The sequence below is a fragment of the Schistocerca gregaria genome, unplaced genomic scaffold (genome assembly GCF_023897955.1).
Source record: "Schistocerca gregaria isolate iqSchGreg1 unplaced genomic scaffold, iqSchGreg1.2 ptg001005l, whole genome shotgun sequence".
NCBI lineage: Eukaryota > Metazoa > Arthropoda > Insecta > Orthoptera > Acrididae > Schistocerca > Schistocerca gregaria.
The window spans coordinates 1-62,439 of record NW_026062354.1 but is presented as its reverse complement, the minus strand read 5'-3'; the positions used below and the strand labels follow the sequence as shown (position 1 = coordinate 62,439).

The 62,439-nt window shown below is 39.1% G+C and overlaps 8 protein-coding genes across 8 annotated transcripts; all 8 read left to right on the top strand.

Annotated features, from left to right (window-relative positions):
* Positions 1-29,411: 29,411 nt before the first annotated feature.
* On the top strand, positions 29,412-29,789 carry LOC126326883 (uncharacterized). Its single transcript, XM_049995806.1, has one exon. It carries the CDS (start codon positions 29,412-29,414, stop codon positions 29,787-29,789), a length of 378 nt encoding a protein of 125 aa, XP_049851763.1.
* Positions 29,790-40,462: 10,673 nt separating this feature from the next.
* LOC126326882 (uncharacterized) lies at positions 40,463-41,049 on the top strand. The gene is made up of 2 exons (XM_049995805.1): positions 40,463-40,544; positions 40,787-41,049. Exons 1-2 carry the CDS (start codon positions 40,463-40,465, stop codon positions 41,047-41,049), a joined length of 345 nt encoding a protein of 114 aa, XP_049851762.1.
* A 1,124-nt stretch (positions 41,050-42,173) lies between these two features.
* Positions 42,174-42,760, top strand: LOC126326881 (uncharacterized). Its single transcript, XM_049995804.1, has 2 exons — positions 42,174-42,255; positions 42,498-42,760. The coding sequence occupies exons 1-2, from the start codon at positions 42,174-42,176 to the stop codon at positions 42,758-42,760; spliced, it is 345 nt and encodes a 114-aa protein (XP_049851761.1).
* A 5,115-nt stretch (positions 42,761-47,875) lies between these two features.
* Positions 47,876-51,385, top strand: LOC126326880 (uncharacterized). The gene is made up of 3 exons (XM_049995803.1): positions 47,876-47,957; positions 48,200-48,441; positions 51,326-51,385. The coding sequence occupies exons 1-3, from the start codon at positions 47,876-47,878 to the stop codon at positions 51,383-51,385; spliced, it is 384 nt and encodes a 127-aa protein (XP_049851760.1).
* A 2,706-nt stretch (positions 51,386-54,091) lies between these two features.
* LOC126326879 (uncharacterized) lies at positions 54,092-54,678 on the top strand. Its single transcript, XM_049995802.1, has 2 exons — positions 54,092-54,173; positions 54,416-54,678. Exons 1-2 carry the CDS (start codon positions 54,092-54,094, stop codon positions 54,676-54,678), a joined length of 345 nt encoding a protein of 114 aa, XP_049851759.1.
* Positions 54,679-56,785: 2,107 nt separating this feature from the next.
* On the top strand, positions 56,786-57,372 carry LOC126326878 (uncharacterized). The gene is made up of 2 exons (XM_049995801.1): positions 56,786-56,867; positions 57,110-57,372. Exons 1-2 carry the CDS (start codon positions 56,786-56,788, stop codon positions 57,370-57,372), a joined length of 345 nt encoding a protein of 114 aa, XP_049851758.1.
* Positions 57,373-58,067: 695 nt separating this feature from the next.
* On the top strand, positions 58,068-60,810 carry LOC126326877 (uncharacterized). Its single transcript, XM_049995799.1, has 3 exons — positions 58,068-58,149; positions 58,392-58,633; positions 60,751-60,810. The coding sequence occupies exons 1-3, from the start codon at positions 58,068-58,070 to the stop codon at positions 60,808-60,810; spliced, it is 384 nt and encodes a 127-aa protein (XP_049851756.1).
* A 2-nt stretch (positions 60,811-60,812) lies between these two features.
* On the top strand, positions 60,813-61,399 carry LOC126326876 (uncharacterized). Its single transcript, XM_049995798.1, has 2 exons — positions 60,813-60,894; positions 61,137-61,399. The coding sequence occupies exons 1-2, from the start codon at positions 60,813-60,815 to the stop codon at positions 61,397-61,399; spliced, it is 345 nt and encodes a 114-aa protein (XP_049851755.1).
* Positions 61,400-62,439: the final 1,040 nt, after the last annotated feature.

Genomic DNA, 62,439 nt, shown 5'->3' with positions numbered 1-62,439 from the left:
TGTACTAATGTGTCATTACTGAAAATAATACTTGTGTGAAACTGGAGAGGCAGTTTAAATATAACAAGGAAAAGAAACGGGACTTTTGTAAGGTACCTAGAGTAACCATCAAGGAAATCACATAGCTAATTGACAGCCTAAAAAATAAAAGTTCTGCTGGATGGGATGAATATTCTCCTTTTCTACTAAAAAAATGCAAGGGGGAGTTAGCCATACCATTAGTCCATTTAATAAATTGTGTAGTTGAAGGAGGTGTTCTTCCGATGAAATTCAAACTTGGTATAGTTAAACCTTTATATCAAAAAGAGGAAAGAAAACAACCACAGAACTACAGACCAGTTGCCTTAACCTCAGTCTTTGGTAAATTGATTGAAAAAATAAAGCTAGAAATATTAATCGACCACTATAATACGAATAACTTAATAGGAGATTTCGAACATGGATTGAGAAGTGGTCGGAGCACCAAATCTGCAACAGTACAGATTGTACACTGTCTGATAAACTAACCTAACCTTTCCTGACCTAACCTGACCTCACATGATCTGACTTGACATGACCTGACATGACCTCACCTGATTTGTCCTAACCTGACCTGACCTGACCTGACTGGACCTAAACTAACCTAACCTAGCCTAACCTGACCTAACCTAACCTAACCTAACCTAACCTAACCTAACCTAACCTAACCTAACCTTACCTAACCTAACCTAACCTAACCTAACCTAACCTAACCTAACCTAACCTAACCTAACCTAACCTAACCTAACCTAACCTAACCTAACCTAACCTAACCTAACCTAACCTAACCTAACCTAACCTAACCTAACCTAACCTAACCTAACCTAACCTAACCTAACCTAACCTAACCTAACCTAACCTAACCTAACCTAACCTAACCTAACCTAACCTAACCTAACCTAACCTAACCTAACCTAACCTAACCTAACCTAACCTAACCGAACCGAACCTAACCTAACCTAACCGAACCGAACCTAACCTAACCTAACCTAACCTAACCTAACCTAACCTAACCTAACCTAACCTAACCTAACCTAACCTAACCTAACCTAACCTAACCTAACCTAACCTAACCTAACCTAACCTAACCTAACCTAACCTAACCTAACCTAACCTAACCTAACCTAACTCTAACCTAACCTAACCTAACCTAACCTAACCTAACCTAACCTAACCTAACCTAACCTAACCTAACCTAACCTAACCTAACCTAACCTAACCTAACCTAACCTAACCTAACCTAACCTAACCTAACCTAACCTAACCTAACCTAACCTAACCTAACCTAACCTAACCTAACCTAACCTAACCTAACCTAACCTAACCTAACCTAACCTAACCTAACCTAACCTAACCTAACCTAACCTAACCTAACCTAACCTAACCTAACCTAACCTAACCTAACCTAACCTAACCTAACCTAACCTAACCTAACCTAACCTAACCTAACCTAACCTAACCTAACCTAACCTAACCTAACCTAACCTAACCTAACCTAACCTAACCTAACCTAACCTAACCTAACCTAACCTAACCTAACCTAACCTAACCTAACCTAACCTAACCTAACCTAACCTAACCTAACCTAACCTAACCTAACCTAACCTAACCTAACCTAACCTAACCTAACCTAACCTAACCTAACCTAACCTAACCTAACCTAACCTAACCTAACCTAACCTAACCTAACCTAACCTAACCTAACCTAACCTAACCTAACCTAACCTAACCTAACCTAACCTAACCTAACCTAACCTAACCTAACCTAACCTAACCTAACCTAACCTAACCTAACCTAACCTAACCTAACCTAACCTAACCTAACCTAACCTAACCTAACCTAACCTAACCTAACCTAACCTAACCTAACCTAACCTAACCTAACCTAACCTAACCTAACCTAACCTAACCTAACCTAACCTAACCTAACCTAACCTAACCTAACCTAACCTAACCTAACCTAACCTAACCTAACCTAACCTAACCTAACCTAACCTAACCTAACCTAACCTAACCTAACCTAACCTAACCTAACCTAACCTAACCTAACCTAACCTAACCTAACCTAACCTAACCTAACCTAACCTAACCTAACCTAACCTAACCTAGGCTAGACTAGCCTAGCCTAATGTAGCCTAGCGCAGCCTAGCCTAGCTTATCCTAGCCTAGCCTAGCCTATCCGAACCTAGCATAGCCTAGCCTAGCCTAGTCTAGCCTAACCTAACTTAACCTAACCTAACCAAAGATAACCTAACCTAACCTAACCTAACCTAACCTAACCACACCTGACCAAAATTAACCTGACCTATCCTAACATGAAATAACATAACCTGACCTAACATAACCTCAGATGCCATACACACGAAACACAGAAGTTAAAATTAGATATGCCTGCAGAGCAAGCAAATGGAAATAATTGCTCACTGCAATGTCAAGTTTGTTAATTTTTTAGGATAACAATGTCGCTCAGTGTTCCTAATTTAGAAACTATAAATTTGTGTGATAATATTAACTTTGACAAGGATATATCCTCTCATAATTGTACTAATGTGTCATTACTGAAAATAATACTTGTGTGAAACTGGAGAGGCAGTTTAAATATAACAAGGAAAAGAAACGGGACTCTTGTAAAGTACCTAGAGTAAAAATCAGGGATATAACATAGCTAATTGACAGCCTAAAAAATAAAAGTTCTGCTGGATGGGATGAATATTCTCCTTTTCTACTAAAAAGTGCAAGGGGGAGTTAGCCATACCATTAGTCCATTTAATAAATTGTGTAGTTGAAGGAGGTGTTCTTCCGATGAAATTCAAACTTGGTATAGTTAAACCTTTATATCAAAAAGAGGAAAGAAAACAACCACAGAACTACAGACCAGTTGCCTAAACGTCAGTCTTTGGTAAATTGATTGAAAAAATAAAGCTAGAAAAATTAATCGACCACCATAATACGAATAACTTAATAGGAGATTTCCAACATGGATTGAGAAGTGGTCGGAGCACCAAATCTGCAACAGTACAGATTGTACACTGTCTGATAAACTAACCTAACCTGACCTGACCTAACCTGACCTCACAAGATCTGACTTGACATGACCTGACATGACCTCACCTGATCTGTCCTAACCTGACCTGACCTGACCTGACCGGACCTACACTAACCTAACCTAGCCTAACCTGACCTAACCTAACCTAACCTAACCTAACCTAAACTAACCTAACCTAACCTAACCTAACCTAACCTAACCTAACCTAACCTAACCTAGCCTAACCTAACCTAACCTGACCTGACCTGACCTGACCTGACCTAACCTAACCTAACCTAACCTAACCTAACCTAACCTAACCTAACCTAACCTAACCTAACCTAACCTAACCTAACCTAACCTAACCTAACCTAACCTAACCTAACCTAACCTAACCTAACCTAACCTAACCTAACCTAACCTAACCTAACCCAACCTAACCCAACCTAACCCAACCTAACCCAACCTAACCCAACCTAACCCAACCTAACCCAACCTAACCCAACCTAACCCAACCTAACCCAACCTAACCCAACCTAACCCAACCTAACCCAACCTAACCTAACCTAACCTAACCTAACCTAACCTAACCTAACCTAACCTAACCTAACCTAACCTAACCTAACCTAACCTAACCTAACCTAACCCAACCTAACCTAACCTAACCTAACCTAGGCTAGGTTAGCCTAGCCTAATGTAGCCTGGCCTAACCTAGCCTACCCTAGCCTAGCTTATCCTAGCCTAGCCTAGCCTATCCGAACCTAGCATAGCCTAGCCTAGCCTAGCCTAGCCTAACCTAACTTAACCTAACCTAACCAAAGCTAACCTAACCTAACCTAACCTAACCTAACCACACCTGACGAAAATTAACCTGACATATCCTAACATGAAATAACATAACCTGACCTAACATAACCTCAGATGCCATACACACGAAACACAGAGGTTATAATTATATATGCCTGCAGAGCAAGCAAATGGAAATAATTGCTCACTGCAATGTCAAGTTTGTTAATTTTTTAGGATAACAATGTCGCTCAGTGTTCCTAATTTAGAAACTATAAATTTGTGTGATAATATTAACTTTGACAAGGATATATCCTCTCATAATTGTACTAATGTGTCATTACTGAAAATAATACTTGTGTGAAACTGGAGAGGCAGTTTAAATATAACAAGGAAAAGAAACGGGACTCTTGTAAAGTACCTAGAGTAAAAATCAGGGATATAACATAGCTAATTGACAGCCTAAAAAATAAAAGTTCTGCTGGATGGGATGAATATTCTCCTTTTCTACTAAAAAGTGCAAGGGGGAGTTAGCCATACCATTAGTCCATTTAATAAATTGTGTAGTTGAAGGAGGTGTTCTTCCGATGAAATTCAAACTTGGTATAGTTAAACCTTTATATCAAAAAGAGGAAAGAAAACAACCACAGAACTACAGACCAGTTGCCTAAACGTCAGTCTTTGGTAAATTGATTGAAAAAATAAAGCTAGAAATATTAATGGACCACCATAATACGAATAACTTAATAGGAGATTTCCAACATGGATTGAGAAGTGGTCGGAGCACCAAATCTGCAACAGTACAGATTGTACACTGTCTGATAAACTAACCTAACCTGACCTGACCTAACCTGACCTCACAAGATCTGACTTGACATGACCTGACATGACCTCACCTGATCTGTCCTAACCTGACCTGACCTGACCTGACCGGACCTAAACTAACCTAACCTAGCCTAACCTGACCTAACCTAACCTAACCTAACCTAACCTAAACTAACCTAACCTAACCTAACCTAACCTAACCTAACCTAACCTAACCTAACCTAACCTAACCTAACCTAACCTGACCTGACCTGACCTGACCTGACCTAACCTAACCTAACCTAACCTAACCTAACCTAACCTAACCTAACCTAACCTAACCTAACCTAACCTAACCTAACCTAACCTAACCTAACCTAACCTAACCTAACCTAACCTAACCTAACCTAACCTAACCTAACCTAACCTAACCTAACCTAACCCAACCTAACCCAACCTAACCCAACCTAACCCAACCTAACCCAACCTAACCCAACCTAACCCAACCTAACCCAACCTAACCCAACCTAACCCAACCTAACCCAACCTAACCCAACCTAACCCAACCTAACCCAACCTAACCTAACCTAACCTAACCTAACCTAACCTAACCTAACCTAACCTAACCTAACCTAACCTAACCTAACCTAACCTAACCCAACCTAACCTAACCTAACCTAACCTAGGCTAGGTTAGCCTAGCCTAATGTAGCCTGGCCTAACCTAGCCTACCCTAGCCTAGCTTATCCTAGCCTAGCCTAGCCTATCCGAACCTAGCATAGCCTAGCCTAGCCTAGCCTAGCCTAACCTAACTTAACCTAACCTAACCAAAGCTAACCTAACCTAACCTAACCTAACCTAACCACACCTGACGAAAATTAACCTGACATATCCTAACATGAAATAACATAACCTGACCTAACATAACCTCAGATGCCATACACACGAAACACAGAGGTTATAATTATATATGCCTGCAGAGCAAGCAAATGGAAATAATTGCTCACTGCAATGACAAGTTTGTTAATTTTTTAGGATAGCAATGTCGCTCAGTGTTCCTAATTTAGAAACTATAAATTTGTGTGATAATATTAACTTTGACAAGGATATAACCTCTCATAATTGTACTAATGTGTCATTACTGAAAATAATACTTGTGTGAAACTGGAGAGGCAGTTTAAATATAACAAGGAAAAGAAACGGGACTCTTGTAAGGTACCTAGAGTAAAAATCAGGGATATAACATAGCTAATTGACAGCCTAAAAAATAAAAGTTCTGCTGGATGGGATGAATATTCTCCTTTTCTACTAAAAAAATGCAAGGGGGAGTTAGCCATACCATTAGCCCATTTAATAAATTGTGTAGTTGAAGGAGGTGTTCTTCCGATGAAATTCAAACTTGGTATAGTTAAACCTTTATATCAAAAAGAGGAAAGAAAACAACCACAGAACTACAGACCAGTTGCCTTAACCTCAGTCTTTGGTAAATTGATTGAAAAAATAAAGCTAGAAATATTAATCGACCACCATAATACGAATAACTTAATAGGAGATTTCCAACATGGATTGAGAAGTGGTCGGAGCACCAAATCTGCAACAGTACAGATTGTACACTGTCTGATAAACTAACCTAACCTTTCCTGACCTAACCTGACCTCACATGATCTGACTTGACATGACCTGACATGACCTCACCTGATTTGTCCTAACCTGACCTGACCTGACCTGACTGGACCTAAACTAACCTAACCTAGCCTAACCTGACCTAACCTAACCTAACATAACCTAAACTAACCTAACCTAACCTAACCTAACCTAACCTAACCTAACCTAACCTAACCTAACCTAACCTAACCTAACCTAACCTAACCTAACCTAACCTAACCTAACCTAACCTAACCTAACCTAACCTAACCTAACCTAACCTAACCTAACCTAACCTAACCTAACCTAACCTAACCTAACCTAACCTAACCTAACCTAACCTAACCTAACCTAACCTAACCTAACCTAACCTAACCTAACCTAACCTAACCTAACCTAACCTAACCTAACCTAACCTAACCTAACCTAACCTAACCTAACCTAACCTAACCTAACCTAACCTAACCTAACCTAACCTAACCTAACCTAACCTAACCTAACCTAACCTAACCTAACCTAACCTAACGTAACCTAACCTAACCTAACCTAACCTAACCTAACCTAACTTAACCTAACCTAACCTAACCTAACCTAACCTAACCTAACCTAACCTAACCTAACCTAACCTAACCTAACCTAACCTAACCTAACCTAACCTAACCTAACCTAACCTAACCTAACCTAACCTAGGCTAGAATAGCCTAGCCTTATGTAGCCTAGCCTAGCCTAGCCTAGCTTATCCTAGCCTAGCCTAGCCTATCCGAACCTAGCATAGCCTAGCCTAGCCTAGTCTAGCCTAACCTAACTTAACCTAACCTAACCAAAGATAACCTAACCTAACATAACCTAACCTAACCTAACCACACCTGACCAAAATTAACCTGACCTATCCTAACATGAAATAACATAACCTGACCTAACATAACCTCAGATGCCATACACACGAAACACAGAAGTTAAAATTAGATATGCCTGCAGAGCAAGCAAATGGAAATAATTGCTCACTGCAATGTCAAGTTTGTTAATTTTTTAGGATAACAATGTCGCTCAGTGTTCCAAATTTAGAAACTATAAATTTGTGTGATAATATTAACTTTGACAAGGATATATCCTCTCATAATTGTACTAATGTGTCATTACTGAAAATAATACTTGTGTGAAACTGGAGAGGCAGTTTAAATATAACAAGGAAAAGAAACGGGACTCTTGTAAAGTACCTAGAGTAAAAATCAGGGATATAACATAGCTAATTGACAGCCTAAAAAATAAAAGTTCTGCTGGATGGGATGAATATTCTCCTTTTCTACTAAAAAGTGCAAGGGGGAGTTAGCCATACCATTAGTCCATTTAATAAATTGTGTAGTTGAAGGAGGTGTTCTTCCGATGAAATTCAAACTTGGTATAGTTAAACCTTTATATCAAAAAGAGGAAAGAAAACAACCACAGAACTACAGACCAGTTGCCTAAACGTCAGTCTTTGGTAAATTGATTGAAAAAATAAAGCTAGAAATATTAATCGACCACCATAATACGAATAACTTAATAGGAGATTTCCAACATGGATTGAGAAGTGGTCGGAGCACCAAATCTGCAACAGTACAGATTGTACACTGTCTGATAAACTAACCTAACCTGACCTGACCTAACCTGACCTCACATGATCTGACTTGACATGACCTGACATGACCTCACCTGATCTGTCCTAACCTGACCTGACCTGACCTGACCGGACCTAAACTAACCTAACCTAGCCTAACCTGACCTAACCTAACCTAACCTAACCTAACCTAAACTAACCTAACCTAACCTAACCTAACCTAACCTAACCTAACCTAACCTAACCTAACCTAACCTAACCTAACCTAACCTAACCTAACCTGACCTGACCTGACCTGACCTGACCTAACCTAACCTAACCTAACCTAACCTAACCTAACCTAACCTAACCTAACCTAACCTAACCTAACCTAACCTAACCTAACCTAACCTAACCTAACCTAACATAACCTAACCTAACCTAACCTAACCTAACCTAACCTAACCTAACCTAACCTAACCTAACCTAACCTAACCCAACCTAACCTAACCTAACCCAACCTAACCCAGCCTAACCCAACCTAACCCAACCTAACCCAACCTAACCCAACCTAACCCAACCTATCCCAACCTAACCCAACCTAACCCAACCTAACCCAACCTAACCCAACCTAACCCAACCTAACCTAACCTAACCTAACCTAACCTAACCTAACCTAACCTAACCTAACCTAACCTAACCTAACCTAACCTAACCTAACCTAACCTAACCTAACCTAACCTAACCTAACCCAACCTAACCTAACCTAACCTAACCTAGGCTAGGTTAGCCTAGCCTAATGTAGCCTGGCCTAACCTAGCCTAGCCTAGCCTAGCTTATCCTAGCCTAGCCTAGCCTATCCGAACCTAGCATAGCCTAGCCTAGCCTAGCCTAGCCTAACCTAACTTAACCTAACCTAACCAAAGCTAACCTAACCTAACCTAACCTAACCTAACCACACCTGACGAAAATTAACCTGACATATCCTAACATGAAATAACATAACCTGACCTAACATAACCTCAGATGCCATACACACGAAACACAGAGGTTATAATTATATATGCCTGCAGAGCAAGCAAATGGAAATAATTGCTCACTGCAATGACAAGTTTGTTAATTTTTTAGGATAGCAATGTCGCTCAGTGTTCCTAATTTAGAAACTATAAATTTGTGTGATAATATTAACTTTGACAAGGATATAACCTCTCATAATTGTACTAATGTGTCATTACTGAAAATAATACTTGTGTGAAACTGGAGAGGCAGTTTAAATATAACAAGGAAAAGAAACGGGACTCTTGTAAGGTACCTAGAGTAAAAATCAGGGATATAACATAGCTAATTGACAGCCTAAAAAATAAAAGTTCTGCTGGATGGGATGAATATTCTCCTTTTCTACTAAAAAATGCAAGGGGGAGTTAGCCATACCATTAGTCCATTTAATAAATTGTGTAGTTGAAGGAGGTGTTCTTCCGATGAAATTCAAACTTGGTATAGTTAAACCTTTATATCAAAAAGAGGAAAGAAAACAACCACAGAACTACAGACCAGTTGCCTTAACCTCAGTCTTTGGTAAATTGATTGAAAAAATAAAGCTAGAAATATTAATCGACCACCATAATACGAATAACTTAATAGGAGATTTCCAACATGGATTGAGAAGTGGTCGGAGCACCAAATCTGCAACAGTACAGATTGTACACTGTCTGATAAACTAACCTAACCTGACCTGACCAAACCTGACCTCACATGATCTGACTTGACATGACCTGACATGACCTCACCTGATCTGTCCTAACCAGACCTGACCTGACCTGACCGGACCTAAACTAACCTAACCTAGCCTAAACTGACCTAACCTAACCTAACCTAACCTAACCTAACCTAACCTAAGCTTACCTAACCTAAATTAATCAAACCTAACGTAACCTAAACTAACCTAACCTAACCTAACCTAACCTAACCTAACCTAACCCAACCTAACCTAACCCAACCTAACCTAACCTAACCTAACCTAACCTAACCTAACCTAACCTAACCTAACCTAACCTAACCTAACCCAACCTAACCTAACCTAACGTAACCTAACCTAACCTAACCTAACCTAACCTAACCTAACCTAACCTAACCTAACCTAACCTGACCTGAGCTGACCTGAGCTGACCTGACCTGACCTGACCTGACATGACCTGACCTGACCTGACCTGACCTGACCTGACCTGACCTGACCTGACCTGAGCTGACCTGACCTGACCTGACCTGATCTGACCTGACCAGATCTGACCTGACCTGACCTGACCTGACCTGACCTAACCTGACCTAACCTAACCTAACCTAACCTAACCTAACCTAAGCTAACCTAACCTAACCTAACCTAACCTAACCTAACCTAACCTAACCTAACCTAACCTAACATAACCTAACCTAGGCTAGAATAGCCTAGCCTAATGTAGCCTAGCCTAGCCTAGCCTAGCGTAGCCTAGGTTATCCTACCCTAGCCTAGCCTAACCTAACCTAGCCTAGCCTAGCCTAGCCTAACCTAACTTAACCTAACCTAACCAAAGCTAACCTAACCTAACCTAACTCAACCTAACCTAACCACACCTGACCAAAATTAACCTGACCTATCCTAACATGAAATAACATAACCTGACCTAACATAACCTCAGATGCCATACACACGAAACACAGAAGTTATAATTATATATGCCGGCAGAGCAAGCAAATGGAAATAATTGCTCACTGCAATGTCAAGTTTGTTAATTTTTTAGGATAACAAAGTCGCTCAGTGTTCCTAATTTAGAAACTATAAATTTGTGTGATAATATTAACTTTGACAAGGATATATCCTGTCATAATTGTACTAATGTGTCATTACTGAATATAATACTTGTGTGAAACTGGAGAGGCAGTTTAAAGATAACAAGGAAAAGAAACGGGACTTTTGTAAGGTACCTAGAGTAACCATCAAGGAAATCACATAGCTAATTGACAGCCTAAAAAATAAAAGTTCTGCTGGATGGGATGAATATTCTCCTTTTCTACTAAAAAAATGCAAGGGGGAGTTAGCCATACCATTAGTCCATTTAATAAATTGTGTAGTTGAAGGAGGTGTTCTTCCGATGAAATTCAAACTTGGTATAGTTAAACCTTTATATCAAAAAGAGGAAAGAAAACAACCACAGAACTACAGACCAGTTGCCTTAACCTCAGTCTTTGGTAAATTGATTGAAAAAATAAAGCTAGAAATATTAATCGACCACCATAATACGAATAACTTAATAGGAGATTTCCAACATGGATTGAGAAGTGGTCGGAGCACCAAATCTGCAACAGTACAGATTGTACACTGTCTGATAAACTAACCTAACCTGACCTGACCAAACCTGACCTCACATGATCTGACTTGACATGACCTGACATGACCTCACCTGATCTGTACTAACCAGACCTGACCTGACCTGACCGGACCTAAACTGACCTAACCTAGCCTAACCTGACCTAACCTAACCTGACCTAACCTAACCTAACCTAAGCTTACCTAACCTAAATTAATCAAACCTAACGTAACCTAAACTAACCTAACCTAACCTAACCTAACCAAACCCAACCTAACCCAACCCAACCCAACCCAACCCAACCCAACCCAACCCAACCCAACCCAACCCAACCCAACCCAACCCAACCCAACCCAACACAACCCAACACAACCCAACACAACCCAACCCAACCCAACCCAACCCAACCCAACCCAACCCAACCCAACCCAACCCAACCCAACCCAACCCAACCCAACCCAACCCAACCCAACCTAACCCAACCTAACCCAACCTAACCCAACCTAACCTAACCTAACCTAACCTAACCTTACCGAACCTAACCTAACCTAACCTAACCTAACCTAAGCTAACCTAACCTAACCTAACCTAACCTAACCTAACCTAACCTAACCTAACCTAACCTAACCTAACCTAACCTAACCTAACCTAACCTAACTTAACCTAACCTAACCTAACCCAACCTAACCTAACCTAACCTAACCTAACCTAACCTAACCTAACCTAACCTAACCTAACCTAACCTAACCTAACCTAACCTAACCTAACCTAACCTAACCTAACCTAACCTAACCTAACCTAACCTAACCTAACCTAACCTAACCTAACCTAACCTAACCTAGGCTAGAATAGCCTAGCCTAATGTAGCCTAGCCTAGCCTAGCCTAGCCTAGCCTAGCTTATCCTACCCTAGCCTAGCCTAACCTCACCTAGCCTAGCCTAGCCTAGCCTAACCTAACTTAACCTAACCTAACCAAAGCTAACCTAACCTAACCTAACTCAACCTAACCTAACCACACCTGACCAAAATTAACCTGACCTACCCTAACATGAAATAACATAACCTGACCTAACATAACCTCAGATGCCATACACACGAAACACAGAAGTTATAATTATATATGCCTGCAGAGCAAGCAAATGGAAATAATTGCTCACTGCAATGTCAAGTTTGTTAATTTTTTAGGATAACAATGTCGCTCAGTGTTCCTAATTTAGAAACTATAAATTTGTGTGATAATATTAACTTTGACAAGGATATATCCTCTCATAATTGTACTAATATGTCATTACTGAAAATAATACTTGTGTGAAACTGGAGAGGCAGTTTAAATATAACAAGGAAAAGAAACGGGACTCTTGTAAGGTACCTAGAGTAAAAATCAGGGATATAACATAGCTAATTGACAGCCTAAAAAATAAAAGTTCTGCTGGATGGGATGAATATTCTCCTTTTCTACTAAAAAAATGCAAGGGGGAGTTAGCCATACCATTAGTCCATTTAATAAATTGTGTAGTTGAAGGAGGTGTTCTTCCGATGAAATTCAAACTTGGTATAGTTAAACCTTTATATCAAAAAGAGGAAAGAAAACAACCACAGAACTACAGACCAGTTGCCTTAACCTCAGTCTTTGGTAAATTGATTGAAAAAATAAAGCTAGAAATATTAATCGACCACTATAATACGAATAACTTAATAGGAGATTTCGAACATGGATTGAGAAGTGGTCGGAGCACCAAATCTGCAACAGTACAGATTGTACACTGTCTGATAAACTAACCTAACCTTTCCTGACCTAACCTGACCTCACATGATCTGACTTGACATGACCTGACATGACCTCACCTGATTTGTCCTAACCTGACCTGGCCTGACCTGACTGGACCTAAACTAACCTAACCTAGCCTAACCTGACCTAACCTAACCTAACATAACCTAACCTAACCTAAGCTTACCTAACCTAAATTAATCAAACCTAACATAACCTAACCTAACCTATCCAAACCCAAAATGACCTAACCTAACCTAACCTAACCTAACCTAACCTAACCTAACCTAACCTAACCTAACCTAACCTAACCTAACCTAACCTAACCTAACCTAACCTAACCTAACCTAACCTAACCTAACCTAACCTAACCTAACCTAACCTAACCTAACCTAACCTAACCTAACCTAACCTAACCTAACCTAACCTAACCTAACCTAACCTAACCTAACCTAACCTAACCTAACCTAACCTAACCTAACCTAACCTAACCTAACCTAACCTAACCTAACCTAACCTAACCTAACCTAACCTAACCTAACCTAACCTAACCTAACCTAACCTAACCTAACCTAACCTAACCTAACCTAACCTAACCTAACCTAACCTAACCTAACCTAACCTAACCTAACCTAACCTAACCTAACCTAACCTAACCTAACCTAACCTAACCTAACCTAACCTAACCTAACCTAACCTAACCTAACCTAACCTAACCTAACCTAACCTAACCTAACCTAACCTAACCTAACCTAACCTAACCTAACCTAACCTAACCTAACCTAACCTAACCTAACCTAACCTAACCTAACCTAACCTAACCTAACCTAACCTAACCTAACCTAACCTAACCTAACCTAACCTAACCTAACCTAACCTAACCTAACCTAACCTAACCTAACCTAACCTAACCTAACCTAACCTAACCTAACCTAACCTAACCTAACCTAACCTAACCTAACCTAACCTAACCTAACCTGACCTAACTTAACCTAACCTAGAATAGCCTAGCCTAATGTAGCCCAGCCTAGCCTAGCCTAGCGTAGCCTAGCTATTCCTACCCTAGACTAGCCTAACCTAACCTAGCCTAGCCTAGCCTAGCCTAACCTAACTTAACCTAACCTAACCAAAGCTAACCTATCCCAACCTAACTCAACCTAACCTAACCACACCTGACCAAAATTAACCTGACCTATCCTAACATGAAATAACATAACCTGACCTAACATAACCTCAGATGCCATACACACGAAACACAGAAGTTATAATTATATATGCCTGCATAGCTAGCAAATGGAAATAATTGCTCACTGCAATGTCAAGTTTGTCAATTTTTTGTGATAACAATGTCGCTCAGTGTTCCTAATTTAGAAACTATAAATTTGTGTGATAATATTAACTTTGACAAGGATATATCCTCTCATAATTGTACTAATGTGTCATTACTGAAAATAATACTTGTGTGAATCTGGAGATGCAGTTTAAATATAACAAGGAAAAGAAACGGGACTCTTGTAAGGTACCTAGAGTAAAAATCAGGGATATAACATAGCTAATTGACAGCCTAAAAAATAAAAGTTCTGCTGGATGGGATGAATATTCTCCTTTTCTACTAAAAAAATGCAAGGGGGAGTTAGCCATACCATTAGTCCATTTAATAAATTGTGTAGTTGAAGGAGGTGTTCTTCCGATGAAATTCAAACTTGGTATAGTTAAACCTTTATATCAAAAAGAGGAAAGAAAACAACCACAGAACTACAGACCAGTTGCCTTAACCTCAGTCTTTGGTAAATTGATTGAAAAAATAAAGCTAGAAATATTAATCGACCACCATAATACGAATAACTTAATAGGAGATTTCCAACATGGATTGAGAAGTGTTCGGAGCACCAAATCTGCAACAGTACAGATTGTACACTGTCTGATAAACTAACCTAACCTGACCTGACCAAACCTGACCTCACATGATCTGACTTGACATGACCTGACATGACCTCACCTGATCTGTACTAACCAGACCTGACCTGACCTGACCGGACCTAAACTAACCTAACCTAGCCTAACCTGACCTAACCTAACCTAACATAACCTAACATAACCTAAGCTTACCTAACATAAATTAATCAACCCTAACATAACCTAACCTAACCTAACCAAACCCAAAATAACCTAACCTAACCTAACCTAACCTAACCTAACCTAACCTAACCTAACCTAACCTAACCTATCCTAACCTAACCTAACCTAACCTAAACTAACCTAACCTAACCTAACCTAACATAACCTAACCTAACCTAACCTAACCTAACCTAACCTAACCTAACCTAACCTAACCTAACCTAACCTAACCTAACCTAACCTAACCAAACCTAACCTAACCTAACCTAACCTAACCTAACCTAACCTAACCTAAAATAACCTAACCTAACCTAACCTAACCTAACCTAACCTAACCTAACCTAACCTAACCTAACCTAACCTAACCTAACCTAACCTAACCTAACCTAACGTAACCTAACCTAACCTAACCTAACTTAACCTAGGCTAGAATAGCCTAGCCTAATGTAGCCCAGCCTAGCCTAGCCTAGCGTAGCCTAGCTTATCCTACCCTAGCCTAGCCTAACCTAACCTAGCCTAGCCTAGCCTAGCCTAACCTAACTTAACCTAACCTAACCAAAGCTAACCTATCCCAACCTAACTCAACCTAACCTAACCACACCTGACCAAAATTAACCTGACCTATCCTAACATGAAATAACATAACCTGACCTAACATAACCTCAGATGCCATACACACGAAACACAGAAGTTGTAATTATATATGCCTGCAGAGCAAGCAAATGGAAATAATTGCTCACTGCAATGTCAAGTTTGTTAATTTTTTATGATAACAATGTCGCTCAGTGTTCCTAATTTAGAAACTATAAATTTGTGTGATAATATTAACTTTGACAAGGATATATCCTCTCATAATTGTACTAATGTGTCATTACTGAAAATAATACTTGTGTCAAACTGGAGATGCAGTTTAAATATAACAAGGAAAAGAAACGGGACTCTTGTAAGGTACCTAGAGTAAAAATCAGGGATATAACATAGCTAATTGACAGCCTAAAAAATAAAAGTTCTGCTGGATGGGATGAATATTCTCCTTTTCTACTAAAAAAATGCAAGGGGGAGTTAGCCATACCATTAGTCCATTTAATAAATTGTGTAGTTGAAGGAGGTGTTCTTCCGATGAAATTCAAACTTGGTATAGTTAAACCTTTATATCAAAAAGAGGAAAGAAAACAACCACAGAACTACAGACCAGTTGCCTTAACCTCAGTCTTTGGTAAATTGATTGAAAAAATAAAGCTAGAAATATTAATCGACCACCATAATACGAATAACTTAATAGGAGATTTTGAACATGGATTGAGAAGTGGTCGGAGCACCAAATCTGCAACAGTACAGATTGTACACTGTCTGATAAACTAACCTAACCTGACCTGACCTAACCTGACCTCACATGATCTGACTTGACATGACCTGACATGACCTCACCTGATCTGTCCTAACCTGACCTGACCTGACCTGACCGGACCTAAACTAACCTAACCTAGCCTAACCTGACCTAACCTAACCTAACCTAACCTAACCTAACCTAAGCTTACCTAACCTAAATTAATCAAACCTAACCTAACCTAACCTAACCTAACCTAACCTAACCTAACCTAACCTAACCTAACCTAACCTAACCTAACCTAACCTAACCTAACCTAACCTAACCTAACCTAACCTAACCTAACCTAACCTAACCTAACCTAACCTAACCTAACCTAACCTAACCTAACCTAACCTAACCTAACCTAACCTAACCTAACCTAACCTAACCTAACCTAACCTAACCTAACCTAACCTAACCTAACCTAACCTAACCTAACCTAACCTAACCTAACCTAACCTAACCTAACCTAACCTAACCTAACCTAACCTAACCTAACCTAACCTAACCTAACCTAACCTAACCTAACCTAACCTAACCTAACCTAACCTAACCTAACCTAACCTAACCTAACCTAACCTAACCTAACCTAACCTAACCTAACCTAACCTAACCTAACCTAACCTAACCTAACCTAACCTAACCTAACCTAACCTAACCTAACCTAACCTAACCTAACCTAACCTAACCTAACCTAACCTAACCTAACCTAACCTAACCTAACCTAACCTAACCTAACCTAACCTAACCTAACCTAACCTAACCTAACCTAACCTAACCTAACCTAACCTAACCTAACCTAACCTAACCTAACCTAACCTAACCTAACCTAACCTAACCTAACCTAACCTAACCTAACCTAACCTAACCTAACCTAACCTAACCTAACCTAACCTAACCTAACCTAACCTAGGCTAGAATAGCCTAGCCTAATGTAGCCCAGCCTAGCCTAGCCTAGCGTAGCCTAGCTTATCCTACCCTAGCCTAGCTTATCTTACCCTAGCCTAGCCTAACCTAACTTAACCTAACCTAACCAAAGCTAACCTATCCCAACCTAACTCAACCTAACCTAACCACACCTGACCAAAATTAACCTGACCTATCCTAACATGAAATAACATAACCTGACCTAACATAACCTCAGATGCCATACACACGAAACACAGAAGTTATAATTATATATGCCTGCAGAGCAAGCAAATGGAAATAATTGCTCACTGCAATGTCAAGTTTGTTAATTTTTTAGGATAACAATGTCGCTCAGTGTTCCTAATTTAGAAACTATAAATTTGTGTGATAATATTAACTTTGACAAGGATATATCCTCTCATAATTGTACTAATGTGCCATTACTGAAAATAATACTTGTGTGAAACTGGAGAGGCAGTTTAAATATAACAAGGAAAAGAAACGGGACTCTTGTGAGGTACCTAGAGTAAAAATCAGGGGTATAACATAGCTAATTGACAGCCTAAAAAATAAAAGTTCTGCTGGATCGGATGAATATTACTATAAAATTGCAAGGGGGAGTTAGCCATACCATTAGTCCATTTAATAAATTGTGTTGTTGAAGGAGGTGTTCTTCCGATGTAATTCAAACTTGGTATAGTTAAACCTTTTTATCAAAAAGAGGAAAGAAAACAACCACAGAACTACAGACCAGTTGCCTTAACCTCAGTCTTTGGTAAATTGATAGAAAAAATAAAGCTAGAAATATTAAATGACCACCATAATACGAATAACTTAATAGGAGATTTTGAACATGGATTGAGAAGTGTTCGGAGCACCAAATCTGCAACAGTACAGATTGTACACTGTCTGATAAACTAACTTAACCTGACCTGACCTAACCTGACCTCACATGATCTGACTTGATATGACCTGACATGACCTCACCTGATCTGTCCTAACCTGACCTGACCTGACCTGACCGGACCTAAACTAACCTAACCTAGCCTAACCTGACCTAACCTAACCTAACCTAACCTAACCTAACCTAAGCTTACCTAACCTAAATTAATCAAACCTAACCTAACCTAACCTAACCTAACCTAACCTAACCTAACCTAACCTAACCTAACCTAACCTAACCTAACCTAACCTAACCTAACCTAACCTAACCTAACCTAACCTAACCTAACCTAACCTAACCTAACCTAACCTAACCCAACTTAACCCAACCTAACCCAACCTAACCCAACCTAACCCAACCTAACCTAACCTAACCTAACCTAACCTAACTTAAACTAACCTAACCTAACCTAACCTAACCTAACCTAACCTAACCTAACCTAACCTAACCTAACCTAACCTAACCTAACCTAACCTAACCTAACCTAACCTAACCTAACCTAACCTAACCTAACCTAACCTAACCTAACCTAACCTAACCTAACCTAACCTAACCTAACCTAACCTAACCTAACCTAACCTAACCTAACCTAACCTAACCTAACCTAACCTAACCTAACCTAACCTAACCTAACCTAACCTAACCTAACCTAACCTAACCTAACCTAACCTAACCTAACCTAACCTAACCTAACCTAACCTAACCTAACCTAACCTAACCTAACCTAACCTAACCTAACCTAACCTAACCTAACCTAACCTAACCTAACCTAACCTAACCTAACCTAACCTAACCTAACCTAACCTAACCTAACCTAACCTAACCTAACCTAACCTAACCTAACCTAACCTAACCTAACCTAACCTAACCTAACCTAACCTAACCTAACCTAACCTAACCTAACCTAACCTAACCTAACCTAACCTAACCTAACCTAACCTAACCTAACCTAACCTAACCTAACCTAACCTAACCTAACCTAACCTAACCTAACCTAACCTAACCTAACCTAACCTAACCTAACCTAACCTAACCTAACCTAACCTAACCTAACCTAACCTAACCTAACCTAACCTAACCTAACCTAACCTAACCTAACCTAACCTAACCTAACCTAACCTAACCTAACCTAACCTAACCTAACCTAACCTAACCTAACCTAACCTAACCTAGGCTAGAATAGCCTAGCCTAATGTAGCCCAGCCTAGCCTAGCCTAGCGTAGCCTAGCTTATCCTACCCTAGCCTAGCTTATCCTACCCTAGCCTAGCCTAACCTAACTTAACCTAACCTAACCAAAGCTAACCTATCCCAACCTAACTCAACCTAACCTAACCACACCTGACCAAAATTAACCTGACCTATCCTAACATGAAATAACATAACCTGACCTAACATAACCTCAGATGCCATACACACGAAACACAGAAGTTATAATTATATATGCCTGCAGAGCAAGCAAATGGAAATAATTGCTCACTGCAATGTCAAGTTTGTTAATTTTTAAGGATAACAATGTCGCTCAGTGTTCCTAATTTAGAAACTATAAATTTGTGTGATAATATTAACTTTGACAAGGATATATCCTCTCATAATTGTACTAATGTGTCATTACTGAAAATAATACTTGTGTGAAACTGGAGAGGCAGTTTAAATATAACAAGGAAAAGAAACGGGACTCTTGTAAGGTACCTAGAGTAAAAATCAGGGGTATAACATAGCTAATTGACAGCCTAAAGAATAAAAGTTCTGCTGGATCGGATGAATATTCTCCTTTTCTACTATAAAATTGCAAGGGGGAGTTAGCCATACCATTAGTCCATTTAATAAATTGTGTTGTTGAAGGAGGTGTTCTTCCGATGTAATTCAAACTTGGTATAGTTAAACCTTTTTATCAAAAAGAGGAAAGAAAACAACCACAGAACTACAGACCAGTTGCCTTAACCTCAGTCTTTGGTAAATTGATTGAAAAAATAAAGCTAGAAATATTAAATGACCACCATAATACGAATAACTTAATAGGAGATTTTGAACATGGATTGAGAAGTGTTCGGAGCACCAAATCTGCAACAGTACAGATTGTACACTGTCTGATAAACTAACTTAACCTGACCTGACCTAACCTGACCTCACATGATCTGACTTGACATGACCTGACATGACCTCACCTGATCTGTCCTAACCTGACCTGACCTGACCTGACCGGACCTAAACTAACCTAACCTAGCCTAACCTGACCTAACCTAACCTAACCTAACCTAACCTAACCTAAGCTTACCTAACCTAAATTAATCAAACCTAACGTAACGTAACCTAACCTAACCTAACCTAACCTAACCTAACCTAACCTAACCTAACCTAACCTAACCTAACCTAACCTAACCTAACCTAACCTAACCTAACCTAACCTGACCTCACCTAACCTAACCTAACCTAACCTAACCTAACCTAACCTAACCTAACCTAACCTAACCTAACCTAACCTAACCTAACCTAACCTAACCTAACCTAACCTAACCTAACCTAACCTAACCTAACCTAACCTAACCTAACCTAACCTAACCTAACCTAACCTAACCTAACCTAACCTAACCTAACCTAACCTAACCTAACCTAACCTAACCTAACCTAACCTAACCTAACCTAACCTAACCTAACCTAACCTAACCTAACCTAACCTAACCTAACCTAACCTAACCTAACCTAACCTAACCTAACCTAACCTAACCTAACCTAACCTAACCTAACCTAACCTAACCTAACCTAACCTAACCTAACCTAACCTAACCTAACCTAACCTAACCTAACCTAACCTAACCTAACCTAACCTAACCTAACCTAACCTAACCTAACCTAACCTAACCTAACCTAACCTAACCTAACCTAACCTAACCTAACCTAACCTAACCTAACCTAACCTAACCTAACCTAACCTAACCTAACCTAACCTAACCTAACCTAACCTAACCTAACCTAACCTAACCTAACCTAACCTAACCTAACCTAACCTAACCTAACCTAACCTAACCTAACCTAACCTAACCTAACCTAACCTAACCTAACCTAACCTAACCTAACCTAACCTAACCTAACCTAACCTAACCTAACCTAACCTAACCTAACCTAACCTAACCTAACCTAACCTAACCTAACCTAACCTAACCTAACCTAACCTAACCTAACCTAACCTAACCTAACCTAACCTAACCTAACCTAACCTAACCTAACCTAACCTAACCTAACCTAACCTAGGCTAGAATAGCCTAGCCTAATGTAGCCCAGCCTAGCCTAGCCTAGCGTAGCCTAGCTTATCCCACCCTAGCCTAGCCTAACCTAACCTAGCCTAGCCTAGCCTAGCCTAACCTAACTTAACCTAACCTAACCAAAGCTAACCTATCCCAACCTAACTCAACCTAACCTAACCACACCTGACCAAAATTAACCTGACCTATCCTAACATGAAATAACATAACCTGACCTAACATAACCTCAGATGCCATACACACGAAACACAGAAGTTATAATTATATATGCCTGCAGAGCAAGCAAATGGAAATAATTGCTCACTGCAATGTCAAGTTTGTTAATTTTTTAGGATAACAATGTCGCTCAGTGTTCCTAATTTAGAAACTATAAATTTGTGTGATAATATTAACTTTGACAAGGATATATCTTCTCATAATTGTACTAATGTGTCATTACTGAAAATAATACTTGTGTGAAACTGGAGAGGCAGTTTAAATATAACAAGGAAAAGAAACGGGACTCTTGTAAGGTACCTAGAGTAAAAATCAGGGATATAACATAGCTAATTGACAGCCTAAAAAATAAAAGTTCTCCTGGATGGGATGAATATTCTCCTTTTCTACTAAAAAAATGCAAAAGGGAGTTAGCCATACCATTAGTCCATTTAATAAATTGTGTAGTTGAAGGAGGTGTTCTTCCGATGAAATTCAAACTTGGTATAGTTAAACCATTTTATCAAAAAGAGGAAAGAAAACAACCACAGAACTACAGACCAGTTGCCTTAACCTCAGTCTTTGGTAAATTGATTGAAAAAATAAAGCTAGAAATATTAAATGACCACCATAATACGAATAACTTAATAGGAGATTTTGAACATGGATTGAGAAGTGGTCGGAGCACCAAATCTGCAACAGTACAGATTGTACACTGTCTGATAAACTAACTTAACCTGACCTGACCTAACCTGACCTCACATGATCTGACTTGACATGACCTGACATGACCTCACCTGATCTGTCCTAACCTGACCTGACCTGACCTGACCGGACCTAAACTAACCTAACCTAACCTAACCTGACCTAACCTAACCTAACCTAACCTAACCTAACCTAAGCTTACCTAACCTAAATTAATCAAAACTAACCTAACCTAACCTAACCTAACCTAACCTAACCTAACCTAACCTAACCTAACCTAACCTAACCTAACCTAACCTAACCTAACCTAACCTAACCTAACCTAACCTAACCTAACCTAACCTAACCTAACCTAACCTAACCTAACCTAACCTAACCTAACCTAACCTAACCTAACCTAACCTAACCTAACCTAACCTAACCTAACCTAACCTAACCTAACCTAACCTAACCTAACCTAACCTAACCTAACCTAACCTAACCTAACCTAACCTAACCTAACCTAACCTAACCTAACCTAACCTAACCTAACCTAACCTAACCCAACCTAACCTAACCTAACCTAACCTAACCTAACCTAACCCAACCCAACCCAACCCAACCCAACCCAACCCAACCCAACCCAACCCAACCTAAACCAACCCAACCCAACTCAACCCAACCCAACCCAACCTAACCTAACCTAACCTAACCTAACCTAACCTAACCTAACCTAACCTAACCTAACCTAACCTAACCTAACCTAACCTAACCTAACCGAACCGAACCGAACCGAACCGAACCGAACCGAACCGAACCGAACCGAACCGAACCGAACCGAACCGAACCGAACCGAACCTAACCGAACCTAACCGAACCTAACCGAACCTAACCTAACCTAACCTAACCTAACCTAACCTAACCTAACCTAACCTAACCTAACCTAACCTAACCTAACCTAACCTAACCTAACCTAACCTAGGCTAGAATAGCCTAGCCTAATGTAGCCCAGCCTAGCCTAGCCTAGCGTAGCCTAGCTTATCCTACCCTAGCCTAGTCTAACCTAACCTAGCCTAGCCTAGCCTAGCCTAACCTAACTTAACCTAACCTAACCAAAGCTAACCTATCCCAACCTAACTCAACCTAACCTAACCACACCTGACCAAAATTAACCTGACCTATCCTAACATGAAATAACATAACCTGACCTAACATAACCTCAGATGCCATACACACGAAACACAGAAGTTAAAATTAGATATGCCTGCAGAGCAAGCAAATGGAAATAATTGCTCACTGCAATGTCAAGTTTGTTAATTTTTTAGGATAACAATGTCGCTCAGTGTTCCTCATTTAGAAACTATAAATTTGTGTGATAATATTAACTTTGACAAGGATATATCCTCTCATAATTGTACTAATGTGTCATTACTGAAAATAATACTTGTGTGAAACTGGAGAGGCAGTTTAAATATAACAAGGAAAAGAAACGGGACTCTTGTAAGGTACCTAGAGTAAAAATCCGGGATATAACATAGCTAATTGACAGCCTAAAAAATAAAAGTTCTGCTGGATGGGATGAATATTCTCCTTTTCTACTAAAAAAATGCAAGAGGGAGTTAGCCATACCATTAGTCCATTTAATAAATTGTGTAGTTGAAGGAGGTGTTCTTCCGATGAAATTCAAACTTGGTATAGTTAAACCTTTATATCAAAAAGATGAAAGAAAACAACCACAGAACTACAGACCAGTTGCCTTAACCTCAGTCTTTGGTAAATTGATTGAAAAAATAAAGCTAGAAATATTAAACGACCACCATAATACGAATAACTTAATAGGAGATTTTGAACATGGATTGAGAAGTGGTCGGAGCACCAAATCTGCAACAGTACGGATTGTACACTGTCTGATAAAATAACTTAACCTGACCTGACCTAACCTGACCTCACATGATCTGACTTGACAGGACCTGACATGACCTCACCTGAGCTGTCGAACGGTCTGTCCGACCTGACCTGACCGGACCGTACTGACCTACTACCTAACCGCTACCTAACCTAGACCGTAAGCGCTAACCGTAGAGCCTAACCGAAGCTTACCGTAACCTAAAGTTAAGTCAAGATCCTAACGTAACGTAACGGTCGAACCGTACGTAACCGTAACCTAAGTCCTAACCGTACCGACCTTACCGTTAGTACGTAACGTAACGTAACCGTAACCGTAACCTAACCTAACCTAACCTAACCGTACCTAACCTAATCTAACCGTAACCTAACTCTACCTAACCGTAACCTACCTAACCTAACCTAACCTAACCTAACGTAACCGTAACCGTAACCTAACCTAACCTAACCTAACCTAACCTAACCTAACCTAACCTAACCTAACCTAACCTAACCTAACCTAACCTAACCTAACCTAACCTAACCTAACCTAACCTAACCTAACCTAACCTAACCTAACCTAACCTAACCTAACCTAACCTAACCTAACCTAACCTAACCTAACCTAACCTAACCTAACCTAACCTAACCTAACCTAACCTAACCTAACCTAACCTAACCTAACCTAACCTAACCTAACCTAACCTAACCTAACCTAACCTAACCTAACCTAACCTAACCTAACCTAACCTAACCTAACCTAACCTAACCTAACCTAACCTAACCTAACCTAACCTAACCTAACCTAACCTAACCTAACCTAACCTAACCTAACCTAACCTAACCTAACCTAACCTAACCTAACCTAACCTAACCTAACCTAACCTAACCTAACCTAACCTAACCTAACCTAACCTAACCTAACCTAACCTAACCTAACCTAACCTAACCTAACCTAACCTAACCTAACCTAACCTAACCTAACCTAACCTAACCTAACCTAACCTAACCTAACCTAACCTAACCTAACCTAACCTAACCTAACCTAACCTAACCTAACCTAACCTAACCTAACCTAACCTAACCTAACCTAACCTAACCTAACCTAACCTAACCTAACCTAACCTAACCTAACCTAACCTAACCTAACCTAACCTAACCTAACCTAACCTAACCTAACCTAACCTAACCTAACCTAACCTAACCTAACCTAACCTAACCTAACCTAACCTAACCTAACCTAACCTAACCTAACCTAACCTAACCTAACCTAACCTAACCTAACCTAACCTAACCTAACCTAACCTAACCTAACCTAACCTAACCTAACCTAACCTAACCTAACCTAACCTAACCTAACCTAACCTAACCTAACCTAACCTAACCTAACCTAACCTAACCTAACCTAACCTAACCTAACCTAACCTAACCTAACCTAACCTAACCTAACCTACTAACCTAACCTAACCTAACCTAACCTAACCTAACCTAACCTAACCTAACCTAACCTAACCTAACCTAACCTAACCTAACCTAACCTAACCTAACCTAACCTAACCTAACCTAACCTAACCTAACCTAACCTAACCTAACCTAACCTAACCTAACCTAACCTAACCTAGCCTAACCTAACCTAATCTAACCTAACCTAACCTAACCTAACCTAACCTAACCTAACCTAACCTAACCTAACCTAGGCTAGAAGAGCCTAGCCTAATGTAGCCCAGCCTAGCCTAGCCTAGCGTAGCCTAGCTTATCCTACCCTAGCCTAGCCTAACCTAACCTAGCCTAGCCTACCCTAGCCTAACCTAACTTAACCTAACCTAACCAAAGCTAACCTATCCCAACCTAACTCAACCTAACCTAACCACACCTGACCAAAATTAACCTGACCTATCCTAACATGTAATAACATAACCTGACCTAACATAACCTCAGATGCCATACACACGAAACACAGAAGTTATAATTATATATGCCTGCAGAGCAAGCAAATGGAAATAATTGCTCACTGCAATGTCAAGTTTGTTAATTTTTTAGGATAACAATGTCGCTCAGTGTTCCTAATTTAGAAACTATAAATTTGTGTGATAATATTAACTTTGACAAGGATATATCCTCTCATAATTGTACTAATGTGTCATTACTGAAAATAATACTTGTGTGAAACTGGAGAGGCAGTTTAAATATAACAAGGAAAAGAAACGGGACTCTTGTAAGGTACCTAGAGTAAAAATCAGGGATATAACATAGCTAATTGACAGCCTAAAAAATAAAAGTTCTGCTGGATGGGATGAATATTCTCCTTTTCTACTAAAAAAATGCAAGAGGGAGTTAGCCATACCATTAGTCCATTTAATAAATTGTGTAGTTGAAGGAGGTGTTCTTCCGATGAAATTCTAACTTGGTATAGTTAAACCATTTTATCAAAAAGAGGAAAGAAAACAACCACAGAACTACAGACCAGTTGCCTTAACCTCAGTCTTTGGTAAATTGATTGAAAAAATAAAGCTAGAAATATTAAATGACCACCATAATACGAATAACTTAATAGGAGATTTTGAACATGGATTGAGAAGTGGTCGGAGCACCAAATCTGCAACAGTACAGATTGTACACTGTCTGATAAACTAATTTACCTTACCTGACCTAACCTGACCTCACATGATCTGACTTGACATGACCTGACATGACCTCACCTGATCTGTCCTAACCTGACCTGACCTGACCTGACCGGACCTAAACTAACCTAACCTAACCTAACCTGACCTAACCTAACCTAACCTAACCTAACCTAACCTAAGCTTACCTAACCTAAATTAATCAAACCTAACCTAACCTAACCTAACCTAACCTAACCTAACCTAACCTAACCTAACCTAACCTAACCTAACCTAACCTAACCTAACCTAACCTAACCTAACCTAACCTAACCTAACGTAACCTAACGTAACCTAACCTAACCTAACCTAACATAACCTAACCTAACCTAACCTAACCTAACCTAACCTAACCTAACCTAACCTAACCTAACCTAACCTAACCTAACCTAACCTAACCTAACCTAACCTAACCTAACCTAACCTAACCTAGCCTAACCTAACCTAACCTAACCTAACCTAACCTAACCTAACCTAACCTAACCTAACCTAACCTAACCTAACCTAACCTAACCTAACCTAACCCAACCCAACCCAACCTAACCCAACCCAACTCAACCTAAACCAACCCAACCCAACCCAACCCAACCCAACCTAACCTAACCTAACCTAACCAAACCTAACCTAACCTAACCTAACCTAACCTAACCTAACCTAACATAACCTAACCTAACCTAACCTAACGTAACCTAACCTAACCTAACCGAACCGAACCGAACCGAACCGAACCGAACCGAACCGAACCGAACCGAACCGAACCGAACCGAACCGAACCTAACCGAACCTAACCGAACCTAACCGAACCTAACCTAACCTAACCTAACCTAACCTAACCTAACCTAACCTAACCTAACCTAACCTAACCTAACCTAACCTAACCTAACCTAACCTAACCTAACCTAACCTAACCTAACCTAACCTAACCTAACCTAACCTAACCTAACCTAACCTAACCTAACCCAACCCAACCCAACCTAACCCAACCCAACTCAACCTAAACCAACCCAACCCAACCCAACCCAACCCAACCTAACCTAACCTAACCTAACCTAACCTAACCTAACCTAACCTAACCTAACCTAACCTAACCTAACATAACCTAACCTAACCTAACCTAACGTAACCTAACCTAACCTAACCGAACCGAACCGAACCGAACCGAACCGAACCGAACCGAACCGAACCGAACCGAACCGAACCGAACCGAACCGAACCTAACCGAACCGAACCGAACCTAACCTAACCTAACCTAACCTAACCTAACCTAACCTAACCTAACCTAACCTAACCTAACCTAACCTAACCTAACCTAACCTAACCTAACCTAACCTAACCTAACCTAACCTAACCTAACCTAACCTAACCTAACCTAACCTAACCTAACCTAACCTAACCTAACCTAACCTAACCTAACCTAACCTAACCTAACCTAACCTAACCTAACCTAACCTAACCCAACCCAACCCAACCTAACCCAACCCAACTCAACCTAAACCAACCCAACCCAACCCAACCCAACCCAACCTAACCTAACCTAACCTAACCTAACCTAACCTAACCTAACCTAACCTAACCTAACCTAACCTAACATAACATAACCTAACCTAACCTAACCTAACGTAACCTAACCTAACCTAACCGAACCGAACCGAACCGAACCGAACCGAACCGAACCGAACCGAACCGAACCAAACCGAACCGAACCGAACCGAACCGAACCGAACCGAACCGAACCTAACCGAACCTAACCGAACCTAATTGAACCTAACCTAACCTAACCTAACCTAACCTAACCTAACCTAACCTAACCTAACCTAACCTAACCTAACCTAACCTAACCTAACCTAACCTAACCTATCCTAACCTAGGCTAGAATAGCCTAGCCTAATGTAGCCCAGCCTAGCCTAGCCTAGCGTAGCCTAGCTTATCCTACCCTAGCCTAGTCTAACCTAACCTAGCCTAGCCTAGCCTAGCCTAACCTAACTTAACCTAACCTAACCAAAGCTAACCTATCCCAACCTAACTCAACCTAACCTAACCACACCTGACCAAAATTAACCTGACCTATCCTAACATGAAATAACATAACCTGACCTAACATAACCTCAGATGCCATACACACGAAACACAGAAGTTAAAATTAGATATGCCTGCAGAGCAAGCAAATGGAAATAATTGCTCACTGCAATGTCAAGTTTGTTAATTTTTTAGGATAACAATGTCGCTCAGTGTTCCTCATTTAGAAACTATAAATTTGTGTGATAATATTAACTTTGACAAGGATATATCCTCTCATAATTGTACTAATGTGTCATTACTGAAAATAATACTTGTGTGAAACTGGAGAGGCAGTTTAAATATAACAAGGAAAAGAAACGGGACTCTTGTAAGGTACCTAGAGTAAAAATCCGGGGTATAACATAGCTAATGGACAGCCTAAAAAATAAAAGTTCTGCTGGATGGGATGAATATTCTCCTTTTCTACTAAAAAAATGCAAGAGGGAGTTAGCCATACCATTAGTCCATTTAATAAATTGTGTAGTTGAAGGAGGTGTTCTTCCGATGAAATTCAAACTTGGTATAGTTAAACCTTTATATCAAAAAGATGAAAGAAAACAACCACAGAACTACAGACCAGTTGCCTTAACCTCAGTCTTTGGTAAATTGATTGAAAAAATAAAGCTAGAAATATTAAACGACCACCATAATACGAATAACTTAATAGGAGATTTTGAACATGGATTGAGAAGTGGTCGGAGCACCAAATCTGCAACAGTACGGATTGTACACTGTCTGATAAAATAACTTAACCTGACCTGACCTAACCTGACCTCACATGATCTGACTTGACATGACCTGACATGACCTCACCTGATCTGTCCTAACCTGACCTGACCTGACCTGACCGGACCTAAACTAACCTAACCTAGCCTAACCTGACCTAACCTAACCTAACCTAACCTAACCTAACCTAAGCTTACCTAACCTAAATTAATCAAACCTAACCTAACCTAACCTAACCTAACCTAACCTAACCTAACCTAACCTAACCTAACCTAACCTAACCTAACCTAACCTAACCTAACCTAACCTAACCTAACCTAACCTAACCTAACCTAACCTAACCTAACCTAACCTAACCTAACCTAACCTAACCTAACCTAACCTAACCTAACCTAACCTAACCTAACCTAACCTAACCTAACCTAACCTAACCTAACCTAACCTAACCTAACCTAACCTAACCTAACCTAACCTAACCTAACCTAACCTAACCTAACCTAACCTAACCTAACCTAGGCTAGAATAGCCTAGCCTAATGTAGCCCAGCCTAGCCTAGCCTAGCGTAGCCTAGCTTATCCTACCCTAGCCTAGCCTAACCTAACCTAGCCTAGCCTAGCCTAGCCTAACCTAACTTAACCTAACCTAACCAAAGCTAACCTATCCCAACCTAACTCAACCTAACCTAACCACACCTGACCAAAATTAACCTGACCTATCCTAACATGAAATAACATAACCTGACCTAACATAACCTCAGATGCCATACACACGAAACACAGAAGTTATAATTATATATGCCTGCAGAGCAAGCAAATGGAAATAATTGCTCACTGCAATGTGAAGTTTGTTAATTTTTTAGGATAACAATGTCGCTCAGTGTTCCTAATTTAGAAACTATAAATTTGTGTGATAATATTAACTTTGACAAGGATATATCCTCTCATAATTGTACTAATGTGTCATTACTGAAAATAATACTTGTGTGAAACTGGAGAGGCAGTTTAAATATAACAATGAAAAGAAACGGGACTCTTGTAAGGTACCTAGAGTAAAAATCAGGGATATAACATAGCTAATTGACAGCCTAAAAAATAAAAGTTCTGCTGGATGGGATGAATATTCTCCTTTTCTACTAAAAAAATGCAAGAGGGAGTTAGCCATACCATTAGTCCATTTAATAAATTGTGTAGTTGAAGGAGGTGTTCTTCCGATGTAATTCAAACTTGGTATAGTTAAACCTTTTTATCAAAAAGAGGAAAGAAAACAACCACAGAACTACAGACCAGTTGCCTTAACCTCAGTCTTTGGTAAATTGATTGAAAAAATAAAGCTAGAAATATTAAATGACCACCATAATACGAATAACTTAATAGGAGATTTTGAACATGGATTGAGAAGTGGTCGGAGCACCAAATCTCCAACAGTACAGATTGTACACTGTCTGATAAACTAACTTTACCTGACCTGACCTAACCTGACCTCACATGATCTGACTTGACATGACCTGACATGACCTCACCTGATCTGTCCTAACATGACCTGACCTGACCTGACCGGACCTAAACTAACCTAACCTAGCCTAACCTGACCTAACCTAACCTAACCTAACCTAACCTAACCTAACCTAACCTAACCTAACCTAACCTAACCTAACCTAACCTAACCTAACCTAACCTAACCTAACCTAACCTAACCTAACCTAGCCTAACCTAACCTCACCTAACCTAACCTAACCTAACCTAACCTAACCTAACCTAACCTAACCTAACCTAACCTAACCTAACCTAACCTAACCTAACCTAACCTAAACTAACCTAACGTAACCTAACCTAACCTAACCTAACCTAACCTAACCTAACCTAACCTAACCTAACCTAACCTAACCTAACCTAACCTAACCTAACCTAACCTAACCTAACCTAACCTAGCCTAACCTAACCTCACCTAACCTAACCTAACCTAACCCAACCTAACCTAACCTAACCTAACCTAACCTAACCTAACCTAACCTAACCTAACCTAACCTAACCTAACCTAACCTAACCTAACCTAACCTAACCTAACCTAACCTAACCTAACCTAACCTAACCTAACCTAACCTAACCTAACCTAGCCTAACCTAACCTCACCTAACCTAACCTAACCTAACCTAACCTAACCCAACCTAACCTAACCTAACCTAACCTAACCTAACCTAACCTAACCTAACCTAACCTAACCTAACCTAACCTAACCTAACCTAACCTAACCTAACCTAACCTAGCCTAACCTGACCTAACCTAACCTAACCTAACCTAACCTAAGCTTACCTAACCTAAATTAATCAAACCTAACGTAACTTAACGTAACCTAACCAAACCTAACCTAACCTAACATAATATAACCTAACCTAACCTAACCTAACCTAACCTAACCTAACCTAACCTAACCTAACCTAAACTAACCTAACCTAACCTAACCTAACCTAACCTAACCTAACCTAACCTAACCTAACCTAGCCTAACCTAGCCTAACCTAACCTAACCTAACCTAACCTAACCTAACTTAACCTAACCTAACCTAACCTAACCTAACCTAACCTAACCTAACCTAACCTAACCTAACCTAACCTAACCTAACCTAACCTAACCTAACCTAACCTAACCTAACCTAACCTAACCTAACCTAACCTAACCTAACCTAACCTAACCTAACCTAACCTAACCTAACCTAACCTAACCTAACCTAACCTAACCTAACCTAACCTAACCTAACCTAACCTAACCTAACCTAACCTAACCTAACCTAACCTAACCTAACCTAACCTAACCTAACCTAACCTAACCTAACCTAACCTAACCTAACCTAACCTAACCTAACCTAACCTAACCTAACCTAACCTAACCTAACCTAACCTAACCTAACCTAACCTAGGCTAGAATAGCCTAGCCTAATGTAGCCCAGCCTAGCCTAGCCTCCTAGCGTAGCCTAGCTTATCCTACCCTAGCCTAGCCTGACCTAACCTAGCCTAGCCTAACCTAACTTAACCTAACCTAACCAAAGCTAACCTATCCCAACCTAACTCAACCTAACCTAACCACACCTGACCAAAATTAACCTGACCTATCCTAACATGAAATAACATAACCTGACCTAACATAACCTCAGATGCCATACACACGAAACACAGAAGTTATAATTATATATGCCTGCAGAGTAAGCAAATGGAAATAATTGCTCACTGCAATGTCAAGTTTGTTAATTTTTTAGGATAACAATGTCGCTCAGTGTTCCTAATTTAGAAACTATAAATTTGTGTGATAATATTAACTTTGACAAGGATATATCCTCTCATAATTGTACTAATGTGTCATTACTGAAAATAATACTTGTGTGAAACTGGAGAGGCAGTTTAAATATAACAAGGAAAAGAAACGGGACTCTTGTAAGGTACCTAGAGTAAAAATCAGGGATATAACATAGCTAATTGACAGCCTAAAAAATAAAAGTTCTGCTGGATGGGATGAATATTCTCCTTTTCTACTAAAAAAATGCAAGGGGGAGTTAGCCATACCATTAGTCCATTTAATAAATTGTGTAGTTGAAGGAGGTGTTCTTCCGATGAAATTCAAACTTGGTATAGTTAAACCTTTATATCAAAAAGAGGAAAGAAAACAACCACAGAACTACAGACCAGTTGCCTTAACCTCAGTCTTTGGTAAATTGATTGAAAAAATAAAGCTAGAAATATTAATCAACCACCATAATACGAATAACTTAATAGGAGATTTCCAACATGGATTGAGAAGTGGTCGGAGCACCAAATCTGCAACAGTACAGATTGTACACTGTCTGATAAACTAACCTAACCTGACCTGACCTAACCTGACCTCACATGATCTGACTTGACATGACCTGACATGACCTCACCTGATCTGTCCTAACCTGACCTGACCTGACCTGACCGGACCTAAACTAACCTAACCTAACCTAAGCTTACCTAACCTAAATTAATCAAACCTAACGTAACCTAACCTAACCTAACCTAACCTAACCTAACCTAACCTAACCTAAACTAACCTAACCTAGCCTAACCTGACCTAACCTAACCTAACATAACCTAACCTAACCTAAGCTTACCTAACCTAAATTAATCAAACCTAACATAACCTAACCTAACCTAACCAAACCTAAAATAACCTAACCTAACATAACCTAACCTAACCTAACCTAACCTAACCTAACCTAACCTAACCTAACCTAACCTAACCTAACCTAACCTAACCTAACCTAACCTAACCTAACCTAACCTAACCTAACCTAACCTAACCTATCCTAACCTATCCTAACCTAACCTAACCTAACCTAACCTAACCTAACCTAACCTAACCTAACCTAACCTAACCTAAACCTAACCTAAACCTAACCTAAACCTAACCTAACCTAAACCTAACCTAACCTAACCTAACCTAACCTAACCTAACCTAACCTAACCTAACCTAACCTAACCTAACCTAACCTAACCTAACCTAACCTAACCTAACCTAACCTAACCTAACCTAACCTAACCTAACCTAACCTAACCTAACCTAAACTAACCTAACCTAACCTAACCTAACCTAACCTAACCTAACCTAACCTAACCTAACCTAACCTAACCTAACCTAACCTAACCTAACCTAGGCTAGAATAGCCTAGCCTAATGTAGCCCAGCCTAGCCTAGCCTAGCGTAGCCTAGCTTATCCTACCCTAGCCTAGCCTAACCTAACCTAGCCTATCCTAGCCTAGCCTAGCCTATCCTAGCCTAGCCTAACCTAACTTAACCTAACCTAACCAAAGCTAACCTATCCCAACCTAACTCAACCTAACCTAACCACACCTGACCAAAATTAACCTGACCTATCCTAACATGAAATAACATAACCTGACCTAAAATGACCTCAGATGCCATACACACGAAACACAGAGGATATAATTATATATGCCTGCAGAGCAAGCAAATGGAAATAATTGCTCACTGCAATGTCAAGTTTGTTAATTTTTTAGGATAACAATGTCGCTCAGTGTTCCTAATTTAGAAACTATAAATTTGTGTGATAATATTAACTTTGACAAGGATATATCCTCTCATAATTGTACTAATGTGTCATTACTGAAAATAATACTTGTGTGAAACTGGAGAGGCAGTTTAAATATAACAAGGAAAAGAAACGGGACTCTTGTAAGGTACCTAGAGTAAAAATCAGGGATATAACATAGCTAATTGACAGCCTAAAAAATAAAAGTTCTGCTGGATGGGATGAATATTCTCCTTTTCTACTAAAAAAATGCAAGGGGGAGTTAGCCATACCATTAGTCCATTTAATAAATTGTGTAGTTGAAGGAGGTGTTCTTCCGATGAAATTCAAACTTGGTATAGTTAAACCTTTATATCAAAAAGAGGAAAGAAAACAACCACAGAACTACAGACCAGTTGCCTTAACCTCAGTCTTTGGTAAATTGACTGAAAAAATAAAGCTAGAAATATTAATCGACCACCATAATTGGAATAACTTAATAGGAGATTTCCAACATGGATTGAGAAGTGGTCGGAGCACGAAATCTGCAACAGTACAGATTGTACACTGTCTGATAAACTAACCTAACCTGACCTGACCTAACCTGACCTCACATGATCTGACTTGACATGACCTGACATGACCTCACCTGATCTGTCCTAACCTGACCTGACCTGACCTGACCGGACCTAAACTAACCTAACCTAACCTAAGCTTACCTAACCTAAATTAATCAAACCTAACGTAACCTAACCTAACCTAACCTAACCTAACCTAACCTAACCTAACCTAAACTAACCTAACCTAGCCTAACCTGACCTAACCTAACCTAACATAACCTAACCTAACCTAAGCTTACCTAACCTAAATTAATCAAACCTAACATAACCTAACCTAACCTAACCAAACCTAAAATAACCTAACCTAACATAACCTAACCTAACCTAACCTAACCTAACCTAACCTAACCTAACCTAACCTAACCTAACCTAACCTAACCTAACCTAACCTAACCTAACCTAACCTAACCTAACCTAACCTAACCTAACCTAACCTAACCTATCCTAACCTATCCTAACCTAACCTAACCTAACCTAACCTAACCTAACCTAACCTAACCTAACCTAACCTAAACCTAACTTAACCTAAACCTAAACTAACCTAAACCTAACCTAACCTAAACCTAACCTAACCTAACCTAACCTAACCTAACCTAACCTAACCTAACCTAACCTAACCTAACCTAACCTAACCTAACCTAACCTAACCTAACCTAACCTAACCTAACCTAACCTAACCTAAACTAACCTAACCTAACCTAACCTAACCTAACCTAACCTAACCTAACCTAACCTAACCTAACCTAACCTAACCTAACCTAACCTAACCTAACCTAACCTAGGCTAGAATAGCCTAGCCTAATGTAGCCCAGCCTAGCCTAGCCTAGCGTAGCCTAGCTTATCCTACCCTAGCCTAGCCTAACCTAACCTAGCCTATCCTAGCCTAGCCTAACCTAACTTAACCTAACCTAACCAAAGATAACCTATCCCAACCTAACTCAACCTAACCTAACCACACCTGACCAAAATTAACCTGACCTATCCTAACATGAAATAACATAACCTGACCTAAAATGACCTCAGATGCCATACACACGAAACACAGAGGATATAATTATATATGCCTGCAGAGCAAGCAAATGGAAATAATTGCTCACTGCAATGTCAAGTTTGTTAATTTTTTAGGATAACAATGTCGCTCAGTGTTCCTAATTTAGAAACTATAAATTTGTGTGATAATATTAACTTTGACAAGGATATATCCTCTCATAATTGTACTAATGTGTCATTACTGAAAATAATACTTGTGTGAAACTGGAGAGGCAGTTTAAATATAACAAGGAAAAGAAACGGGACTCTTGTAAGGTACCTAGAGTAAAAATCAGGGATATAACATAGCTAATTGACAGCCTAAAAAATAAAAGTTCTGCTGGATGGGATGAATATTCTCCTTTTCTACTAAAAAAATGCAAGGGGGAGTTAGCCATACCATTAGTCCATTTAATAAATTGTGTAGTTGAAGGAGGTGTTCTTCCGATGAAATTCAAACTTGGTATAGTTAAACCTTTATATCAAAAAGAGGAAAGAAAACAACCACAGAACTACAGACCAGTTGCCTTAACCTCAGTCTTTGGTAAATTGACTGAAAAAATAAAGCTAGAAATATTAATCGACCACCATAATTGGAATAACTTAATAGGAGATTTCCAACATGGATTGAGAAGTGGTCGGAGCACGAAATCTGCAACAGTACAGATTGTACACTGTCTGATAAACTAACCTAACCTGACCTGACCTAACCTGACCTCACATGATCTGACTTGACATGACCTGACATGACCTCACCTGATCTGTCCTAACCTGACCTGACCTGACCTGACCGGACCTAAACTAACCTAACCTAGCCTAACCTGACCTAACCTAACCTAACCTAACCTAACCTAACCTAAGCTTACCTAACCTAAATTAATCAAACCTAACGTAACGTAACCTAACCTAACCTAACCTAACCTAACCTAACCTAACCTAACCTAACCTAACGTAACCTAACGTAACGTAACCTAACCTAACCTAACCTAACCTAACCTAACCTAACCTAACCTAACCTAACCTAACCTAACCTAACCTAACCTAACCTAACCTAGGCTAGAATAGCCTAGCCTAATGTAGCCCAGCCTAGCCTAGCCTAGCGTAGCCTAGCTTATCCTACCCTAGCCTAGCCTAACCTAACCTAGCCTATCCTAGCCTAGCCTAACCTAACTTAACCTAACCTAACCAAAGCTAACCTATCCCAACCTAACTCAACCTAACCTAACCACACCTGACCAAAATTAACCTGACCTATCCTAACATGAAATAACATAACCTGACCTAAAATGACCTCAGATGCCATACACACGAAACACAGAGGATATAATTATATATGCCTGCAGAGCAAGCAAATGGAAATAATTGCTCACTGCAATGTCAAGTTTGTTAATTTTTTAGGATAACAATGTCGCTCAGTGTTCCTAATTTAGAAACTATAAATTTGTGTGATAATATTAACTTTGACAAGGATATATCCTCTCATAATTGTACTAATGTGTCATTACTGAAAATAATACTTGTGTGAAACTGGAGAGGCAGTTTAAATATAACAAGGAAAAGAAACGGGACTCTTGTAAGGTACCTAGAGTAAAAATCAGGGATATAACATAGCTAATTGACAGCCTAAAAAATAAAAGTTCTGCTGGATGGGATGAATATTCTCCTTTTCTACTAAAAAAATGCAAGGGGGAGTTAGCCATACCATTAGTCCATTTAATAAATTGTGTAGTTGAAGGAGGTGTTCTTCCGATGAAATTCAAACTTGGTATAGTTAAACCTTTATATCAAAAAGAGGAAAGAAAACAACCACAGAACTACAGACCAGTTGCCTTAACCTCAGTCTTTGGTAAATTGATTGAAAAAATAAAGCTAGAAATATTAATCGACCACCATAATTGGAATAACTTAATAGGAGATTTCCAACATGGATTGAGAAGTGGTCGGAGCACGAAATCTGCAACAGTACAGATTGTACACTGTCTGATAAACTAACCTAACCTGACCTGACCTAACCTGACCTCACATGATCTGACTTGACATGACCTGACATGACCTCACCTGATCTGTCCTAACCTGACCTGACCTGACCTGACCGGACCTAAACTAACCTAACCTAGCCTAACCTGACCTAACCTAACCTAACCTAACCTAACCTAACCTAAGCTTACCTAACCTAAATTAATCAAACCTAACGTAACGTAACGTAACCTAACCTAACCTAACCTAACCTAACCTAACCTAACCTAACCTAACGTAACCTAACGTAACGTAACCTAACCTAACCTAACCTAACCTAACCTAACCTAACCTAACCTAACCTAACCTAACCTAACCTAACCTAACCTAACCTAGGCTAGAATAGCCTAGCCTAATGTAGCCCAGCCTAGCCTAGCCTAGCGTAGCCTAGCTTATCCTACCCTAGCCTAGCCTAACCTAACCTAGCCTATCCTAGCCTAGCCTAACCTAACTTAACCTAACCTAACCAAAGCTAACCTATCCCAACCTAACTCAACCTAACCTAACCACACCTGACCAAAATTAACCTGACCTATCCTAACATGAAATAACATAACCTGACCTAAAATGACCTCAGATGCCATACACACGAAACACAGAGGATATAATTATATATGCCTGCAGAGCAAGCAAATGGAAATAATTGCTCACTGCAATGTCAAGTTTGTTAATTTTTTAGGATAACAATGTCGCTCAGTGTTCCTAATTTAGAAACTATAAATTTGTGTGATAATATTAACTTTGACAAGGATATATCCTCTCATAATTGTACTAATGTGTCATTACTGAAAATAATACTTGTGTGAAACTGGAGAGGCAGTTTAAATATAACAAGGAAAAGAAACGGGACTCTTGTAAGGTACCTAGAGTAAAAATCAGGGATATAACATAGCTAATTGACAGCCTAAAAAATAAAAGTTCTGCTGGATGGGATGAATATTCTCCTTTTCTACTAAAAAAATGCAAGGGGGAGTTAGCCATACCATTAGTCCATTTAATAAATTGTGTAGTTGAAGGAGGTGTTCTTCCGATGAAATTCAAACTTGGTATAGTTAAACCTTTATATCAAAAAGAGGAAAGAAAACAACCACAGAACTACAGACCAGTTGCCTTAACCTCAGTCTTTGGTAAATTGATTGAAAAAATAAAGCTAGAAATATTAATCGACCACCATAATTGGAATAACTTAATAGGAGATTTCCAACATGGATTGAGAAGTGGTCGGAGCACGAAATCTGCAACAGTACAGATTGTACACTGTCTGATAAACTAACCTAACCTGACCTGACCTAACCTGACCTCACATGATCTGACTTGACATGACCTGACATGACCTCACCTGATCTGTCCTAACCTGACCTGACCTGACCTGACCGGACCTAAACTAACCTAACCTAGCCTAACCTGACCTAACCTAACCTAACCTAACCTAACCTAACCTAAGCTTACCTAACCTAAATTAATCAAACCTAACGTAACGTAACCTAACCTAACCTAACCTAACCTAACCTAACCTAACCTAACCTAACCTAACGTAACCTAACGTAACGTAACCTAACCTAACCTAACCTAACCTAACCTAACCTAACCTAACCTAACCTAACCTAACCTAACCTAACCTAACCTAACCTAACCTAATCTAGGCTAGAATAGCCTAGCCTAATGTAGCCCAGCCTAGCCTAGCCTAGCGTAGCCTAGCTTATCCTACCCTAGCCTAGCCTAACCTAACCTAGCCTATCCTAGCCTAGCCTAACCTAACTTAACCTAACCTAGCCAAAGCTAACCTATCCCAACCTAACTCAACCTAACCTAACCACACCTGACCAAAATTAACCTGACCTATCCTAACATGAAATAACATAACCTGACCTAAAATGACCTCAGATGCCATACACACGAAACACAGAGGATATAATTATATATGCCTGCAGAGCAAGCAAATGGAAATAATTGCTCACTGCAATGTCAAGTTTGTTAATTTTTTAGGATAACAATGTCGCTCAGTGTTCCTAATTTAGAAACTATAAATTTGTGTGATAATATTAACTTTGACAAGGATATATCCTCTCATAATTGTACTAATGTGTCATTACAGAAAATAATACTTGTGTGAAACTGGAGAGGCAGTTTAAATATAACAAGGAAAAGAAACGGGACTCTTGTAAGGTACCTAGAGTAAAAATCAGGGATATAACATAGCTAATTGACAGCCTAAAAAATAAAAGTTCTGCTGGATGGGATGAATATTCTCCTTTTCTACTAAAAAAATGCAAGGGGGAGTTAGCCATACCATTAGTCCATTTAATAAATTGTGTAGTTGAAGGAGGTGTTCTTCCGATGAAATTCAAACTTGGTATAGTTAAACCTTTATATCAAAAAGAGGAAAGAAAACAACCACAGAACTACAGACCAGTTGCCTTAACCTCAGTCTTTGGTAAATTGATTGAAAAAATAAAGCTAGAAATATTAATCGACCACCATAATTGGAATAACTTAATAGGAGATTTCCAACATGGATTGAGAAGTGGTCGGAGCACGAAATCTGCAACAGTACAGATTGTACACTGTCTGATAAACTAACCTAACCTGACCTGACCTAACCTGACCTCACATGATCTGACTTGACATGACCTGACATGACCTCACCTGATCTGTCCTAACCTGACCTGACCTGACCTGACCGGACCTAAACTAACCTAACCTAACCTAAGCTTACCTAACCTAAATTAATCAAACCTAACGTAACCTAACCTAACCTAACCTAACCTAACCTAACCTAACCTAACCTAAACTAACCTAACCTAGCCTAACCTGACCTAACCTAACCTAACATAACCTAACCTAACCTAAGCTTACCTAACCTAAATTAATCAAACCTAACATAACCTAACCTAACCTAACCAAACCTAAAATAACCTAACCTAACATAACCTAACCTAACCTAACCTAACCTAACCTAACCTAACCTAACCTAACCTAACCTAACCTAACCTAACCTAACCTAACCTAACCTAACCTAACCTAACCTAACCTAACCTAACCTAACCTAACCTATCCTAACCTATCCTAACCTAACCTAACCTAACCTAACCTAACCTAACCTAACCTAACCTAACCTAACCTAAACCTAACTTAACCTAAACCTAAACTAACCTAAACCTAACCTAACCTAAACCTAACCTAACCTAACCTAACCTAACCTAACCTAACCTAACCTAACCTAACCTAACCTAACCTAACCTAACCTAACCTAACCTAACCTAACCTAACCTAACCTAACCTAACCTAACCTAACCTAACCTAACCTAACCTAACCTAACCTAACCTAACCTAACCTAACCTAACCTAATCTAGGCTAGAATAGCCTAGCCTAATGTAGCCCAGCCTAGCCTAGCCTAGCGTAGCCTAGCTTATCCTACCCTAGCCTAGCCTAACCTAACCTAGCCTATCCTAGCCTAGCCTAACCTAACTTAACCTAACCTAGCCAAAGCTAACCTATCCCAACCTAACTCAACCTAACCTAACCACACCTGACCAAAATTAACCTGACCTATCCTAACATGAAATAACATAACCTGACCTAAAATGACCTCAGATGCCATACACACGAAACACAGAGGATATAATTATATATGCCTGCAGAGCAAGCAAATGGAAATAATTGCTCACTGCAATGTCAAGTTTGTTAATTTTTTAGGATAACAATGTCGCTCAGTGTTCCTAATTTAGAAACTATAAATTTGTGTGATAATATTAACTTTGACAAGGATATATCCTCTCATAATTGTACTAATGTGTCATTACAGAAAATAATACTTGTGTGAAACTGGAGAGGCAGTTTAAATATAACAAGGAAAAGAAACGGGACTCTTGTAAGGTACCTAGAGTAAAAATCAGGGATATAACATAGCTAATTGACAGCCTAAAAAATAAAAGTTCTGCTGGATGGGATGAATATTCTCCTTTTCTACTAAAAAAATGCAAGGGGGAGTTAGCCATACCATTAGTCCATTTAATAAATTGTGTAGTTGAAGGAGGTGTTCTTCCGATGAAATTCAAACTTGGTATAGTTAAACCTTTATATCAAAAAGAGGAAAGAAAACAACCACAGAACTACAGACCAGTTGCCTTAACCTCAGTCTTTGGTAAATTGATTGAAAAAATAAAGCTAGAAATATTAATCGACCACCATAATTGGAATAACTTAATAGGAGATTTCCAACATGGATTGAGAAGTGGTCGGAGCACGAAATCTGCAACAGTACAGATTGTACACTGTCTGATAAACTAACCTAACCTGACCTGACCTAACCTGACCTCACATGATCTGACTTGACATGACCTGACATGACCTCACCTGATCTGTCCTAACCTGACCTGACCTGACCTGACCGGACCTAAACTAACCTAACCTAACCTAAGCTTACCTAACCTAAATTAATCAAACCTAACGTAACCTAACCTAACCTAACCTAACCTAACCTAACCTAACCTAACCTAAACTAACCTAACCTAGCCTAACCTGACCTAACCTAACCTAACATAACCTAACCTAACCTAAGCTTACCTAACCTAAATTAATCAAACCTAACATAACCTAACCTAACCTAACCAAACCTAAAATAACCTAACCTAACATAACCTAACCTAACCTAACCTAACCTAACCTAACCTAACCTAACCTAACCTAACCTAACCTAACCTAACCTAACCTAACCTAACCTAACCTAACCTAACCTAACCTAACCTAACCTAACCTAACCTAACCTAACCTAACCTAACCTAACCTATCCTAACCTATCCTAACCTAACCTAACCTAACCTAACCTAACCTAACCTAACCTAACCTAACCTAACCTAAACCTAACTTAACCTAAACCTAAACTAACCTAAACCTAACCTAACCTAAACCTAACCTAACCTAACCTAACCTAACCTAACCTAACCTAACCTAACCTAACCTAACCTAACCTAACCTAACCTAACCTAACCTAACCTAACCTAACCTAACCTAACCTAACCTAACCTAACCTAACCTAACCTAAACTAACCTAACCTAACCTAACCTAACCTAACCTAACCTAACCTAACCTAACCTAACCTAACCTAACCTAACCTAACCTAACCTAACCTAACCTAACCTAACCTAGGCTAGAATAGCCTAGCCTAATGTAGCCCAGCCTAGCCTAGCCTAGCGTAGCCTAGCTTATCCTACCCTAGCCTAGCCTAACCTAACCTAGCCTATCCTAGCCTAGCCTAACCTAACTTAACCTAACCTAACCAAAGCTAACCTATCCCAACCTAACTCAACCTAACCTAACCACACCTGACCAAAATTAACCTGACCTATCCTAACATGAAATAACATAACCTGACCTAAAATGACCTCAGATGCCATACACACGAAACACAGAGGATATAATTATATATGCCTGCAGAGCAAGCAAATGGAAATAATTGCTCACTGCAATGTCAAGTTTGTTAATTTTTTAGGATAACAATGTCGCTCAGTGTTCCTAATTTAGAAACTATAAATTTGTGTGATAATATTAACTTTGACAAGGATATATCCTCTCATAATTGTACTAATGTGTCATTACTGAAAATAATACTTGTGTGAAACTGGAGAGGCAGTTTAAATATAACAAGGAAAAGAAACGGGACTCTTGTAAGGTACCTAGAGTAAAAATCAGGGATATAACATAGCTAATTGACAGCCTAAAAAATAAAAGTTCTGCTGGATGGGATGAATATTCTCCTTTTCTACTAAAAAAATGCAAGGGGGAGTTAGCCATACCATTAGTCCATTTAATAAATTGTGTAGTTGAAGGAGGTGTTCTTCCGATGAAATTCAAACTTGGTATAGTTAAACCTTTATATCAAAAAGAGGAAAGAAAACAACCACAGAACTACAGACCAGTTGCCTTAACCTCAGTCTTTGGTAAATTGACTGAAAAAATAAAGCTAGAAATATTAATCGACCACCATAATTGGAATAACTTAATAGGAGATTTCCAACATGGATTGAGAAGTGGTCGGAGCACGAAATCTGCAACAGTACAGATTGTACACTGTCTGATAAACTAACCTAACCTGACCTGACCTAACCTGACCTCACATGATCTGACTTGACATGACCTGACATGACCTCACCTGATCTGTCCTAACCTGACCTGACCTGACCTGACCGGACCTAAACTAACCTAACCTAGCCTAACCTGACCTAACCTAACCTAACCTAACCTAACCTAACCTAAGCTTACCTAACCTAAATTAATCAAACCTAACGTAACGTAACCTAACCTAACCTAACCTAACCTAACCTAACCTAACCTAACCTAACCTAACGTAACCTAACGTAACGTAACCTAACCTAACCTAACCTAACCTAACCTAACCTAACCTAACCTAACCTAACCTAACCTAACCTAACCTAACCTAACCTAACCTAGGCTAGAATAGCCTAGCCTAATGTAGCCCAGCCTAGCCTAGCCTAGCGTAGCCTAGCTTATCCTACCCTAGCCTAGCCTAACCTAACCTAGCCTATCCTAGCCTAGCCTAACCTAACTTAACCTAACCTAACCAAAGCTAACCTATCCCAACCTAACTCAACCTAACCTAACCACACCTGACCAAAATTAACCTGACCTATCCTAACATGAAATAACATAACCTGACCTAAAATGACCTCAGATGCCATACACACGAAACACAGAGGATATAATTATATATGCCTGCAGAGCAAGCAAATGGAAATAATTGCTCACTGCAATGTCAAGTTTGTTAATTTTTTAGGATAACAATGTCGCTCAGTGTTCCTAATTTAGAAACTATAAATTTGTGTGATAATATTAACTTTGACAAGGATATATCCTCTCATAATTGTACTAATGTGTCATTACTGAAAATAATACTTGTGTGAAACTGGAGAGGCAGTTTAAATATAACAAGGAAAAGAAACGGGACTCTTGTAAGGTACCTAGAGTAAAAATCAGGGATATAACATAGCTAATTGACAGCCTAAAAAATAAAAGTTCTGCTGGATGGGATGAATATTCTCCTTTTCTACTAAAAAAATGCAAGGGGGAGTTAGCCATACCATTAGTCCATTTAATAAATTGTGTAGTTGAAGGAGGTGTTCTTCCGATGAAATTCAAACTTGGTATAGTTAAACCTTTATATCAAAAAGAGGAAAGAAAACAACCACAGAACTACAGACCAGTTGCCTTAACCTCAGTCTTTGGTAAATTGATTGAAAAAATAAAGCTAGAAATATTAATCGACCACCATAATTGGAATAACTTAATAGGAGATTTCCAACATGGATTGAGAAGTGGTCGGAGCACGAAATCTGCAACAGTACAGATTGTACACTGTCTGATAAACTAACCTAACCTGACCTGACCTAACCTGACCTCACATGATCTGACTTGACATGACCTGACATGACCTCACCTGATCTGTCCTAACCTGACCTGACCTGACCTGACCGGACCTAAACTAACCTAACCTAGCCTAACCTGACCTAACCTAACCTAACCTAACCTAACCTAACCTAAGCTTACCTAACCTAAATTAATCAAACCTAACGTAACGTAACGTAACGTAACCTAACCTAACCTAACCTAACCTAACCTAACCTAACCTAACGTAACCTAACGTAACGTAACCTAACCTAACCTAACCTAACCTAACCTAACCTAACCTAACCTAACCTAACCTAACCTAACCTAACCTAACCTAACCTAGGCTAGAATAGCCTAGCCTAATGTAGCCCAGCCTAGCCTAGCCTAGCGTAGCCTAGCTTATCCTACCCTAGCCTAGCCTAACCTAACCTAGCCTATCCTAGCCTAGCCTAACCTAACTTAACCTAACCTAACCAAAGCTAACCTATCCCAACCTAACTCAACCTAACCTAACCACACCTGACCAAAATTAACCTGACCTATCCTAACATGAAATAACATAACCTGACCTAAAATGACCTCAGATGCCATACACACGAAACACAGAGGATATAATTATATATGCCTGCAGAGCAAGCAAATGGAAATAATTGCTCACTGCAATGTCAAGTTTGTTAATTTTTTAGGATAACAATGTCGCTCAGTGTTCCTAATTTAGAAACTATAAATTTGTGTGATAATATTAACTTTGACAAGGATATATCCTCTCATAATTGTACTAATGTGTCATTACTGAAAATAATACTTGTGTGAAACTGGAGAGGCAGTTTAAATATAACAAGGAAAAGAAACGGGACTCTTGTAAGGTACCTAGAGTAAAAATCAGGGATATAACATAGCTAATTGACAGCCTAAAAAATAAAAGTTCTGCTGGATGGGATGAATATTCTCCTTTTCTACTAAAAAAATGCAAGGGGGAGTTAGCCATACCATTAGTCCATTTAATAAATTGTGTAGTTGAAGGAGGTGTTCTTCCGATGAAATTCAAACTTGGTATAGTTAAACCTTTATATCAAAAAGAGGAAAGAAAACAACCACAGAACTACAGACCAGTTGCCTTAACCTCAGTCTTTGGTAAATTGATTGAAAAAATAAAGCTAGAAATATTAATCGACCACCATAATTGGAATAACTTAATAGGAGATTTCCAACATGGATTGAGAAGTGGTCGGAGCACGAAATCTGCAACAGTACAGATTGTACACTGTCTGATAAACTAACCTAACCTGACCTGACCTAACCTGACCTCACATGATCTGACTTGACATGACCTGACATGACCTCACCTGATCTGTCCTAACCTGACCTGACCTGACCTGACCGGACCTAAACTAACCTAACCTAGCCTAACCTGACCTAACCTAACCTAACCTAACCTAACCTAACCTAAGCTTACCTAACCTAAATTAATCAAACCTAACGTAACGTAACCTAACCTAACCTAACCTAACCTAACCTAACCTAACCTAACCTAACCTAACGTAACCTAACGTAACGTAACCTAACCTAACCTAACCTAACCTAACCTAACCTAACCTAACCTAACCTAACCTAACCTAACCTAACCTAACCTAACCTAACCTAATCTAGGCTAGAATAGCCTAGCCTAATGTAGCCCAGCCTAGCCTAGCCTAGCGTAGCCTAGCTTATCCTACCCTAGCCTAGCCTAACCTAACCTAGCCTATCCTAGCCTAGCCTAACCTAACTTAACCTAACCTAGCCAAAGCTAACCTATCCCAACCTAACTCAACCTAACCTAACCACACCTGACCAAAATTAACCTGACCTATCCTAACATGAAATAACATAACCTGACCTAAAATGACCTCAGATGCCATACACACGAAACACAGAGGATATAATTATATATGCCTGCAGAGCAAGCAAATGGAAATAATTGCTCACTGCAATGTCAAGTTTGTTAATTTTTTAGGATAACAATGTCGCTCAGTGTTCCTAATTTAGAAACTATAAATTTGTGTGATAATATTAACTTTGACAAGGATATATCCTCTCATAATTGTACTAATGTGTCATTACAGAAAATAATACTTGTGTGAAACTGGAGAGGCAGTTTAAATATAACAAGGAAAAGAAACGGGACTCTTGTAAGGTACCTAGAGTAAAAATCAGGGATATAACATAGCTAATTGACAGCCTAAAAAATAAAAGTTCTGCTGGATGGGATGAATATTCTCCTTTTCTACTAAAAAAATGCAAGGGGGAGTTAGCCATACCATTAGTCCATTTAATAAATTGTGTAGTTGAAGGAGGTGTTCTTCCGATGAAATTCAAACTTGGTATAGTTAAACCTTTATATCAAAAAGAGGAAAGAAAACAACCACAGAACTACAGACCAGTTGCCTTAACCTCAGTCTTTGGTAAATTGATTGAAAAAATAAAGCTAGAAATATTAATCGACCACCATAATTGGAATAACTTAATAGGAGATTTCCAACATGGATTGAGAAGTGGTCGGAGCACGAAATCTGCAACAGTACAGATTGTACACTGTCTGATAAACTAACCTAACCTGACCTGACCTAACCTGACCTCACATGATCTGACTTGACATGACCTGACATGACCTCACCTGATCTGTCCTAACCTGACCTGACCTGACCTGACCGGACCTAAACTAACCTAACCTAGCCTAACCTGACCTAACCTAACCTAACCTAACCTAACCTAACCTAAGCTTACCTAACCTAAATTAATCAAACCTAACGTAACCTAACGTAACGTAACCTAACCTAACCTAACCTAACCTAACCTAACCTAACCTAACGTAACCTAACGTAACCTAACCTAACCTAACCTAACCTAACCTAACCTAACCTAACCTAACCTAACCTAACCTAACCTAACCTAACCTAACCTAACCTAACCTAACCTAACCTAACCTAACCTGACCTGACCTGACCTGACCTGACCTGACCTGACCTGACCTGACCTGACCTGACCTGACCTGACCTGACCTGACCTGACCTGACCTGACCTGACCTGACCTAACCTAACCTAACCTAACCTAACCTAACCTAACCTAACCTAACCTAACCTAACCTAACCTAACCTAACCTAACCTAACCTAACCTAACCTAACCTAACCTAACCTAACCTAACCTAACCTAACCTAACCTAACCTAACCTAACCTAACCTAACCTAACCTAACCTAACCTAACCTAACCTAACCTAACCTAACCTAACCTAACCTAACCTAACCTAACCTAACCTAACCTAACCTAACCTAACCTAACCTAACCTAACCTAACCTAACCTAACCTAACCTAACCTAACCTAACCTAACCTAACCTAACCTAACCTAACCTAACCTAACCTAACCTAACCTAACCTAACCTAACCTAACCTAACCTAACCTAACCTAACCTAACCTAACCTAACCTAACCTAACCTAACCTAACCTAACCTAACCTAACCTAACCTAACCTAACCTAACCTAACCTAACCTAACCTAACCTAACCTAACCTAACCTAACCTAACCTAACCTAACCTAACCTAACCTAACCTAACCTAACCTAACCTAACCTAACCTAACCTAACCTAACCTAACCTAACCTAACCTAACCTAACCTAACCTAACCTAACCTAACCTAACCTAACCTAACCTAACCTAACCTAACCTAACCTAACCTAACCTAACCTAACCTAACCTAACCTAACCTAACCTAACCTAACCTAACCTAACCTAACCTAACCTAACCTAACCTAACCTAACCTAACCTAACCTAACCTAACCTAACCTAACCTAACCTAACCTAACCTAACCTAACCTAACCTAACCTAACCTAACCTAACCTAACCTAACCTAACCTAACCTAACCTAACCTAACCTAACCTAACCTAACCTAACCTAACCTAACCTAACCTAACCTAACCTAACCTAACCTAACCTAACCTAACCTAACCTAACCTAACCTAACCTAACCTAACCTAACCTAACCTAACCTAACCTAACCTAACCTAACCTAACCTAACCTAACCTAACCTAACCTAACCTAACCTAACCTAACCTAACCTAACCTAACCTAACCTAACCTAACCTAACCTAACCTAACCTAACCTAACCTAACCTAACCTAACCTAACCTAACCTAACCTAACCTAACCTAACCTAACCTAACCTAACCTAACCTAACCTAACCTAACCTAACCTAACCTAACCTAACCTAACCTAACCTAACCTAACCTAACCTAACCTAACCTAACCTAACCTAACCTAACCTAACCTAACCTAACCTAACCTAACCTAACCTAACCTAACCTAACCTAACCTAACCTAACCTAACCTAACCTAACCTAACCTAACCTAACCTAACCTAACCTAACCTAACCTAACCTAACCTAACCTAACCTAACCTAACCTAACCTAACCTAACCTAACCTAACCTAACCTAACCTAACCTAACCTAACCTAACCTAACCTAACCTAACCTAACCTAACCTAACCTAACCTAACCTAACCTAACCTAACCTAACCTAACCTAACCTAACCTAACCTAACCTAACCTAACCTAACCTAACCTAACCTAACCTAACCTAACCTAACCTAACCTAACCTAACCTAACCTAACCTAACCTAACCTAACCTAACCTAACCTAACCTAACCTAACCTAACCTAACCTAACCTAACCTAACCTAACCTAACCTAACCTAACCTAACCTAACCTAACCTAACCTAACCTAACCTAACCTAACCTAACCTAACCTAACCTAACCTAACCTAACCTAACCTAACCTAACCTAACCTAACCTAACCTAACCTAACCTAACCTAACCTAACCTAACCTAACCTAACCTAACCTAACCTAACCTAACCTAACCTAACCTAACCTAACCTAACCTAACCTAACCTAACCTAACCTAACCTAACCTAACCTAACCTAACCTAACCTAACCTAACCTAACCTAACCTAACCTAACCTAACCTAACCTAACCTAACCTAACCTAACCTAACCTAACCTAACCTAACCTAACCTAACCTAACCTAACCTAACCTAACCTAACCTAACCTAACCTAACCTAACCTAACCTAACCTAACCTAACCTAACCTAACCTAACCTAACCTAACCTAACCTAGGCTAGGATAGCCTAGCCTAATGTAGCCCAGCCTAGCCTAGCTTAGCGTAGCCTAGCTTATCCTACCCTAGCCTAGCCTAACCTAACCTAGCCTAGCCTAGCCTAGCCTAACCTAACTTAACCTATTCTAACCAAAGCTAACCTATCCCAACCTAACTCAACCTAACCTAACCACACCTGACCAAAATTAACCTGACCTATCCTAACATGAAATAACATAACCTGACCTAACATAACCTCAGATGCCATACACACGAAACACAGAATTTATAATTATATATGCCTGCAGAGCAAGCAAATGGAAATAATTGCTCACTGCAATGTCAAGTTTGTTAATTTTTTAGGATAACAATGTCGCTCAGTGTTCCTAATTTAGAAACTATAAAATTGTGTGACAATATTAACTTTGACAAGGATATATCCTCTCATAATTGTACTAATGTGTCATTACTGAAAATAATACTTGTGTGAAACTGGAGAGGCAGTTTAAATATAACAAGGAAAAGAAACGGGACTCTTGTAAGGTACCTAGAGTAAAAATCAGGGATATAACATAGTTAATTGACAGCCTAAAAAATAAAAGTTCTGCTGGATGGGATAAACATTCTCCTTTTCTACTAAAAAAATGCAAGGGGGAGTTAGCCATACCATTAGTCCATTTAATAAATTGTGTAGTTGAAGGAGGTGTTCTTCTGATGAAATTCAAACTTGGTATAGTTAAACCTTTATATCAAAAAGAGGAAAGAAAACAACCACAGAACTACAGACCAGTTGCCTTAACGTCAGTCTTTGGTAAATTGATTGAAAAAATAAAGCTAGAAATATTAATCAACCACCATAATACGAATAACTTAATAGGAGATTTCCAACATGGATTGAGAAGTGGTCGGAGCACGAAATCTGCAACAGTTTAGATTGTACACTGTCTGATAAACTAACCTAACCTGTCCTGACCTAACCTGACCTCACATGATCTGACTTGACATGACCTGACATGACCTCACCTGATCTGTCCTAACCTGACCTGACCTATCCTGACCGGACCTAAACTAACCTAACCTAGCCTAACCTGACCTAACCTAACCTAACCTAACCTAACCTAACCTAAGCTTACCTAACCTAAATTAATCAAACCTAACGTAACCTAACCTAACCTAACCTAACCTAACCTAACCTAACCTAACCTAACCTAACCTAACCTAACCTAACCTAACCTAACCTAACCTAACCTAACCTAACCTAACCTAGGCTAGAATAGCCTAGCCTAATGTAGCCCAGCCTAGCCTAGCCTAGCGTAGCCTAGCTTATCCTACCCTAGCCTAGCCTAACCTAACCTAGCCTATCCTAGCCTAGCCTAACCTAACTTAACCTAACCTAACCAAAGCTAACCTATCCCAACCTAACTCAACCTAACCTAACCACACCTGACCAAAATTAACCTGACCTATCCTAACATGAAATAACATAACCTGACCTAAAATGACCTCAGATGCCATACACACGAAACACAGAGGATATAATTATATATGCCTGCAGAGCAAGCAAATGGAAATAATTGCTCACTGCAATGTCAAGTTTGTTAATTTTTTAGGATAACAATGTCGCTCAGTGTTCCTAATTTAGAAACTATAAATTTGTGTGATAATATTAACTTTGACAAGGATATATCCTCTCATAATTGTACTAATGTGTCATTACTGAAAATAATACTTGTGTGAAACTGGAGAGGCAGTTTAAATATAACAAGGAAAAGAAACGGGACTCTTGTAAGGTACCTAGAGTAAAAATCAGGGATATAACATAGCTAATTGACAGCCTAAAAAATAAAAGTTCTGCTGGATGGGATGAATATTCTCCTTTTCTACTAAAAAAATGCAAGGGGGAGTTAGCCATACCATTAGTCCATTTAATAAATTGTGTAGTTGAAGGAGGTGTTCTTCCGATGAAATTCAAACTTGGTATAGTTAAACCTTTATATCAAAAAGAGGAAAGAAAACAACCACAGAACTACAGACCAGTTGCCTTAACCTCAGTCTTTGGTAAATTGATTGAAAAAATAAAGCTAGAAATATTAATCGACCACCATAATTGGAATAACTTAATAGGAGATTTCCAACATGGATTGAGAAGTGGTCGGAGCACGAAATCTGCAACAGTACAGATTGTACACTGTCTGATAAACTAACCTAACGTGACCTGACCTAACCTGACCTCACATGATCTGACTTGACATGACCTGACATGACCTCACCTGATCTGTCCTAACCTGACCTGACCTGACCTGACCGGACCTAAACTAACCTAACCTAGCCTAACCTGACCTAACCTAACCTAACCTAACCTAACCTAACCTAAGCTTACCTAACCTAAATTAATCAAACCTAACGTAACCTAACGTAACGTAACCTAACCTAACCTAACCTAACCTAACCTAACCTAACCTAACCTAACCTAACCTAACCTAACCTAACCTAACCTAACCTAACCTAACCTAACCTAACCTAACCTAACCTAACCTAACCTAACCTAACCTAACCTAACCTAACATAACCTAACCTAACCTAACCAAACCTAACCTAACCTAACCTAACCTAACCTAACCTAACCTAACCTAACCTAACCTAACCTAACCTAACCTAACCTAACCTAACCTAACCTAACCTAACCTAACCTAACCTAACCTAACCTAACCTAACCTAACCTAGGCTAGGATAGCCTAGCTTAATGTAGCCCAGCCTAGCCTAGCTTAGCGTAGCCTAGCTTATCCTACCCTAGCCTAGCCTAACCTAACCTAGCCTAGCCTAGCCTAGCCTAACCTAACTTAACCTATTCTAACCAAAGCTAACCTATCCCAACCTAACTCAACCTAACCTAACCACACCTGACCAAAATTAACCTGACCTATCCTAACATGAAATAACATAACCTGACCTAACATAACCTCAGATGCCATACACACGAAACACAGAATTTATAATTATATATGCCTGCAGAGCAAGCAAATGGAAATAATTGCTCACTGCAATGTCAAGTTTGTTAATTTTTTAGGATAACAATGTCGCTCAGTGTTCCTAATTTAGAAACTATAAAATTGTGTGACAATATTAACTTTGACAAGGATATATCCTCTCATAATTGTACTAATGTGTCATTACTGAAAATAATACTTGTGTGAAACTGGAGAGGCAGTTTAAATATAACAAGGAAAAGAAACGGGACTCTTGTAAGGTACCTAGAGTAAAAATCAGGGATATAACATAGCTAATTGACAGCCTAAAAAAAAAAAGTTCTGCTGGATGGGATAAACATTCTCCTTTTCTACTAAAAAAATGCAAGGGGGAGTTAGCCATACCATTAGTCCATTTAATAAATTGTGTAGTTGAAGGAGGTGTTCTTCTGATGAAATTCAAACTTGGTATAGTTAAACCTTTATATCAAAAAGAGGAAAGAAAACAACCACAGAACTACAGACCAGTTGCCTTAACGTCAGTCTTTGGTAAATTGATTGAAAAAATAAAGCTAGAAATATTAATCAACCACCATAATACGAATAACTTAATAGGAGATTTCCAACATGGATTGAGAAGTGGTCGGAGCACCAAATCTGCAACAGTACAGATTGTACACTGTCTGATAAACTAACCTAACCTGTCCTGACCTAACCTGACCTCACATGATCTGACTTGACATGACCTGACATGACCTCACCTGATCTGTCCTAACCTGACCTGACCTATCCTGACCGGACCTAAACTAACCTAACCTAGCCTAACCTGACCTAACCTAACCTAACCTAACCTAACCTAACCTAAGCTTACCTAACCTAAATTAATCAAACCTAACGTAACGTAACCTAACCTAACCTAACCTAACCTAACCTAACCTAACCTAACCTAACCTAACCTAACCTAACCTAACCTAACCTAACCTAACCTAACCTAACCTAACCTAACCTAACCTAACCTAACCTAACCTAGGCTAGAATAGCCTAGCCTAATGTAGCCCAGCCTAGCCTAGCCTAGCGTAGCCTAGCTTATCCTACCCTAGCCTAGCCTAACCTAACCTAGCCTATCCTAGCCTAGCCTAACCTAACTTAACGTAACCTAACCAAAGCTAACCTATCCCAACCTAACTCAACCTAACCTAACCACACCTGACCAAAATTAACCTGACCTATCCTAACATGAAATAACATAACCTGACCTAAAATGACCTCAGATGCCATACACACGAAACACAGAGGATATAATTATATATGCCTGCAGAGCAAGCAAATGGAAATAATTGCTCACTGCAATGTCAAGTTTGTTAATTTTTTAGGATAACAATGTCGCTCAGTGTTCCTAATTTAGAAACTATAAATTTGTGTGATAATATTAACTTTGACAAGGATATATCCTCTCATAATTGTACTAATGTGTCATTACTGAAAATAATACTTGTGTGAAACTGGAGAGGCAGTTTAAATATAACAAGGAAAAGAAACGGGACTCTTGTAAGGTACCTAGAGTAAAAATCAGGGATATACCATAGCTAATTGACAGCCTAAAAAATAAAAGTTCTGCTGGATGGGATGAATATTCTCCTTTTCTACTAAAAAAATGCAAGGGGGAGTTAGCCATACCATTAGTCCATTTAATAAATTGTGTAGTTGAAGGAGGTGTTCTTCCGATGAAATTCAAACTTGGTATAGTTAAACCTTTATATCAAAAAGAGGAAAGAAAACAACCACAGAACTACAGACCAGTTGCCTTAACCTCAGTCTTTGGTAAATTGATTGAAAAAATAAAGCTAGAAATATTAATCGACCACCATAATTGGAATAACTTAATAGGAGATTTCCAACATGGATTGAGAAGTGGTCGGAGCACGAAATCTGCAACAGTACAGATTGTACACTGTCTGATAAACTAACCTAACCTGACCTGACCTAACCTGACCTCACATGATCTGACTTGACATGACCTGACATGACCTCACCTGATCTGTCCTAACCTGACCTGACCTGACCTGACCGGACCTAAACTAACCTAACCTAGCCTAACCTGACCTAACCTAACCTAACCTAACCTAACCTAACCTAAGCTTACCTAACCTAAATTAATCAAACCTAACGTAACCTAACGTAACGTAACCTAACCTAACCTAACCTAACCTAACCTAACCTAACCTAACCTAACCTAACCTAACCTAACCTAACCTAACCTAACCTAACCTAACCTAACCTAACCTAACCTAACCTAACATAACCTAACCTAACCTAACCAAACCTAACCTAACCTAACCTAACCTAACCTAACCTAACCTAACCTAACCTAACCTAACCTAACCTAACCTAACCTAACCTAACCTAACCTAACCTAACCTAACCTAACCTAACCTAACCTAACCTAACCTAGGCTAGGATAGCCTAGCTTAATGTAGCCCAGCCTAGCCTAGCTTAGCGTAGCCTAGCTTATCCTACCCTAGCCTAGCCTAACCTAACCTAGCCTAGCCTAGCCTAGCCTAACCTAACTTAACCTATTCTAACCAAAGCTAACCTATCCCAACCTAACTCAACCTAACCTAACCACACCTGACCAAAATTAACCTGACCTATCCTAACATGAAATAACATAACCTGACCTAACATAACCTCAGATGCCATACACACGAAACACAGAATTTATAATTATATATGCCTGCAGAGCAAGCAAATGGAAATAATTGCTCACTGCAATGTCAAGTTTGTTAATTTTTTAGGATAACAATGTCGCTCAGTGTTCCTAATTTAGAAACTATAAAATTGTGTGACAATATTAACTTTGACAAGGATATATCCTCTCATAATTGTACTAATGTGTCATTACTGAAAATAATACTTGTGTGAAACTGGAGAGGCAGTTTAAATATAACAAGGAAAAGAAACGGGACTCTTGTAAGGTACCTAGAGTAAAAATCAGGGATATAACATAGCTAATTGACAGCCTAAAAAAAAAAAGTTCTGCTGGATGGGATAAACATTCTCCTTTTCTACTAAAAAAATGCAAGGGGGAGTTAGCCATACCATTAGTCCATTTAATAAATTGTGTAGTTGAAGGAGGTGTTCTTCTGATGAAATTCAAACTTGGTATAGTTAAACCTTTATATCAAAAAGAGGAAAGAAAACAACCACAGAACTACAGACCAGTTGCCTTAACGTCAGTCTTTGGTAAATTGATTGAAAAAATAAAGCTAGAAATATTAATCAACCACCATAATACGAATAACTTAATAGGAGATTTCCAACATGGATTGAGAAGTGGTCGGAGCACCAAATCTGCAACAGTACAGATTGTACACTGTCTGATAAACTAACCTAACCTGTCCTGACCTAACCTGACCTCACATGATCTGACTTGACATGACCTGACATGACCTCACCTGATCTGTCCTAACCTGACCTGACCTATCCTGACCGGACCTAAACTAACCTAACCTAGCCTAACCTGACCTAACCTAACCTAACCTAACCTAACCTAACCTAAGCTTACCTAACCTAAATTAATCAAACCTAACGTAACGTAACCTAACCTAACCTAACCTAACCTAACCTAACCTAACCTAACCTAACCTAACCTAACCTAACCTAACCTAACCTAACCTAACCTAACCTAACCTAACCTAACCTAACCTAACCTAACCTAACCTAACCTAACCTAGGCTAGAATAGCCTAGCCTAATGTAGCCCAGCCTAGCCTAGCCTAGCGTAGCCTAGCTTATCCTACCCTAGCCTAGCCTAACCTAACCTAGCCTATCCTAGCCTAGCCTAACCTAACTTAACCTAACCTAACCTAAGCTAACCTATCCCAACCTAACTCCACCTAACCTAACCACACCTGACCAAAATTAACCTGACCTATCCTAACATGAAATAACATAACCTGACCTAAAATGACCTCAGATGCCATACACACGAAACACAGAGGATATAATTATATATGCCTGCAGAGCAAGCAAATGGAAATAATTGCTCACTGCAATGTCAAGTTTGTTAATTTTTTAGGATAACAATGTCGCTCAGTGTTCCTAATTTAGAAACTATAAATTTGTGTGATAATATTAACTTTGACAAGGATATATCCTCTCATAGTTGTACTAATGTGTCATTACTGATAATAATACTTGTGTGAAACTGGAGAGGCAGTTTAAATATAACAAGGAAAAGAAACGGGACTCTTGTAAGGTACCTAGAGTAAAAATCAGGGATATAACATAGCTAATTGACAGCCTAAAAAATAAAAGTTCTGCTGGATGGGATGAATATTCTCCTTTTCTACTAAAAAAATGCAAGGGGGAGTTAGCCATACCATTAGTCCATTTAATAAATTGTGTAGTTGAAGGAGGTGTTCTTCCGATGAAATTCAAACTTGGTATAGTTAAACCTTTATATCAAAAAGAGGAAAGAAAACAACCACAGAACTACAGACCAGTTGCCTTAACCTCAGTCTTTGGTAAATTGATTGAAAAAATAAAGCTAGAAATATTAATCGACCACCATAATTGGAATAACTTAATTGGAGATTTCCAACATGGATTGAGAAGTGGTCGGAGCACGAAATCTGCAACAGTACAGATTGTACACTGTCTGATAAACTAACCTAACCTGACCTGACCTAACCTGACCTCACATGATCTGACTTGACATGACCTGACATGACCTCACCTGATCTGTCCTAACCTGACCTGACCTGACCTGACCGGACCTAAACTAACCTAACCTAGCCTAACCTGACCTAACCTAACCTAACCTAACCTAACCTAACCTAAGCTTACCTAACCTAAATTAATCAAACCTAACGTAACCTAACGTAACGTAACCTAACCTAACCTAACCTAACCTAACCTAACCTAACCTAACCTAACCTAACCTAACGTAACCTAACGTAACGTAACCTAACCTAACCTAACCTAACCTAAAATAACCTAACCTAACCTAACCTAACCTAACCTAACCTAACCTAACCTAACCTAACCTAACCTAACTTAACCTAACCTAACCTAACCTAACCTAACCTAACCTAACCTAACCTAACCTAACCTAACCTAACCTAACCTAACCTAACCTAACCTAACCTAACCTAACCTAACCTAACCTAACCTAACCTAACCTAACCTAACCTAACCTAACCTAACCTAACCTAACCTAACCTAACCTAACCTAACCTAACCTAACCTAACCTAACCTAACCTAACCTAACCTAACCTAACCTAACCTAACCTAACCTAACCTAACCTAACCTAACCTAACCTAACCTAACCTAACCTAACCTAACCTAACCTAACCTAACCTAACCTAACCTAACCTAACCTAACCTAACCTAACCTAACCTAACCTAACCTAACCTAACCTAACCTAACCTAACCTAACCTAACCTAACCTAACCTAACCTAACCTAACCTAACCTAACCTAACCTAACCTAACCTAACCTAACCTAACCTAACCTAACCTAACCTAACCTAACCTAACCTAACCTAACCTAACCTAACCTAACCTAACCTAACCTAACCTAACCTAACCTAACCTAACCTAACCTAACCTAACCTAACCTAACCTAACCTAACCTAACCTAACCTAACCTAACCTAACCTAACCTAACCTAACCTAACCTAACCTAACCTAACCTAACCTAACCTAACCTAACCTAACCTAACCTAACCTAACCTAACCTAACCTAACCTAACCTAACCTAACCTAACCTAACCTAACCTAACCTAACCTAACCTAACCTAACCTAACCTAACCTAACCTAACCTAACCTAACCTAACCTAACCTAACCTAACCTAACCTAACCTAACCTAACCTAACCTAACCTAACCTAGCCTAACCTGACCTAACCTAACCTAACATAACCTAACCTAACCTAAGCTTACCTAACCTAAATTAATCAAACCTAACATAACCTAACCTAACCTAACCAAACCTAAAATAACCTAACCTAACCTAACCTAACCTAACCTAACCTAACCTAACCTAACCTAACCTAACCTAACTTAACCTAACCAAACCTAACCTAACCTAACCTAACCTAACCTAACCTAACCTAACCTAACCTAACCTAACCTAACCTAACCTAACCTAACCTAACCTAACCTAACCTAACCTAACCTATCCTAACCTATCCTAACCTAACCTAACCTAACCTAACCTAACCTAACCTAACCTAACCTAACCTAACCTAACCTAACCTAACCTAAACCTAAACTAACCTAAACCTAACCTAACCTAAACCTAACCTAACCAAACCTAACCTAACCTAACCTAACCTAACCTAACCTAACCTAACCTAACCTAACCTAACCTAACCTAACCTAACCTAACCTAACCTAACCTAACCTAACCTAACCTAACCTAACCTAACCTAACCTAACCTAACCTAACCTAACCTAACCTAACCTAACCTAACCTAACCTAACCTAGGCTAGAATAGCCTAGCCTAATGTAGCCCAGCCTAGCCTAGCCTAGCGTAGCCTAGCTTATCCTACCCTAGCCTAGCCTAACCTAACCTAGCCTATCCTAGCCTAGCCTAACCTAACTTAACCTAACCTATCCCAACCTAACTCAACCTAACCTAACCACACCTGACCAAAATTAACCTGACCTATCCTAACATGAAATAACATAACCTGACCTAAAATGACCTCAGATGCCATACACATGAAACACAGAGGATATAATTATATATGCCTGCAGAGCAAGCAAATGGAAATAATTGCTCACTGCAATGTCAAGTTTGTTAATTTTTTAGGATAACAATGTCGCTCAGTGTTCCTAATTTAGAAACTATAAAATTGTGTGACAATATTAACTTTGACAAGGATATATCTTCTCATAATTGTACTAATGTGTCATTACTGAAAATAATACTTGTGTGAAACTGGAGAGGCAGTTTAAATATAACAAGGAAAAGAAACGGGACTCTTGTAAGGTACCTAGAGTAAAAATCAGGGATATAACATAGTTAATTGACAGCCTAAAAAATAAAAGTTCTGCTGGATGGGATAAACATTCTCCTTTTCTACTAAAAAAATGCAAGGGGGAGTTAGCCATACCATTAGTCCATTTAATAAATTGTGTAGTTGAAGGAGGTGTTCTTCTGATGAAATTCAAACTTGGTATAGTTAAACCTTTATATCAAAAAGAGGAAAGAAAACAACCACAGAACTACAGACCAGTTGCCTTAACGTCAGTCTTTGGTAAATTGATTGAAAAAATAAAGCTAGAAATATTAATCAACCACCATAATACGAATAACTTAATAGGAGATTTCCAACATGGATTGAGAAGTGGTCGGAGCACGAAATCTGCAACAGTACAGATTGTACACTGTCTGATAAACTAACCTAACCAGTCCTGACCTAACCTGACCTCACATGATCTGACTTGACATGACCTGACATGACCTCACCTGATCTGTCCTAACCTGACCTGACCTATCCTGACCGGACCTAAACTAACCTAACCTAGCCTAACCTGACCTAACCTAACCTAACCTAACCTAACCTAACCTAAGCTTACCTAACCTAAATTAATCAAACCTAACGTAACCTAACCTAACCTAACCTAACCTAACCTAACCTAACCTAACCTAACCTAACCTAACCTAACCTAACCTAACCTAACCTAACCTAACCTAACCTAACCTAACCTAGGCTAGAATAGCCTAGCCTAATGTAGCCCAGCCTAGCCTAGCCTAGCGTAGCCTAGCTTATCCTACCCTAGCCTAGCCTAACCTAACCTAGCCTATCCTAGCCTAGCCTAACCTAACTTAACCTAACCTAACCAAAGCTAACCTATCCCAACCTAACTCAACCTAACCTAACCACACCTGACCAAAATTAACCTGACCTATCCTAACATGAAATAACATAACCTGACCTAAAATGACCTCAGATGCCATACACACGAAACACAGAGGATATAATTATATATGCCTGCAGAGCAAGCAAATGGAAATAATTGCTCACTGCAATGTCAAGTTTGTTAATTTTTTAGGATAACAATGTCGCTCAGTGTTCCTAATTTAGAAACTATAAATTTGTGTGATAATATTAACTTTGACAAGGATATATCCCCTCATAATTGTACTAATGTGTCATTACTGAAAATAATACTTGTGTGAAACTGGAGAGGCAGTTTAAATATAACAAGGAAAAGAAACGGTACTCTTGTAAGGTACCTAGAGTAAAAATCAGGGATATAACATAGGTAATTGACAGCCTAAAAAATAAAAGTTCTGCTGGATGGGATGAATATTCTCCTTTTCTACTAAAAAAATGCAAGGGGGAGTTAGCCATACCATTAGTCCATTTAATAAATTGTGTAGTTGAAGGAGGTGTTCTTCCGATGAAATTCAAACTTGGTATAGTTAAACCTTTATAT

Bases quoted from the DNA above. Each gene is read 5' to 3' on its own strand.
- LOC126326883 (XM_049995806.1), top strand. From the start codon at position 29,412: ATGGACAGCCTAAAAAATAAAAGTTCTGCTGGATGGGATGAATATTCT.
- LOC126326882 (XM_049995805.1), top strand. From the start codon at position 40,463: ATGTCGCTCAGTGTTCCTAATTTAGAAACTATAAATTTGTGTGATAAT. The intron at 40,545-40,786 runs GTACTAATGTGT...TAAATTGTGTAG, and splicing joins GGATATATCCTCTCATAATT to TTGAAGGAGGTGTTCTTCCG.
- LOC126326881 (XM_049995804.1), top strand. From the start codon at position 42,174: ATGTCGCTCAGTGTTCCTAATTTAGAAACTATAAATTTGTGTGATAAT. The intron at 42,256-42,497 runs GTACTAATGTGT...TAAATTGTGTAG, and splicing joins GGATATATCCTCTCATAATT to TTGAAGGAGGTGTTCTTCCG.
- LOC126326880 (XM_049995803.1), top strand. From the start codon at position 47,876: ATGTCGCTCAGTGTTCCTAATTTAGAAACTATAAATTTGTGTGATAAT. The intron at 47,958-48,199 runs GTACTAATGTGT...TAAATTGTGTAG, and splicing joins GGATATATCCTCTCATAATT to TTGAAGGAGGTGTTCTTCCG. The intron at 48,442-51,325 runs GTACACTGTCTG...ATATGCCTGCAG, and splicing joins AATCTGCAACAGTACAGATT to AGCAAGCAAATGGAAATAAT.
- LOC126326879 (XM_049995802.1), top strand. From the start codon at position 54,092: ATGTCGCTCAGTGTTCCTAATTTAGAAACTATAAAATTGTGTGACAAT. The intron at 54,174-54,415 runs GTACTAATGTGT...TAAATTGTGTAG, and splicing joins GGATATATCCTCTCATAATT to TTGAAGGAGGTGTTCTTCTG.
- LOC126326878 (XM_049995801.1), top strand. From the start codon at position 56,786: ATGTCGCTCAGTGTTCCTAATTTAGAAACTATAAAATTGTGTGACAAT. The intron at 56,868-57,109 runs GTACTAATGTGT...TAAATTGTGTAG, and splicing joins GGATATATCCTCTCATAATT to TTGAAGGAGGTGTTCTTCTG.
- LOC126326877 (XM_049995799.1), top strand. From the start codon at position 58,068: ATGTCGCTCAGTGTTCCTAATTTAGAAACTATAAATTTGTGTGATAAT. The intron at 58,150-58,391 runs GTACTAATGTGT...TAAATTGTGTAG, and splicing joins GGATATATCCTCTCATAGTT to TTGAAGGAGGTGTTCTTCCG. The intron at 58,634-60,750 runs GTACACTGTCTG...ATATGCCTGCAG, and splicing joins AATCTGCAACAGTACAGATT to AGCAAGCAAATGGAAATAAT.
- LOC126326876 (XM_049995798.1), top strand. From the start codon at position 60,813: ATGTCGCTCAGTGTTCCTAATTTAGAAACTATAAAATTGTGTGACAAT. The intron at 60,895-61,136 runs GTACTAATGTGT...TAAATTGTGTAG, and splicing joins GGATATATCTTCTCATAATT to TTGAAGGAGGTGTTCTTCTG.